General features: G+C 28.2%; 3 protein-coding genes and 1 long non-coding RNA gene across 4 annotated transcripts; 2 read left to right on the top strand and 2 right to left on the bottom strand.

Moving 5' to 3' along the window:
* Positions 1–2085: 2085 nt before the first annotated feature.
* LOC135930972 (coiled-coil domain-containing protein 124-like) lies at positions 2086–5134 on the top strand. The gene is made up of 4 exons (XM_065467789.1): positions 2086–2249; positions 2290–2473; positions 2525–2648; positions 4737–5134. The coding sequence occupies exons 1-4, from the start codon at positions 2091–2093 to the stop codon at positions 4990–4992; spliced, it is 723 nt and encodes a 240-aa protein (XP_065323861.1). The 5' UTR covers positions 2086–2090; the 3' UTR covers positions 4993–5134.
* On the bottom strand, positions 5069–12462 carry LOC135930971 (mannose-6-phosphate isomerase-like). Its single transcript, XM_065467788.1, has 8 exons — positions 12316–12462; positions 12137–12267; positions 11859–12095; positions 11560–11701; positions 11155–11352; positions 9455–9637; positions 8546–8769; positions 5069–5895 (listed from the first exon to the last, which is right to left on the bottom strand). Exons 1-8 carry the CDS (start codon positions 12317–12319, stop codon positions 5557–5559), a joined length of 1458 nt encoding a protein of 485 aa, XP_065323860.1. The 5' UTR covers positions 12320–12462; the 3' UTR covers positions 5069–5556.
* A 714-nt stretch (positions 12463–13176) lies between these two features.
* On the top strand, positions 13177–49316 carry LOC135930871 (uncharacterized). The gene is made up of 33 exons (XM_065467668.1): positions 13177–13266; positions 13317–13475; positions 13719–13841; positions 16142–16243; positions 18759–18870; positions 21763–21936; positions 22742–22852; positions 23379–23524; positions 23711–23791; positions 24228–24295; positions 26116–26445; positions 27639–27809; positions 29101–29208; positions 29628–29893; positions 30168–30350; positions 32025–32361; positions 32768–32881; positions 33469–33728; positions 34081–34199; positions 34756–34902; positions 35939–36145; positions 36411–36520; positions 37805–38148; positions 38628–38783; positions 40243–40393; positions 40991–41270; positions 41452–41832; positions 42031–42121; positions 45233–45346; positions 45911–46361; positions 47652–47940; positions 48572–49029; positions 49226–49316. Exons 1-33 carry the CDS (start codon positions 13177–13179, stop codon positions 49314–49316), a joined length of 6324 nt encoding a protein of 2107 aa, XP_065323740.1.
* A 2770-nt stretch (positions 49317–52086) lies between these two features.
* LOC135922469 (uncharacterized) lies at positions 52087–55814 on the bottom strand. The gene is made up of 4 exons (XR_010570919.1): positions 55707–55814; positions 53909–53963; positions 53800–53859; positions 52087–52218 (listed from the first exon to the last, which is right to left on the bottom strand). It is a non-coding gene; the product is annotated as an uncharacterized LOC135922469 (long non-coding RNA).
* Positions 55815–56471: the final 657 nt, after the last annotated feature.

The raw sequence follows: 56471 nt of genomic DNA, 5'->3' as shown, positions 1-56471 counted from the left end.
AAAAATTGTAAATGAGAAACAAGGTGATTCACAGCTATATCTTATAAAAGTTTTCTTATTTGAATTATTGTTTATTTTACATCTTAGCCTTTGTTTTAGTAATATAATATATAATTGAAATAAATTTCATTGTGTATATGTGGAAAATGGAATCCTTGGGGAATCAAAATATCTCAATTTTACATAATTTATTAAGGGTAATATTTAAATTTAATCTTGTTTCACCCGAAATATATTCCAGCATATTTATAGTAGTTACCTACCTTGTCAATTTTAGACAATTTTCGAAATAAATTTGTGTATTTTTCAATTTATGTAAACATTGAAATAAATTAATGGAGTTTATAAGTAGTTTTGTTAAAAAGCTCGTTTGGTTGATTTTTAAAAACGAGATCTGCCAAATAGAATTCTAAAGAATATTCAGCAATATTCAGCCATCTGAGAAAAATTTCTAGACTATGGGCGTCACTAGCCTTTACAATATCAGGAGGCTCTAAAAAAATCTTTAAGCAATTCTTCAGGTAACATTATCCAAAACTAACCTTTTAATTTTGTGGTATATAAAGAAAAATTACAAATTTTGAGGAGGCCTAAATTTTTCAGGGGACATGGGCCTCTGTCCCAATTCTAGTGACTTTAGTGTTCCAAGACTTACATAATATTATTTTTACTAGAATCGTAATAGAAATGTTTTTAGATATCAACCTAAATTGGGCTCTTGAACAACATTATTAATAAGTTAACATTAAAATATTTGATATTTAAAGAGTGGATACTCTTAAAATACTGGAATACATTTCGGGTCAAATCAGATGTTTTACCCCCAATAATTAATTTAAAATTGAGAGATTCTAAATCCCCATAAATTTCATTTCCCAACCCAATATTACGTATAGGAATACCGAAGAATATTTGGATTATCCATCGAAACCTTTAGACCATTTGTTTAACAATGACTAAATTTTCTGAATTTAATAAGATCCATTTTTAGAATAAAAGAATGGATCACGAGACTATCTGATATATCAACCCCCCTTACCATGGAACCGATCTAATTTGATTCTGAGATAAATCTCAACTTTTCTGGATTCGAACCAAGATATGTGCGATTGGGAGACTAGGTCACAGACGATATGTGCGATAGCAATAAATTCTTTCTTCAAATGACTGAGTTAAAAAATTATAGAAAAAATGATGAAAACAAATTCTGTTTAACTGGATATCACTACTCTATTTTTCCCACTTCCCAATGAACAGTTTACATACTAAAAATAATTTACCTCTCCTCCCAAAAATAGTAATTCAAGATCCTGTGCCTAATAAACGCTCTGATATAAGCTGCTGGTCAGTTCGTTAACTTATGCTTCATAATTTTGTAGCATAGGGAGCACATTCTTTTTAATATGTGGAATAGCAGAGTTATGCATGTGGGTTAATGATAAAATAAATTGATGGTAACCTAAGAGAAGCCAATCCACAAGTTTTTGGGAAGACCACAAGTACTAACATAAGACAATTGATTATAAATAGCTGCTTATATAACATTTTATATTTCAAACTCTAACATAAAATCTTTATCTGTATATTTTTTCATTTAAAACCTACCTGCAGAGTTGTACAAAAGATCTTCTTTGAAGATTTTTGAGCGAGATCAAGCTCAAAAATTTGAGCAAGATCTTTGAAGATCGTAAAATTTGAAGATCTTTTATTTTTTAAAAATTTGTGTAACGATCTTCAAAGATCTAGATCTTTGAAGATCGCTACGATCAACGATCTTCAAAGATCTTCATGATATTTATTTTTTTACCCCTTTATTAAAAGCCCAGATGTTTTTCAATTTTCATCAAGGCAGGAGGAGAGGTATAAAACATAAAAGAAATATTATAATAATAAAATTGAAAAACATCTGGGTTTTTAATAAAGGGGTAAAAAAATAAATATCATGAAGATCTTTGAAGATTGTTACACAAAATTTTTTAAAAATAAAAGATCTTCAAATTTTACGAATCTTTTTATTTTGAGAAAATGTACAACTCTGCCTACCTGAGTTGTATATTTTTTAACACTTTTTATTTCTTACACCTATCCGAATGCCTAAAAAGTTTAAAGGCGAAAACTCAAAAGCTGCAGAGGCTCGTCAAAGAGCTGAAGATAAAAAGACAATTGAAAAGGCAAAAATAGACAAAGAAAAAGAAGATATACTATGGTTAGATGATGATAAGCTTGCCAATAAAAAAATACAACGCAAAGTAATTATAAATTTTATAATAAATATCTAACATTGAATAGGAAAATTTAGAAAAAAAGAAAATTGAAACGTTACAAAAGAAATTAGAAAACAAAAAAGCATATGAAGAAGAAATAATATTGTTAAAAGGCAAATCTACTAGTGAAAAATCCATTAATGCATCCTCAAAAGTCACACAAAATCAACTCCTTAAACAAAAAAATGAAGAACTATGCATTTTTGCTGGTAATTTATAATTATTTATTGAAGAAATTTTTAAATATATTCTATATTTAGAAAATTCTCTCAGCAGGAATAAATTAAATCTTGTTCAACCTTTTACCTTGGAAGAAAATATTAATAAACTTAATCCAATTAATGAAGGTGCTAGAAATATTGAACAAGCTTTAGAAGTTTTGAGGTAATATCAATTTTTTAACATAATATAGTTTTATAAGAATATAAATATTAAAATAATCAAGTCGTTAAAAAACTAATTTAGTATAATATTGTACATGTTTTTCAAAGTAAGAAATAAATTAAATTTTGTAAAAATATTTTCAATTTGTTTATTTTAATAAATACTACTGCTATATTTCTAATTTACTCTTAAATAAATTATTTAAAATTATCTTATTATTTTATGCTTCATAATAATTATATAGTAAAAAAAACTTCTTTGACATGTTATAAGAAAATTAAAAGCTAAAAAAAATTAATTTTTCAATTTTAACCTTTCATGTTTTCATAAATGCCCCCCCCCCCTCTTCCCAAGATAATTACTACACCCAGATACATCACCTATCAAGCACAGTTATAAGTTGGATTACTCTTATTATATAAATAACTTAAAAATTCTTATTATATTGATTAATAAACATACAGAATGGCTATAATAAAGTCATATAATATTTTTAGATGAAAGAAAAGTTTTTGTTCTTCCAATTGCTGATGGGGAGGGGGGGGTTAAGAATATGTAAATCAAGTTAAATTATAGTGAAAGAATTTTAATACTTTTATCAAGTATTAATAACAAATTTATCAAATTCTGTCAAATTTACTAAAAAAAACAAAATGTTTATTTAACAAAACTTTGCTAAATTTTAAATTAGAGCTATGCTTATCCACAATTTTTTTGCAAATTTGATCCAATATTACTAGAAAATTGATCCAATAATTATTTTAATCTATTCCTGAACCAATGTCATAAAATATCACTATTTTCTGGGAAAAAATAGAATGATTAACCATATTTTGTTTTTTGTAAGCTTCAAAACAAACAACTTATTTAAAATATGGGTTATGTTTGTAGCTGAATGTAGTGTTGCTAATTGGCTTGATTTAGTCTATTTATAAAAACAACAAAATTAAGAATCGAAATAATATTACATAAACCTCGAAATTTTGTCAATAGATAAGATGGCCAAACCTTTATTTCACATATCATATGTGAGCAAAATTTATAAACCTGGGTAATTTTATTTTTGGCTAAAATATTTAGCTAGGTTTTTTTCAAAAATTTATTTGTTTAACACTAGTTGAATATGACTTGTTGGATATGTTTAAATCATTTTCTTGTTGCAGATATATATATATATATAAGAAAAAATGCCAAATTTTTACCTACATAATCTTTTAAAATAATTAGGATTTTTTTTCAAAACAAATAAATTAAAATTTTGGTTTCTTTTATTAATATTATTATGAAATTTTGTATAAATAAAAGAATATTATATAATTGTAAATACAATCCTAAAATAACCACAAACATAATATTGGATTGAATCGTTTTTTTTTTTGAAATATGGGTCCTGATCCGATATTAATTTAAGGCACAAATCTATAAAATCAAAACGTATTTCATCATTTAAATATCTTCACCCACTTATCTTAATATCACATATCGTTTGATGTTTTCCGAGATATAAATAGTTTTTGTATTTCATAATGACATTATTTGTATATTTCTCAATTCCCTTTTCCTTGAATTTAATTTCATTAAAAATCACAACCCCCCCCCCCCCCCCCCCCCATAAATGAATAAGAGACCATTTTACGCCCATAAGTGACTTTACTATAAGATTAATAAAGTGAACTCAAAATTTTACTATTATATTTAACTGATTTTATAACCTTAATTTTTCCAACGGTCATAAATTAATACTATAATTTTTATTACTTTTATAAAGTAATAAATCAAACATTGAAATCATTTATAAAAAGTAATGCATAATTATATTAAATGGTATAAAATTTATTATTAAAAAATAACTAGTTGTAAGATAATATACAATATATTATTTGGTCATGTAAATTTCTATCTTTAAAAAAAATAAAGTCTGATTTAAATCAAAAAGGTTAATTTTTTTAAATAAATTGTATTCTTCTGATTTATTCTTCTTTCAAAGTTTAATAATTTTTTTATTATGTTACAATAGATTTAAGTTCAAAATTTTTCTTTAAAACCATGAAATTATATGATAATAAATAATCCGAAAAAAAAATATAGTACTTTAGATATCGAGCTCGATAAGCACCCAGAAAGAAGAATGAAAGCCGCTTACAATGCCTTCGAGGAACAAAATCTGCCCCGACTTAAGGAAGAGAATTCTAATATGAGGTTATCGCAACTCAAGCAAATGCTTAAAAAGGAATGGATGAAGTCTCCCCAAAACCCCATGAATCAATATACAATAAATAAAAATAATATAGACCTTAAAAATGCTGAGGCGTATAGTTTTCAAGAAGAAATTACATCGAATTAATATGTCAATCAAATACCAATGTTAGGCGTGAAGTGACAGTTTTATTATTGATAAGAATAGAACTCTTTTTTTCTAAATTATGATTTATAATATTTAATATAATTTAGGAATTTACCCGTGATAATAAATAGTATAACTATAATGCGCTTTAATAATCATAATATATTTATAATATAATATTTATGTAAACATATAAATTAATAAAATATAATGTGTTTGATATAAATGATTGATTTTTTGTTTAACTAGAATAATTGGACTATATTATTTGTAAATAGAGTTTTGCATTTTTATTATTATTATCTGGACTGGAAACAGAGAAAAATGTATCTTAGATAAAAATACTTTTATCTTGATCATAAATATTCCCGTTACTTCCTAACTCTTTTTATAAGCTAATATATTTTTTATTACGTCAATATAAAATGTTTAAAAAACATCGAATTTTAAGTGTAAAAGCATTGCATTTAAAAAATCGTGATTTATTCGTTAATTTTATTTTCTAATAAGTGTCAAATTAAAATTTATAATAATGGACCTTTATAGCTAGGATATATTAATAAATCAAAGAGGGGTATAAGCTCGGAAAGCCAAAAAAATATGGCCACTATCTGTTGTCGCTTCATTTTTAGGGTTTAATAATATTTTAAGGTGTAGAGGTTCGGATGCGTTCATAAATATAATGGCCCCGGATTTCAATTGATGGATCGGCGCTAAATCATCAAGATCCTCAGAATTTTTATTATTGCTAGGAGCCTCGAAACTCTTTAAAAGATCGGAGGAAGGAAGGTTGTAATTCGCCTGTCCCTCAATAACGATCATCACGCTGGCGCTCTGAACGGGCGGTAGGTTCAAGTATAAATATTTCCCCGAGTCATTTAAATGCTTATTTTGTGGCGTAATCTGGAAAAATAAATTTAAAAAAAAACAGTGTTGAAGTTGGCATAATGTATTAAAATTAATAAGTGATTATGTCAGATATGGGATCCAATACGAGACACTTAAGGGGTGGTGTCCCGTCGGTTCTTGGTCAAACCCCTTAAAAACGAGTTCCTATATTTTTTCATGTACAATTTAGTGTAAACTTAATTTTCATTTAATTTAAAATAAAAAAATTATTACATTTTTATGTCTTCCCCTTTCTCTATTATACCTATATATAGGTTTAAGCATTTACTATTTAGACATCTAAAAAAACATTTCCTCAGAATTTAGGGTTACATTAGCTACTTTCAAAGGCAACTTCTTTCATCGATCATTTATCAGATAATTATTGCAATTCAAATTAATAGTTATTGTAGATAAATAAAGTATATAATAAATAGTAAAAAAATTTTTTTTAAATACATTAAACTGTGTGATTGATTTTTTAAAATACAATTTAAAAAAAAAATTAAATTAATGATTTAAGGTTACTAAATAAATTCTTTTAAAAAAATACGATCGGGCCAATGACATATATAATACCTAGACTGACGATTCATTCATTAAAAGTGTACATCAATGCAAATCAGCTGGAGACGCTATCTTGGTTACACTAATCATTATTAAAATTACGAGAGCCTAATTTATTCCTATATCTGATGCAAACTTTATTAAAGAATTACCGGATCATCGAGATAATAAGGAAGCAAGTTATCAATTTAATAGTAGTTTTTAACATGAGAATAATTACTATAGGTTACCAAAATGGCGGGTCCAGCTGTTTATTTGAATGAATGAATCGTCAGTTTAGGTATTATATATGTCATTGGATCGGGCATACTAAGGGATAGGGCCTAATGTTTAAATTATGAAGTAATAAATTTTAAAGCAAAAATAATAAAATATTGGGAAATAAAAACATAGAGTAAAGGATTGCTAATGCATAAAAATACTAAGAAATTTTTTATTTTTTTATAATTATAAAACTGTTCTCCCAATTTGTCCAATTGTAGGCTTTATTGCAAGAACCCTTTAGGTATAAGATAAATGGCAGATCTATTGAAGTAATTATTTCCATTCTCAAGGAGGAATCATGAAAGGATTGTTTAATTTTATTTGATTAGTTGTGAAGGTAACTCTTTAGAGGCTATTTTTAAAGATTGAATCGAACCAAGGAAACCGATTTTATAAACCAAACACTGTAGAATCACCAAAGACCGAAACGGAGCGTGGTCTGGATTATTGTCGTTAAGCGGCTCGATTTGAGCCTATTTTTTTAAAACGGCTAACTCAATTATCTAGAAAAATATTATGGTAGCCTGATCATAAATTGGATACCATTATTATTTTTGTTGTTAGATATCATTATTTACTAAAAAAAGTAATACGTTTAAATGATGATGATGAAAAATTAGCTTAATCTTGTAAAAACTAGTTCTACCACTATATATTTTACATTTCATAACAATATTCCTCAAAAATGTAGGTCCAGCTATGAGTTTACCACTATCGCTAGTAGCAGCAGATATCTATAAATAATTTTGAAAAAATTAGCAATAGATTTCATCTCAAGTCTTATTGGGTTAAATATGTCTATGATATTTTTATAATTTGTCTTCATCCTATATATAAACTCATTATTATATACATACTAATCCTAATATTAAATTCACCATGGAACGTTATTCTACATTTAGGGAAATTGGAAGAACATTAAAAAGAGGAATTTCTTAACATTTTTATGCGTTAAAACACTTTGAACTCTATATCTAGTTTAAGTTAAACTAATAACATATAATACTTCCTAGAATGGTCTATCTATTCATATTAAATGTGTATCAATGCAAATTTGCTAGTGCAACGTATTTAGGTATAAAAATTCTATGATATAGGAAACCAAAATGGCGTGTCCAGCTGATTTGAATTGGAAATAAAAATCGCGAAAATTCATTTTAAATCAATGAATAACTAGACTTGGCAAGCATTTATGTCGCTGATCTTAATATTTTATTGCTTAGGAAAAATTAACTTTTAGATCATTTTCAATCATCTTATTAATTTTAAAAAAAATATATAATATCAAAATTTTAATTACATTACATACAAATCATAACAAGAGAAGAGATTGGAATAATTAAAAAAAAGGATCGTTCATTGACAAAATGATAACGATCCTAATAAATCATCTTTCCAGATAATTTGCCAAAATTAGGATCGAATCCAGAATCGTCAATCTTTTGATCTTGATCCATTAACAACTCTGTACCGCGCATGTATATAATGTTAGTAAAAAGACCTAATATTCTTAAACGAAATAAAAGATAATAATAAACCTATCTTCTTGAAGTTCTACTCAAAATTACTTTCCAAATTAACTAAAATATTTTACTCTTTTATTTTATTTTGCAATTAATATTAATTGCTTCATTATGTATAAATCCAATAGAATTATTAATTAAGTTCCATTTTTTTTTTTAAATTATACAATTTCATAAATTCTCATTATGATAAAAAGCCCAAGTGTGAAATTTACTTTGATTTTTAGTATCAAAAATTTAAATGAAGATCTAAAAAAAAGTGAAATATAAAAATCTATTTAGAAAAATAATTAATCGATTCCAGAATATACCTCAATTTTTTGCACAACGAATTCCGGAACGTTGGGCCTATATTCTTTTACGTATAAGTCTAAATTGTTTTCCTTAGATTGTAATGGCGTAGGTTTCAAAATTTTGGAGCTCGCTGGTCCCATGTCGTAAGTTAGCATACCGCACAAAACTGATATATCTTTGAATTTGGGAGTCAACCCCGCTCTAACAACGTTATCCGAGCAAGCCATACATTCAATACAATCTTATTTTTTTTATATTTAACGAATAAAAATTGATATTTTGGAGGGAAAAAAAATTTTGCATGCAATTCCAGTGTGTTGTTGCCATAAGCCGGATTTTACCGAGTAATTTTTATTAAACCATGCTTTTTTATTTAAAAAAATGTTTAAATTGCTATTGGACGAGGCTAAGGCTGAATTTATAGTGAGATTTGCCGACACGATTTAACAGCTGATCGATTTTTAAAATTTTTTGTACGAGGTAAATATTTATTTATTAATATTAATTTTAACTTAAAATTCCATTCATGATTGTAATATATGAATTAATAATTTTAATAGAAAAATTGATTTCGTAAACAGAATCTTAAAAAGAATCAGCTGTTAAATCGTGTCGGATCGGATCCCACTATGAATGCAGCCTAAGATAGAGATCATAGAAGGCTAGCCAGATATAAGGTAGGGTTAATATAACATTTTTATAAAAAAATGGTTTTTATAAACCACTAGTTATCAAAAATGTACCGATACTAAAGGTAACGTTCAGTTTCGGTATCGATCTATACTTTGTTCGTATTATCGGTGTTGTAGGTATCGGCTAAAAAAGTGGTATTGGTTAATCTCTTCCTCGTTATCATTAAAAATAAAATCAAACTTATTTCTACTATCAAAAAAGTTGGATGGTAAAATATAACTATTCTATGTAACCTCCTTCGATATACGCGTGTGGCTCGTCGGGCCCCAAAAATATTGCCTCACCAGGTTCGAGATGAATGACATTGAAGAAAAGAACCGCTAAACAACCAATATCGCCTGGAAATTGGGAATGAAGTTTTAGGATCAAATTTACCAATTCTTTAGATGAGTCGTTCATATTTATTGATTTTCTATCTGTAAAATAAAAGATTATACCTTTTGCATTACATAGAACTTGGTAAATTAATCTCAAAATCCAAATTTTATTCATTTTAAATTCCTCAAGATAAACGAGTCTAACCTTTAGGAATAGGTTTTCCAGATACCAGTGCTCTAAAACCTCATTTATTCTTAAAAATATCATTTAAATTTTTTTTTTTTTATCGGTGGATAAATATGCATAGAATATACCTAATTTATATATCACTAATAATCATATATAATTCTAAGTTCAACCCGGTTTTTAAAGGTTCAAGAAATGCAAAATTATTATTTTTAACTAAACCAATATTTTAATCTGAACCTTTATTTGCTATGGTGGTAAAAAATTTATATTAAAATTTTTTTAAAATTTAATTTTAATAGATTGTAGTTTTGAAATTATAAATTTTAAGACAAAATTTCCCATTCATTTGGAAATAAAAAAATTAAAAACTATCATCGCGATTTATATTTATTTCAATATACTAACTATTTCATAATGATGATTTTAAGCTTTTTGTTTTTGGCCTATACTAAAAAAACAATTTGGTTATTCAAATTAAGTCGAACCAGGACAGTACCTTGAGGATTGATCTGTCGGAAATAAAAGCTTTTTGCAAAAAAAAATTAGATGTAGAACACTATAATACTCAGCCGATGATGTGTTACGTTATTGCGGAATCAAGTGTATTGCCATTTCTAAAATATTTTCCACGTTCATTTAAGCACAAGAAAATACTTATTCCCACTAGGGTTGCAATATTTATTACATTATGAAACATACAATTTGATAAAACACAGGTTAAGTTAAATAATGAGAAGAACAAATTTAGGTTTGCAAATGAGTTCCGATATTTATTTAAAAAAAATGAATCAAAATAAGTTTAGATTTATTTTCCATTTTTTACGAAGTTAGTTAGCTACGTTAACAGACATTCTTTTGATAAAAATTCTTTGTCACTGATGATGACAAAAGTTACTTTTGAAAAGTAATTAGTTCACTTATAATATTGCAAATTATTTTATAAACAATTTAAATAACTCATCATCATTATAATTTTTTTTTGATTATACAAAATAATTTCATGATTTAAAAAAATCATAAATCATAGAAATTTAAAATAAATAAATAATTGCACTGAATAAAAATGTACAACAAAGTAATATTTTTTATTTGCAGTGAAAGAATTAGGAATAAATTTTTATTTTAACTTAAAAACTATCTTTCGTTATTGGGTTTGGAAGCTTTTGCTCAAAAATAAGCTTCTTTAGATTAAACAAACGTTCAACAGGTTAGCTTGATGCAAGTGATAGTAAATATATTCTTTATTTCATTTTATTCTTATAAAAATTTCTCCTGATAATGATTATTGAAATGTTATGGAAGTTTTGAGTAAAATTAAATTATATTTTAAAAAAAAATTAAACAACAACGTGCAAAAAATCAAGAAAAAAAGGTATAAATATAAATAATATCTATAAATTTTATATAATATAGAGTTTTTCTAAACCTTCTTTAGGAATTTGCGACATAATATTATTGAGTGTTTCTATAATTTTTGATTCAGGACTCCCCATAAATTTAGTGAAAAATTTTTTGAGAGCAAGTTTGAGTGATTCATCATTGAAATCTGAACCCATATTTTCAACTGCCTTGTAAAAAATATTGCATTCATTAACTCCTATCAATTTTTCTAGTTCTGGGAAATCTAATTGATTGATACAATTTTGTGATAGTATAAATTAATTGTAATAATTTTATATTTTAAATCTGTAAATAAAAATAGTAATAGAAACTAATAGCATATTTAATATATATGGAATCTTAAAAAAAGAAACATCAAATTCTAAAATCTAGTTAACTATAAAGAATCTGACAGAGTTAGAAATTTAGAAAAGTAATTAAAATATAAAACTTCTCAAATTCTGACAAATTTCTGTTGGGAGTCTGAAACCACATAATGCCTGAAAAGGTGTCAAAGCTATAGCTATCTCAGGTTTGTGATTATTGTCTGGATAATGGTTTGGGTATTCCTTGTGAAGTTGTGCGGCTAGTTGCTTAGAATAGAAATAATAGTATAAAATATTATATTATAAATATTGGCAGGATTTAATAATCATTTTAAATTTAAATGCTTTTTGAATAATTAAAGTTTTTAATAAATATGTTGCAGATAATTAAATATATAATTTATGTAAAAAGTTTAAAAATTACTTTGTTAGGGTGGGCCTGTATAGATAAGGCTTTATTTATTGAAAGTACTTTGAACAAAAATGGCAAGCTGCCTTTCCCATCATTAGTGCTTCCAAATTTGTTAACTATTGAATTTCCTAAAATTTTTTCAGGACTTGATTCAATGTATTCTGATAATAAAACTTTCACTGGAGGCTGATTAGGATGTTTATGACCTAATATTTCAGAAGGCCCTTTATTGTGTGTACCCATCCATAGCTAGATATTTTTAAAATAAAATATTTATTCTTTGGTTGTACTTCTGCATAACATTTATTATCATCTATCGGGTATATTGATTGATTAAAATTATTGATTAATTGAGCAACTTTGCTTCTCATTCCTTTTTTGCCCCATTCATAATTTTGAGTAACACACTTGAGGTAAAAAACTAAATTATGGCCATATTTATATATATTATTTTTTTAAATATTGATACCCATCTCAAGATAATTTTAGCAATGTGTTTTTGCAATCAGTGTCGTGGACAGGACAAATGAATTTTAATCATATGGTAATAAAACATATGTTAGCATTTTTTGCAATATTAGATAAACTAAATATAAACTTACTATATATCTGCAGCGTCACTGGGGGTGGGGGAGGCGCAAGGACTAGATCCCCCTCAATATTATTTTTTTATACTACGAAAAAAATGGTAATATTAGATAATGCTAGTTAAAAAAATAGAAAAAAATTTTACATAATGTTATCTAAAAAAAATTAAGGTAAAAATAATTAAAAATATTTTTTGACTGAGATTGTAAAGGTTGGTTATGCCACTGATATATATATAATATATAGATATAAAGTGATAGAAAAAGAATTTGTTTATCGAATTTGAAAATAATTTACATAAAAATAATATATAGAATCTTTGTTTATCGGGTATGCTACCCAACACCTATAGACTAGTTGATAATTTTTGCAATATAATGAAGTAGAAAAATTTCTACCATTTTAGTTATGGTACTGATTATAAAAGGACTAGAGAATCGCAATAGCCATTCTTAAGGCTAATTATGTTTGTTTTATTAATTCGATCTCTCTTGATGATTAGGTGAAGGAGGTTTTGAATTATTTTGCTGCTTTCGCTTTTATTTATTTTGTATTTTACTAAATTTTATGAACTATCCCTCAATATTTTCCTTTTTTTTATAATGATTTTTTTTTCTTACTAATTATACTAATTATATATTTTTCATTTTATAAATTATATAAATATAAATTAATTACAAGATTTAAATAAATAAACAAGAATTTTTAAAATACATTTTCCCCGTGAATAATTATTTATAAAATGAACCACGAGGTAATTCAAAATTTAATTAAACACTTCAGAGCACATGAATACATTGCAATTGATTCTATATTTAAGCATATCTCACAGGTTATATTATATTATATGTTAATATATAAAAAAAAAATTTTTGCATGTAGAAGCAAGATTATTTTGAGGATTTTAGTCGCAAGGATTATGAGACATTTAGTGAAATACATTCAACATATGAAGAAAACAATGATGAAATGAAACGAATGAAAGGCTATCTTAAGTTGATTATAGGGTATTCATGGAATGAGGAAGGGAAATATGACGAAGTAATCAAATTTATATATAAGTTTTAAAAGTTAAATGTATAAAAATCTAATGATTAGTGGTCTCCATATCAATTTCAATTCTTAATATAGTTTAATTTTCTTAAATTTTTTGCCTTTTTTTAAAATTCATACTATTATAATGGGAAGATGGTTAAGAATAATGTACTGTGCTATATTTAATTAAATTAGGGAAATAATTGTTTAAATTTTAATAAGTTAATTTTTTAAATCTAAATTACTTAGGCATTAAAATTCTTTACAGTAGCCCTTGATCATTTGAAAGATACAAGCCTCCTATTATGTGCATTCAACATTTCTGATATATGTCACAATAAAGACAATCTAAGCACCTCTATAAATCATTTGGTAAATAAATTATATGCATATATTATAATCTTTCCCTATAATTTTTAAAACATTCCATTAACTAGACATCCAAAAATGAATTCTAATTGAATAGTACTTTATCCATATTCAATTTGTTTAAACAAATCAAATAATTTACTGTATGTTCAAATAATCTTAATTATTTGAATTGGAATGAATTTATATAATAAAATAAATCATACTCAAATATATTGACAAATTTTTTTATAGCAATTTTAATTTTAAAGAGGAAAAATTATTATAATAATATGATGTTTAAAAATTATAATCAATAATCTGATAAAAATATATAATCAAGTTATAAACAAATACTTACATTTTCTTCTTTATATGCCTTGCCATTTTTTAGAGTACGGTATCTGATATGCATTTGCCTTCCCATTAATAGGTCAGTATCACTCTTTGCTCTTAGCTCACTCAGATAAAAATCTGTTTCACACAGTGGAACTAATATCCAGTCTGTTTTGCTGAATTTCATCCTTATTTGTTTGACAGTTATAATATCAGTGTATAAAATAAAATCATATTTATTTAAATGGGGTAAATAAAATACCTTTATAGCTATGATAAATCTCTTTAAATTTGTTTGTTAACATGGATATATCAATATCTTGATCAGCAGATATTGATTTAAATTATTCTACCGGGGATCAATTATTTTGGTTATTATTGCTGTTAAATTATAATATCCCAACAATTTATCATATGCTGCTTTAAAACCATTTTTAAAGGGTTTATAGAAATTAGGTTTTCCATTTTATATCAAGAATTGGAATATAATATGGTATATAAAATTATAAGTAGGATAATCCTCCCCCCCCCCACACATACCATATTTGTAGTTTCATATAAAGGCAATAAGATAGCTAGCTTTAATTTTTATAAGATCCTCACATTCCTCCTATTTGTTGACAAAGTATTATAGTTTTCCCTAATTATAAATTTTAGTTTACCTCTGTTATTTGTTTTTCTTGAAAAATTTTAATATTAGTTATTACTTCATTGACTAATTTTCTTATTGCATAAGCCTCTTTCAATTGTTTGGTATCACCTTATTTCATAATCTTATTTTGGCTTTAAAAAATTTAGGGGAGGATTAGGGATGTACCGATATTTTTTATTGGATCGGATCAGGCCAATATTTCACCCATTATAAAATATCGGTTAGTGGCCAATATTATAAAATTTTTCATTCCGATCTGATAAAAATGACGCTTTTAATAAAAATAAAATATAAATTTTTTTAATAATAATTAATTATTAAACATTCTGCCATATTGTTATTTTTTTTGCGCATTCTGCTTATAAAAGTGTGCAATAATCTCTTCTGTATCTGTTTTTAGTGAAGCTGGTGATTACCATAGCCGCAGGCTGACCTATTTCTAAAAAGAAATCTTCAATATATTAATGTTAAATATTATTTCAAATTTTATAATATATTTGTTTATTACTTATTATGTATATAGATTAATGTTATTACTTATTAAAAGTGATTTGACAATAAAACTATTTTATATAGTTTTAGAATTACAATTGAATTGAATATAAACTATAACTGATCATTATAATATATTAAATGATATAAGTTATGGTATAGCTAGATTATAGATGTTATACTAATAAAAAGTATATTAAAAATTAAAACCATTGGTATCTTTACAGAATATAAAATTAGATATGATATCGGATCGGTAATTGGCCGATATCAATTTGAGATCGGCCTCCAAAAAGTGGTATCAGTACATGCCTAGGAAGGATGTAGTGAACTTATATTTTTTAATAAATTTCATTTTTTGGGAGAATTTTGTCTAATAATGTTTCTCAGTTTTAAAATAGAGAGATTTAAAATTTTTATTCTTTGGAAGGGGCAAAGCATCGGATGTGCCAATGTTTTATTAATGAATATTTTAAAGAAAATATATCAATAAAGGTTTTATTATTAATTATTAGAATTTTTATTCTCAAAATTAAAATTTTTGATTATTAACAAAGGCTTTAAATATATTTTCACCTGAATGTGCTTCATTCAAATAAAAATTTTGATTTATTTTGCACCAACCTACTCATTATAGAAAATGAAGTTGGCATAGTTTATTCTCTACTCCTTGCTTTCTTGTGAAGGATTTCTATATCTCTTAATAGAATGATGTTACTCTCTTAAAAAAAATATCTTCCACGTGTTTCTGTATCTTTAAAATTTATTTTTCTGCTATTGGGATCTTCAAATTAAATGCTACTAAATAAAATTACAATCATTTTTTTAAATTATTATATATTAGACTCTAAAATGTTTCCAGATGTTGCTTGGAGATATCCGTAGACTCCCACCAACTTGGAACATAACAAATATTTATGCAAATGCTTTAACTTACTATGGCAAAGTATATTTAACACAACAATTTTTTAATATATGTATTTTTTTTAAATCATAAATTGAGCTCCAGTGCTTACAAATTTACCAAAAGCGTGTAGTATTGTGTTTTTCTAATAAAATATAGTATACCAATTTTTACGTTATATTTGAAATTTCGACAAAACGCAAGTTGCTACAATTCGTAAATACCAATTCATTAGGCTCTAACCGGTTCAGGCATTTTAGCGGTTCAGTTTGGGTTGTGATAAGAAAATTATTTAATTATTTAACTGGTCAGGTTCGTTGAAAAATACCTGTTTATAAGGTTCGGTTCTCATCCCTGTTTATAATCAACAAAATAAACGCAAACCTATTTTGCATACAACATTTGGAATGAAAGATGTTCGAAAAATTCCTCAAACAAATCGTTTCAATTGTCCATCATTTTTTTTTCGAAATTCGATTTTATTTCAGTATTACTTATCCACGGATTACTTTATTTTTAATTATACCACTAGGGAATAATGATTTAAAATATGAGATAACTCATTTTATGAGGCTGTGGCTTAAATATCAAAAATTATAAACGTTCTTAACTCTGACGAGAAATTAGCTTCTTTTAAATATAAAAAACATGCACCTTATCTTAGGTTTTTTAAAAATGTTTTTTCTAATTTTTAAACCCAGATTTAGGACATGACCTCAAAAAATAACATATTGGATATGATTTTTATTTTAAGAAATAATTTTTATGATTTAATATCAAAAAAAGTTACGATTTTCAAAAAAAAGAGCTTTTTCTAAAAATGTAAAAATATAAAAGACGCCATAAGATTTCATTAAAAAATTTCGAATTAGAAAAATATTTTGGACTTGTTAATAAACCTAGACATTTATATTTTTGACGTTTAATTAATTTTGAAATTTTTTTTTGGTAGAATAAAGAAAATATTGTTATAATTTTATATAATAATATTTTTTTAAAAAAGTTTAATAAAATAATTCTTTTTTCTTATTTTTTGAAGTTTTCAAAAATGTACTTCCTCCCCCCCTTCACTTTTTTTACACCAAGTGAATAAATTTTATTTTTGAAAAATATAAAACAATTAAAAGCGATTACTCATTATTATTTTTTTTTGTAAAATTCGATGAAAAGTTAAAACGAAATAGAAATTCGAATTATTTATCACAAATTAATAAATAAAATTAAAAGGGTTGTTGATAAACGAGAATGGTTAGCGCGAATATCGCTGGGAATTATAAGAAAAAATATTCTGTATTTACGTATTTATTCTCGGTCGCGAATTCGCGCTAACTGCGGAATAAAGGGTTCACGGATTAGGGCGAATTCGATGCGAATCGCTTGGCCTCTTTTATTCGGCAAGCCCTTGTATACTTAGCAGATTTTTTGATAATCAGATACAATGACATATAGAATACTTAGACTGATGATTCATTCATTAAAAGTGTACATCAATGCAAATCAGCTGGAGACGCCATTTTGGTTACACTAATCATTATTAAAATTTTAAACGAAAGCCTAATTTATTCCTATATCTAATGCAAACTTTATTAAAGAATTACCGGATCATCGAGATAATAAGTAAGCAAGTTATCAATTTAATAGTTTTTAACATGAGAATAATTACTATATATGTTATCAAAATGGCGCGCGCAGCTGATTTGCTTTTAACGACGCTTAAAAATGCATTTTAATGAATGAATCGTCAGTCTAGGTATTATATGTCATTGATCAGATCATAATTCGTACCCTGTATTTTTAAAGTTTTATAATTCATCATCTGGGCAGCGAATTTTTTTTTTTTAAATGTCGTTTTATTATGAATAATTTTGGTGGCGTTTTTATAAATTGTTCTCAAACGGGAAATAAATATGAGTGATTGATGAATGAAATTTAAAAACTGTTTCATAAATATTAATTAGGCCCTTTGTATTTATTTTTATAAAAGCGTTTTTACCGGTGTATGTCACATAAATGATATACAATCGCGTCTGATAGAGTATATAAAGCGCCTACGCGGCTGTAGAATACATGTAATTTACAATAAGATGTAAGAGAATGGTGCCTGGTTCGGAAATTATTTTGTAATCCTGGGTAAGGCCATAACACAATGTTTTTAAAATAATTGATTTGTTAAAAAGTAAAACTATGTGTATACCTATTAAATAGGCATTGGACCTTATTTCTGATTACCCTTTTACCTATAAGATTTCCGAACTCATTTGGCTTGAATTAATATATATATTGGGTTCAGGTTTCTGTGCTCATAAGGCGGAATTCACAGTGGGATCCAAACCGACACGATTTAACATCTGATCGATTTCTTAAAATCTATTTATGAAAATCCATTTAATTCTATCTGTGAATATAATTTTAGAATTATCGATTCTAAAATAAAGCCTTCGTGTCGGATCGGATCCCACTATAAATTTATCTTAGGTTTGAAAAAAATATTTAAAGAGGAACAGGAACTCGATTTTACAATATTTTTAACTTTTTCCTCGTGGAAAAACTAAAATAGCATTGTCCTCCACACGATTTCGAAGTAATATGCCTCAAAGCTTTGGAATTTGACCCCCACAACGAAATATATTTGGGCGAATATGGGCGTTACGCTTTGAACCAAGCATTAGGTATGTTGTTGTTTTTTTAAAGAAAATAAAATTATTGTATGATGAATAATAAGGCTTGGAACCGTCAAAACCCTTCTTAAGCCAATCACACTTGTATCCCAATCTGATAACTAAAATGTAAAATGGATGGTGCTGACCAGGGTTGCTAGATTCATTCAAACAAAAAAAAACGGGTGAATTTCGCGATAATATTTTTTTATAACAAATAATATTAATCTTTTATTTTCCCCGGTGATTGATTATTTGTTTTATTTAAAAATGAATATATCTAATATACGATTAGTAAAATAAAGGAAGACCGTTTAATTATTATTTATTTAATATATCAATTAATAGACCACATTTAATTTTATTCATATTTTTTCAGGAGATTTTACGTCATTATTAAATTAAATTTTTTATATTTTTTTGTTATATATTCATTAAAATCTTTAATAAATATTATGTTTTATCATTAATTCCGCTTCTAACCATGAATTTATAGTGGCCCGATGGCGATCGCGATTTAACAGCTGATCGATTTTTAAAATGTGTTTAAGAGATCAATTTTTATTTATTAATATTAATTTTATCTTTAATTCGATTCATGATAAATCTAAGAACAAATGATTTTATATTGGAAGATTTTAATTGGGGTTTCTCACAATTACCCTCCAAAATGAGTGGTTTAGATTTATATCCATTAAATCTTATATCTCTTTCCTCATTTTTGGCATCGCGTTTGATGAATAACGCCATTATATCTTCTTTTATCTCTCCTAAAGATAATCTTTTAAATTCAGCCTTGACAGCTTGGGTATCTTTAGCTCCACCTGAAGCTGTTTTACCCACAATCTTAACACACCAATCTATTTTCGAACCTTTAATTAAATATTTTTTTTAAATAATCTCATCAAACCCCCCTTTTGAGTATATTCAACAATTACAGAATGCTGACTGTACTAGTGGTTATGAATGGTTGGAAGCATTAATAAGTCGTAACCTAGGTAACCTCTTATCAGATGAACAATTAAGAGTTGCCATAGGCCATCGACTTGGATGTAACATTGTTCAACCACATACATGCATCAAATGTAAAATATTAGTTGACTCCAAAGGGAGACATGGTCTAAATTTTATATATTGTCAAGGCAGGCATGCAAGGCATGCAGCAATTAATTTAGCTATTAGCCGTTCTCTTACCAGGGCCCGAATACCAAACATTCTGGAGCCTACCAAATTTATTATGAGATGATGGCTTAACTTCCGTGCCTTGGTCTTTAGGGAAATCCTTAATTTGGGACTTCACATGCGTATCTTCTTTTCCAAAAAATTCGAGAAAAAAAAACAATGAAATATTCCAAATTCACAAATTATATTTTTATACCGATTGTTATCTCTTCCCTTGGACATATGCCAAGCGGAACTTTAAAATTCTTAAAAATAATAGGCGATAAGAGCCCTTACATCAGAACCAAAAGAATACTATTTTTTAAACAAAATCTACAAATAACTTTTTTTAAATATAACCATTCATGTTTTTTGGGAACTTGTAGTCCCACCTCCGTTTTTATAAAATAATGTTTTATTTTATTTTATATTTGATATGTTAATTTTAATATTATTTTATTTGATAGTAATAATAAAAGAAGTATTTCAATAAAGAAGAAATGATCTCATTAACAGATTTTAAAAACTGGCAGTTGTTAAATCGCGCCACTATGAATTCAAGTTAAAGCTGATAAAAGATAACCAATTACTGTCTTCTCGCCATTAATTCTTTTCTTTATATTAAACTAAAAATATGCTATCTGAATTGTCGTTTGAATCCAGTAATTATTATATTTTTAAATTGGAAAGATATTTTTTACCTTTCTCAAAATATGGATTAAATAAAACCACAAAACATTGCCGTTTTTAAATGTATGATTGAATTAAAATAAAATAAATTAAAGTGTAAGTTTCTGGCTAAGCTATTCTTAATGATTATATTTTAAAAAATCGGGAGAAAACGTAAATCACAAGGCGTGTTTTGATTGCGAGAGATCTGGCAACCCTGATGGTAACTATGAGTTATATTGTTAACTTAGATAATTACCCCCTCTCCCATCCCCTCCGATATTTTTAATTGATGCTATCGTATCTTATACCAACGTGTTAGTTAGAGAGCCTTGAATAAGGCTGAGGCCCAGATGTTCATTAGAAGGTAAATATAATGAAAAATTCAAAGAATTATTTCTCCTAATAATCAAACGAACAGTGTTTGTTAAACCGCTTCACTTTTAACCAACGCCATAACTCTCTTAGCTAAGCTTTTTAATTTAAGTTAAATGTTAAATACTTACTTATAGGAATATTAATTACTAATCAAGAACCCAAATTTTATGATACAATCTTCTGATTAATTTAAAATTTCCGAGATAGAAAGAAAGGAAGAAAGAAAAAAAAATACAAAGAATTTGACGAGTTATATCCCTTTTTACTAAATACTCCCTGAAAATTCTTTATAATATCCCCCGTTTTCCTCATTTTATATATTGGCAAATTTTTAAGCCCCAAAGAGATATTTGATCAGATATAGTTGAAAAATTCCAGTAAGGCCAGGTCCATTTAGGCCTATTCAAAAACAAATATCAATCGACTGTTTACATACGAATACCTAAAATATATACTATTTTTTATTCGACTGATTTTTGCGAATTTTAACTCTTTCGATTGGTTCAAAAAAAATCAAGATTCGTATTAGTTTCTGAATAGGCCTAATGTCCATGTAAGTTTACAAAGCGCAATGTTTTGTGTCGCTACTTCGAACGATATTTTGGTAAAAAAATATTAGTCGCCTTTAAAGGACGAAAAAAAAGATGGCTTCCGGTCTTTCTTATACGTAAACAAAAATATTATTTTAATATTAAGAAACCTTCAACAGTGAACAAATAAAGGATTGGCTGTCACGATTGACTAAACTCAAAGAGCGAGGGTTGGTGAAGGAAGGTCTGCTCAGCTTTTGCGGAAGCTTTTACCTCGCTGCTAGAAAGATATTTTACACCTTCAACGATTGGAAACAAAGAATCAAAGCCCTAAATGATAGTTTAATTTATAACGCGATAAATTTTTTGTTACCCCGGGTTTTAAAGTAGCTATTTTTAAAAAAAAAAAACTTTTCGTTGGCCTAATTTTTGATAGTTTGGATACTTGGGTCAAAAGTAGATCTAACGAAAAGTTAAAGTTAATCGCAAAGATTTGCATTAATATAAATTAGAAATTTGTAAATTTAAAATACTAAATTGTACTAGTAATTATACATTTTCATTAATTATTATTTGTCTTGATCTATATTTGAAAAATATAGGCTTCTTAATTTGTTGCCAGGTTGTTCATTGTGTAAGAGCTAACATCATTATAATACATTAAAAATAACATTTTTACCATTCCAAAGGAATTAATAGTTTTAAAGACGATTTTATATTGGTCTTTAACCAGATTGCCAGATATTCAAATTTCAATCGGTAAAAATTAACATTTTTTACCATTTCAAACCTGCTATTCTCCATTTTGAAAGAATTGGACGAGTTGGGCTAAAAATACAATGAATGACCCCGTTCCCGAAAGGCTTACTCCTAAATTTAATCGCATATTTATTGGGATAACTTCTCTCTAATGCAATATATTAAGGCGCATGCGGTATTTAGAAGGAACCACTTCACTACATAATAATTGTATTAAATACTTAAGGTATGTAATAAAATGAGACGCAACGCACCTTTAATCTTAGGGGGGGGGAATAAAATAGTTATTTTTCTATAATCTTCACATAACCCCAATTTGGCAAATACCCTAATAATACATTTATTTTTTTTCTAAATTATATAAATTAATATTATGTTTGTATTAGTCGAAAACTCGAAATTCAATTCCGACGATTACCCGGAAACTAGCTTCCTATTGGCTCGCACCTATTATATGATCAGGGATTACGAAAAAGCTGTTTTCCATTTGGATAGATGTGATAAATTTTTTTTTATTTATTCAGAATCATTATAGTGTTTGGTTGAAAGAGATTTTTCAATTTGAAAAAATCTGATTTAACCTCCAACTTTTGAACTACCCTATAATAGATTGTAAATCAAAAAAAATTATATTTTGCGCACTTACATTACTTCCTGTTAGCATTGCTAAACGGTTCTATTTAAGCCAGTTTTTTTAAGCAATAGCGCCAAATCAAGATTTTTGCCACAATAATATTACTCGAGTTTTGAAATTTTTGGTGAAGGATGTCTAAGGCTAGGCTGTCTGTCAAAACTCTGAGCATAATCTTCAAGTTTTTGATAATTTTTTATAAAATATTGAGTTAACCCCTTTTAAAAATCGGCATGTAACAAAACTACCTTCGATCAAATTAGGTGTTTTAAATATAAAAATCGTCTGCTAATCTCCCTTGCTGGTTTATTTGATAAAAACTTGTTGATTAAAATTTGAATAGTATGAGAACTTCAAAAATAAAAAAATAATAATTCTACCAAATTTTTTAGGTAAATCGCAACTCAAAGAATGTTCCAGGGGTTATCACGATATATTGAGAAACTTGATCGTCGTATTCGACATTTTGATTAGGTACGGAAAAATGGAAGCATCCAGTGATACTATCGATAAGACGCTTGCTAAAGAATTACTTCCGGTATATTGCACCCTTTTTTTTTAGAAATTTTAATAACCAATTTTTATTTTTCCTTTAGAATGTAAATATGATAAATTTTATAAAATGAAAAAACTTGATGATATTTGAAGGCCATCTTTAAAAAAATATATATTAGTTTTATTAAACATTTTATAAATTATGTCGTAATTTAAATTTCGATCGCAGGTAAATTCTAAATGGGCCAACGTGCTAGCATTAACTCACGGAGAGGAAGTCGATAACCCGAGTAGATATTTTTCGGAAAAAGTATTTATTTGTAAATATTACACCACCCCCATTCCCATACCGCCAAGCAGCCATCCTGGCCAGCCCCGAAAAAAAATTAATAATTTTTCAATGTTGATCATTATAATTAAGGTATAAGTGGTAAAATCGTGTTGCCACTGACGCAAAAATATTATGTGCCCATGTCTTTCTCGGCTTTACATCACTTTTGTGTCAGGGCCTATAAAACGGATATAGTTATAGCGTTCTTATACAGTGGCATATTTGCCACTCAACTCTGGTAGATGAAAAAAGGGAGGGTGGGGTATGAAAAATCACATATTTTAATGGTAAAAATCCCAAAACTAAAATAAGATTTTAAACAAAAAATTGGGATTGGACCATTTACCCTCTCAACACCCTTCCCCCCCCCAATATTTTTTTATATAAAATTTTTTTTCGCGTATATTTATTATAGGAGGATGCCATTTCAAATTGGTATGTCTTAGGGCGGACCAAAGATGCTGGAATTCCTCCTTATAACTGGTATGATTATTTCTATTTAAGTAGGGGTCGTTGTAAAAAAAATACAGAAGTGGAGAAGGAGGGTTAAAAATTATTTTAAAAGAAATTTTGAACATCTCGAAAGTTTAAATTTATAAAAAATATTTGTCGGTTTTTATATTAAGCAGTTGTTAAACGGTTCGATTTGAGCCGATTTTTAGAAACGGCTAACTCGATATTTTACCCCAGAAAAATGTTGCGCAAGCATGAAGATATCTAGACATCTATTACAGAAATTTCGAGACTTAGACCATATTTTTCTCATAAAATATATAGTTAAGTGTTTTTCAAAATCGGTTTCTAAACGAGCCGTTCAACTACACTAATATTTAGGATGATTGTCATGTTAAAATTTTTTTTGTAGTTTTTAATGTTTTTTTTTTGTTTTAATAAAAAATACGTTACCTCCCTCCTTAAGAGAAAATAATTTTTAAATTCCTAGTTTTAAGTAATGTTATTTTTTTAAGCCCTCGAGCCAAATACTCAACTCATTTATAGAGAATAGTAGATCAGCTCCAGGAATGTTCGACTGGAGGATATTTTTTAATTGGATAAAAAATTGAAATATATTTAAAATTAAACGTATGAAGGAAGGAGTAGGATTGGAGGTTAGAGAGAGAGCTATGAGTTAGGGTTATGATACATTAAAAATGGTTTTTAATAATTTAATTAGCTGTCAAATCTGACATGTTGATTATTAAATGGACGAATAAAATTTTTAATCAATCAGCTGTTATAACCGCAATTTTATAGAGTTGCATAATACATTTAGACCAATTAATAGTCAAAATCTAAGATGCACTGATACCGATCGGCATGTAATTCACCATATCAGTCAGTGAGGGTACAAAATGGCTGATAATTATAAATTAGATTACATTAGATAGTAAGAGGAAAAGGAAATGAGAGAAAATTACCATCAATTAGTTGAATTGAAAGTATGGTGATTCAAACTCACTCCACTTACGACAAATTGGGAGATAAGATAATTTTATGTTATTATATATATCGATTTTATATTAGCTGAAAAACGATCCATAAAATACCTAATAGGTTGTATTTTAATTTGACCCGTATTTTAAAAAAAAAATTATATTTTAATTTTTATAGCTAATAATGGCTATTTAAAATATTTGGTTTTACAATATATAACCCGGGTATTTGATATTTTTTTAGGTATTTAAAAAAAAATTAAAATACGACCAGACTAGTGTGCCCAGGTTTAGGACCGGTCCTGCAAGTCTCTGATATATATATCTTAAAAACGTTATTAAAAATTAATAAAATTTAGCCTTATACTTTTAAAGCAAAACTATCCAAAATCAGACCTTTACCTATGTCTAATGTATATATTAACTCCAATATCCTACAGGCTTTGGTCTATATATATCTCCATTTTGTACTAACCAATTTTAAATATTATTTTAGTATGTGACTATGACACCCGTATTCCATAACAATAATCTATATTAAGAAGCGAGAAAGTTAAAAAATCTACAAGACCTACCCTGTTAAGATATGTTAAACAAGCTGCCCGGCCCCTTTAAATTTTTTTACTTGGCCCAGACTAATATTTTAATATTTGCCAGGGCCCAGATCTATGGTAAACATTGTCATGCTCACAATAAAATTATTATTTCCTGAATCAATATGATAATTTATTTTGAGTCCCTAAAGTTAATTTTAATATCAGATATTTTTCACAGTTAAATTTATAATTATCACCCCACCCCCTTCTTTTAATTCCGAATTGATAATAATAATTTTTTTATCAATGAATTATCCATCTACATTACCAAAAGCTATTCACAATGCTTAGAATTAATCGCCAGTTATGAAACCGATTGCAGTGACAAAAATAAAAACGTCTCCTCCACTTCGAAATATCACTATACCCCGTTCGAGTATTCTTTGATCAAGAGCGCATGCTTGATTGAATTCGCCCGTATACTTTGGACCCACAGGACCAAATCGCCGGATATGAAGGAAAGGTTCGTCGAAGCAGCTTTCAAGGCTTGTCATTCAAATCCCTTCATAGCTTTGCCCTATCGTTTATTAGCCCTTTACTACGAAGAATGTCACAAGGAATCTGTTAAACTCGGTAGTATTAACATAGCCAAGACCCATTTAAAGTATGCCACATTTTAACTACAATTTATATGCTAGAATCCTGAATGATTGACACCTATTTTTTTATAAAGTCCACCCCTGATCCGAGAAAGAATTTTTTTTAAAATTTTTATAGCCCAAATCTATATAATTGTCATTATTTTTTATATTTTTTTCCTATAGGAGTTAAAATGAACCTATTGTATAATGGATTTCTATGAACCTGTTTAAAACAGGTTTTAATTATAATTTGAAAATAAAATAAATTTTTTTTTAAAAAAATCTATTGTTATCTATCTTATCCTGCATTCACAGTTATCGAAAGCTTCATATTGCGAATTATACAAAACATGAGAGACCCTGCAGAGGTAACATTTGCATGACCCAACCCGGATTTTTTAAAAATATATTATATTTAATTTTTATAGCTAATAATGGCGATTTAAAATATTTGATTTAAAAAAATATACGTCCTAGCTTGTATTTAATAAAAAAATTTCTTTAGACCTGGCCTGGGTATTTATTAGCCCAGGTTTATTTAAAAAAATTAGAATACTGTCCGGGATTAGGGGCCGGTCTGCAGATTTTTTATATATAATATTTTTTTCATTAACTTTTCTATACTTTGCCTCAAATTTGCGCTATTATCATCGTTCTTCCCATTCCTTTGATCCGTTTATTATTTTTTCTTCTTCAAAGATGGAAGATCGATTCGAATTCTTATTTAAAAAAAATAAATGTGATCCAAACAAAGTTAAAATGATTAGATTAAGGAGGGGGGGGGGTAGGAATTTTTTTTAAAGGAAAGAATCGAAATAAAAAAAACTAAAGAAAATGAGTAAATTAATCTCATAATAAAAAATTATTTTCTACAAAATATTGGTATAAATTATATTTTAAATACTTGTGATATTGAAATATTTTGCAATAAATTTTGAATCAAATTTCTATTTTTGATGAGAATTTCGAACTCTCAATAATAAAAATTTTTGGAGCGATAAGAGCTCCGTTCGGTTGGAAAAGGTCCGCCCGGACCAGATCTACTCAGAAAAATATCTGTCCAAGTTCCGACTCTTGTGCGAACCAGAGTTTGAAACCTCTGCCTAAGCTAAGATTTTTTTTGTTTCCAATTTAAGAAAACATCTAATATTTTTTTTTCCTTATTTGTTATGAAAAAATTAATAAATGATATATAATAATAATAACGAAATAAAAGGGCAGCCTGTTTGTGCACGGAAAAGGCTTGGAAGGTTTCTCGTTACAAAAATTTGGCCTACGGTATCACGTTGGCAGATTACTATTTAGAACTGGGTGACAGTATAACAGCTTACAAACACCACCTCGAATCAATGGCGCGTATAGTGGAGGACAAGCCTAGGGATAGATTGTATATTTATTTTTTTTGTATATGGTCAAATTTACATTTTCCTCGTGGATTTAAAATACAAATCGCCGCTTTTTTTGTAATATTATACTGTCCTTTCACGATATCATTTTTTTAAAAAAATAAGAGGGTTAAATATAAATGATTTAGGATTTTTCCATTGGGCCAAATTATTAACATAAATTTTTATAAATCCACTCTCTATTTTCAAACCTCAAATTATGTGTATCGAGTCGAGATATAAATATGCGAAAAAAAAGTATGTTTTTTTTAATCCGAGATTTATACTATTTTTTTAAAATATCGAGCTTTCATAACGATTCAGTTAGCTACAGGGCAAAGGTCCAGCTACAGATCACTCCTCGGAACAAATAAATTTGAAGCCATTCAGTATCGAGTTGCTTAAAAAAGCAAATGGAAATCTAGTTTATTTTGTCATGTATTTAGGTTTATATTATACAAAATTAAATATATAATATTACGCCACAATTGTTATAGTAAGGTTTTTTGAATATAACATCTTTTATTACTTTCTGAACAAATGGAATTTAAAAATTACCCATCCATGAATCCTAATCTAATAACATAATTTTGACGATTCATCAAAATATGTAACACAAAACTTCACTTGTATAACATCTTCCCCCTTTAATCAAGTTAAAAAGTTCATATTGCTTGGGAAATTATGTCCTACTTTACTTACAATTGTTTCAATACGCGATTCGCGTCATAGGTACTATCAGGTAAAGCAGTAAGAGCCACGAAACCCTTTCTGACTACTGGTTATTTATTGTTCTCTTAACCCAGTATCATATGTTTTAATTTGTGTAATATAGCCATTTTGTATTTATTTTTATAAATGTTTATTTATTAAATATTTGTTTTATATATATATATAAATATATTATTGCCGTTTATTTATTAAATTACAAATTTAGAAAAAATTGTTTATGAAAAAATAATAATGATATACAACCAAAATTGCATAAAAGGAAATTATTTCCATGATTATTATCATTAATCGATTTAAATTTGAAGAAAGAAAAATAAAGAGATAAAAAACCAAATAAAAAAAAAATTTAAAAAACTAAAATCTAGATATTTTGTCGATAAATTTGGTCTAGTTTGATTTGGCCGAATAAAAAAGCTAGATTCCATTTTTTTTTCTAAAGTCGATTTTTCATATTATTTTTGGGTTGTGGGGTCGGTTTGAACCCAGCCATTATAGGGTTATGGTTAAATCTAAATTAATATTATTATTCTCCTTGATGTGATTTTATATTTTTTCTTGTAGCGTTAGTTGGGTGTACAGGAGACTGGGCATCCTCAACTTGCATTTGAGGAAGTATGACGTCGCCATAAATTATTTCAATCAGGTGTTCCACGAGGATCCGGAAGACATGTAAATTTAAATGTTTAAAAAAAGTAACTCCCCTTATTTAAATTAATTTGTAACTTATTTACTTTTCATAAAATGAACAAAATTTCAAATATTTATGATAAATAAGAAATTTTATTGCCAATTTTTAAGTATGCCGTTGAAAATAATTATATTTTGAACTATAAATAGTTGTGCTTCTTCCCTGAATGTTTTTCGAAAGGCAGTTCTAAAAATTTAGTTTCCGGTTTCAAACTCTAATTAAAAGGTTCCCTTTACTCTCCTTTCATTTTTTTTTTGCGCTAACGCCATTTTAAAAAGAAATGTATGGCAAATTAGAGACCTAGAATGGAGGTTGGATATATCTGGCTTAAGAGTCGTAAATTTAGTTCTTATATTAATTACTCTTAATCGTCAATTGTATAAAAAAAAATCATGAAAAGCGAATCATGGAAAGGTTTGGGCGAAGCTTATTTCAATAACAAGTCCTACAAAATTGCGCTCAGGGCTTTTCAAGAAGCGCTCAGCCACGACGATAAGGTAAAGACGGACTCTCAATCCCAACCCAGTACTTATAAAAAATTGGACCAATCCTATTACAACACCAAGCTAGCCCGAATTTATTACCGGCTGGGGATGCACGATAAAGCGATATACGAGTTGGAACAAATTTTATACACCAAACCTGGATACCTTCCAGCGATATTTAGTATTAAAAAAAACAATTCAAAATTTTTTTTGTTGGGGGAGGAGGGGGTGTATATTCATTAAGTTAGCTGGTATAGTTCTAGTCTTAAAGATTTTGTCAAATGAATACTTATATGATTACTAGCTTTTTATAACAGGGTTTTCAAAATTTTGTTCCCATAACATCTGGTAGTCTTACATGTTTCAATGCCGCTAACCATGATTATTTTGTAACTTGCTACGTAGTTTTTAAAAAGTATTGCGCTACTTTTCAATAATTTTTATTTCAAATCTAGGCCTCGCTCAAGCGTATGTGGATCTATGCAAGACAAATTTAGGTAAGCATTACGATGAACGAGCCGTTGTCTATTGCCAAAACGCCTTAGGGTTATTGATTTCTCTGCTCAATTTTTCGACCACCGATAGCGACGTGGGGATAAATGACTCGTTAAAGTCTACAATTTCTAGCCATCTTTTGGGTAATAAAAGAAAAAATTAATTATTATTGATCGACTGGACAACAAAAAGTTCGAGGAAAAGTAGGGATAAATGAATAAGCGCAATTAGGGATCCAATCGAATATTAGCATTATTCGTATTTTCGAATATCGAATAATTCCTTATTTATATTCGTACAAATAATACATCATTTACTTAATATTCGATTCGAAAATTAAATTCTTTTAATATATTATTTTTTTTTAAAAATGGAATTTTCATCTTGAAAAAATTTATTGTCCCTGTGAATTATAGAATGAGTTTTTTTTTACTAAACTTATTTGAAATTTTAAGGTTAAAATTCTATCAAAAATTTTTCTTTCTTTAAAAAAAAAATTAGGTTATTAAAATTTAAAAAAAGTGATTTATAGAATGTAGAAATGAAATATAAAAATAATTAAAAATGCCAAAATTATACACTATAAAACTACCAGTAGTACAACGCTATATTTTATAACTCACCCAATTTAACAACACAACTTTAAAACTAAAATTAATAAATTTTCACTTCAAATATTGTTCAAATATATATCTATAAAAAAGTCATTGTAATTATATAATCTCGTCCCATTTATACTTTTTTTTGGGGGCAAAGAAATCACTAGTTCTATACGTGATATATAAAATCACTCGACTATCTATAAATACGATAAATATTAAAACAAAATAATTTTTTAAAAAAATTAATTATGATTAAAAAAATAAATAATTTTAAATATATATTGAATGAGTTTTAATGGTTTCCTATAAAATTTAGAATAATATGGAGAAAAAAAATTAAATTATAACGAATAATTTTAGATAATTCGATCGAAATATGGAGAAAAAATTATTCGACGGATAATATTTTTTCATTATCCGTATTGGTGGCGAATTTTAAAATCGACTATTTTTATTATTCGGAAAATATACCGGATAACGAATAATTCGTTTTAGGAAAATGGTTTTACATTTACTAATATAGAGTGCGAAATATAAAAAAAAATTTTCTTGATCATATTTAGATCGTAGGAAGTTTTAATTCTTTTTGAAAAATCAAATTTCTTTTTCTTCAAAATATTTCCAATGGTAAAATCCTTGCTCAAAAAATTTAAGTCAGTTTATTTGTAGAATTTTGTATAAAAAATAAATCTTTAATATATTTTTTTTAGCCTAAAAATTTTAACCAAAAAAAATCTTTTATAAAGATAACAAAATTAAAGAATTTTTATGTTAAAAGATTTTGTGATTTCACCATGAAACATTACTTTATGTTTAAAAAAATAATCATAAACGATTTACTTATAAAAAATATTTTGGGGAATTTAAAGGTAAAATTTGGAGCTTTTTTTTCACTTTTCTGGTCGATTTTTATAAACGGCTAATCTTAATATTTTATTCAAAAAATATTATGCAAGCCGGATGATTTTGTTGACTGAGGGCACAAAGGTTTTCGACATCTATTGACGAAATCCAGAGGCTTAGCCTATATTTTTCTGTCCGAAATATTGAGTAAGACCTTTTAAAAATCGGCTCAATGCGAGCCGTTTTAGCAACACTACTCTTGGTTATATAAAATAAAAACGAAATATTAACATCAAAATTATAAAGCGCAACTTTTTATTTTATCCTAAACATTTTTTTAATCGAAATTCTAATTTTTTTTACGAATACCAGATTGGTATGGTTGTCCCAATTGGGCCCATTTTTGGATTTTGTTTGGCGAAGCCAGCGCCCTACTGCACAACTTTCCTTCCCAAAAAATTCTGGGATTCCAGTTTCATCTCAGATCATCCTCACCCCACGCCAAAATATTCCAGGTGTGTCTCGCCGAAAACGCGGAAGGTGACGGAGCATTGCCATTATCAGCAACCTCCTCCCACAATGAGGATAACAAGAGCAGGAACACGGAGAAAACGAGGAAAGATTTGGATCCCCAAAAAAATCCCGCCAAGACAAACGAGAACCAATACGTGGTAAACCAGTTGCGACAATTGCTAAAGTTATCGACTTGGTGAGCCTCTTAAAATTTATGATATTTGATTATGCCACCATTTTTTTGTAAATTGTTTCAAAGAAAAATGGAAGAATAGGAGAAGTTAAAGGCCTGCGATAAATTCTAAGAAATGGTGATGGGGTTGGTATGTTTCAAAAACCTCTCTCAGTCGTCACTGCTCCTAATTTTTTTTTGGACACATATAAAATGTTTTTTATTAAACGTAAGCGCCAAATGGCAAGAATATCAAAGGGGAAAAGGGTTTTTTTTTAAAAAAACTTAAATAAATTAGTTTAGAAATTTTTTTCCGCCACCTGTCCATAGATTAAACCCGAATAAGCCGAATTTTTAACCATTCCCCACTTTATAAACAACATTATAATCTATATATTTATTACGTATTCATTTATTTAATCTCCTAAAGTTGTTACTTGCGCGCCCTCCGCATATTTCCTTCTTCTCAACCCTTATGGCTCAAAATATGCACTACTCATATGTCTTTGGCCAGAAGCTATCCTTCCGGAGATCCTGGTGCTAAGTTTGAGATATTTTTTTAATACAAAATATATACAAGTTTTATAAAATCAGAAAATTATTTATATTCTCTAATGGATTCATATTTCCTTTGCACTCAGAATGTTCGGAAATTAAAAAACGATCTTGAAAATGATATATACTTGGAAGATAATAAATAGTGCACACAAATTGAGCGTTTACGTTTTGCCGTAATTTTTTAATAAAAATCACATAACGCATCCCTTGTTTAAATTGAAATTGCCTTTTTATTAATATCGTCGATTCAAAATTTTAAATAATTTCCAAAAAAAAAGGATTTGTCTTTGAAAATTATATTATCGTCTGTCTTCTTATTTCTTTAATTTTTCTAAATATTCCTTTTTAGGATATAAGTAAGTTATTTATATTATATTTTTATATAGCTTTATTTTAAAATGGTTGCTAACGCCTAACGGTAATTTTACCATTTTCACTAGGCAATTTGAAAGGCATTAATGGCGCTTGCAACGCGGCGTTTGAAACGCTCAATTTGTTCGCACTATAATAGATTTAAAATGATGATAGATATGAAAGAAAGAGGAAATAATACATTTCCCTTTTTAATCAAAGAATACTCGTTGCCAAAACTTATCACTTGGTGAATCGTTGGTGCGAAAAGTTTCCCGCTTACGCCGACATCGTAAAATCGAAACAAAGCAAGCTGGAAAAATCCATTAACAGCACGAGCGTGGCGAATCACGATTCTTCGATTTCGAATTACTTTATGGGAAATAATCAAGCGAACGGGACCGAGAAAACATTGTTAGAAACCGTCGTTTATTATTACTGTATGTGGTACAACGCGAAAGCCATTTTATTGGCGTCATCTGGTTTATTTTAAAAAAAATATATTTTTTTTCAATGGCGCGGTTTTTTTTGTTTGTTTTTGAATATTTTTTTCGGATATTAATTTATTCGAAAGATAATTATTATTTTTTGTTTCTTAACGCTTGCGCACATTATTATCAGTCATCCATGGATATAATGTTTAGAAGTATGCCAAAACCACTTTTTGGAGGCCTATCTGATTTGATTTGATATTATCAAGACGCCATTTTATCGGACCGGAAACTGCGGATAATCGATATTTAAAAAAGAGGAATGATAGAAAATTTCGGCGCATTCCTAAATAATATTCATACAATTGTTATATTAATTTTTTAAAAAACAAATTTCTCATAGAAATATCTCGATTTGCCATGGCTAAAGACGTTTTTAAAAGCTGCGTTTTTTTGGACAAGAATAACGCTATGTACTGGAGTAACAGTGCAATCTTAAATTTATTGCAAGACAATAAAGAGGTTAATAAATTTCAAAAAATTTAATATTTTGTTTTTGGGATAAGAAAACGAAAGATTAGAATCAAGTTGGAATAAAATAAAATTTGTATATTCCAATGACATAATAATAATTAAAATAAAATTTGTATATTCCAATGACATAATAATAATTAAAATAAAATTTGTATATTCCAATGACATAATAATAATACCTAGACTTAAGATGCATTTATTAAAAGTGTTCATCAATGAAAACAGCTGGGAACGCCTTTTTGGTTAGCCATATCATAATTAAAAATTTTAAACGAGAGGCCAATTTATTCCGTCTGACGCAAACTTTATAAAAGAATTTGCCTGATCAATGAGATAATAAGGATGCAAGTTATCGATTTGATAGTAGTTTTTAACATGAGAATAATTACTATATCGGTTACCAAAATGGCGGGTCCAGCTGATTTGCATTCAACAACGCTTTCAAATGCATTATTATGAATGCATTCCAGTCTAGGAATTATTATATGTCATTGGTATATTCCTTATAAAAAAATTTAAAAAAAATATATCATACAATCTACAGGATGCAAAATCCATTTTTAAAATAGCCAAAGTCTCGGATCCTAGTTACGCCTCAGCCTGGGCTGGATTAGCCATGATCGCCTACATGGAGAAAAAATACGAAGACGCTTTGGTTCTTTTCGAACACTGCTTTACTATGACCAACACCGTAAGTTTATACATGTCAGTTTGGGGGTTTAAATTCAAAACTATGTTTCAGACCCGGAGGTTTTTTTAAATTAAATTTATAAGTAATCGGATCATTTTGAAGAAAAGAAAAACACCTTATTTTGTCGGAAATAACATTGTATCTATGAAATGTTCATGTATTTCTCTAAGAAATTTTTTATGTGTTCGTTCTTAAATTTATATGAAAAAAAAAATCTGAATATAAAACAAAACTAATTGAAAAGTTTAGGAAATTTTTCGAAATTCACAGGGTATGGCAGATCTTTGAAAATGAAAAAAAAAGCTTTCTTTCTTTTCTTTCTTTCATAACAAGAGATGAGTTATATTCTTTTCGGTTTATCTTTTTTATAGATAAGAGGTACGGAAAATCAAATATCTTCATGGTCCAAATTGTTTTTCCTATCGTTTTATAGCTTCCTGTCTCTGGTGTATTGTCTTTGGGAACGTGTCCATTTAGAGATCTTCGGGTTGGGCTAGGTTGGGCCTAATAATTTGAAAAAAAAATTAGCGGGTCAGGTTAGGCTTAAAATTTTTAATATAATATCTACAATTTTGTGATAAATTGATATTTTTTAAAAATTTTTACAATAAACAAGGCGTCAATATCTTTTATTTGTGGAATGTTATATTTATAATTAATAAAAATAATAAATTTTTTTAATATTTGAATGGTATTCAGGCTGGGTCGACAAATAATTTTTACTTTAATTTTGGGCCGGGCTTAAAAAATTAAACCCATTGTAGATTACTAATGGCATTATCCTTGGGACTTCCTTCTGGTTTGAAGGAGCTCCTTTTTCTTGAAGTCTCCAGATTTCTGATAATGGTTTAATTGTAACATGCCTGGTCCAAGGTTAGGACCTGTCCTGCCTTGTATAAAAGATGGAACATAGTTTTGACCTTACTTACGGATTGGAAAGGAGGAAATTAATTGTCTTTAGCATGCAAATGCTCCCCAAAAAGAGTGTTTTTATGATTTTTTTTTTAAATAATTCTTCTTAAACATTACAAAAAAGAAATACGTGATAATGGGCTTTGCGATAACCCTATTAACCCAGCTTTCTCTCCTTTCATCCCTTTCGGATCTACAAGCGTCTCAAGGCGCGTCTTCCATGAGTTCCGCCTCATTTTACCGCGAAAAGATGAGTCCCAATTTCGAGCTGGCTAAACGTTTCCGCATATTTGCTCATTTGGAAACCTGCGCGGACTATTTGCGTAGAGGGGTAATAAATGCTATTTTTTTTCTATTTTGTGGGTGATAAATTTAGTCAATGATTACGTTATCTGATGGTTTAAATAAGAATGGGTGGTTGAAATAGGAACTACACTTGAGTGCTTATCTTATATCTACCAGATTTGTTTCACATTTGATAAATATTCCCAAACATATGCATTTTTCTTTCCTTTAACATTAATCTAATAGTATTACATCCTAAAACTTAACTGCAATTTTATCTGCATCTACGTCACCTTCTTTATTTTGCACAGGTATTATTACGCAATCCGCGAAACGCCCGCGCTTCTTACTTGTTAGCCTTGGTTACTCAGTACGCCTGGGGGGACGCTGGTAGCGCATATACCCTGAAATACAGCCAAAAGTTATTTTTTTATTTGCAATATTTAATTTATTCATATTTTCTATTTATTCTAGCCTTTTTATATGAAATGAAATTATTAACAGAATAAAATAAAGGAAGGAATATAATCATTGGCTGGCACTGCAAATCTTTGTATCTTACATTTTTTTAAAAAATATCATAAATGAATTCATCGGTAATATCCTAGAAGCTAGCTCGAACCAGTCCGTAAATTTCTTACCTAGCACAGCTCGTAAAATATATTGTACAAGTTGACTACCCAAGCCTGGAATAATTTTATAATGAAGGAAACGACGTGTATTTACCCTGAAATTATAAGCTTTAAAAAAACATTTTTTATGAAAGTTTTCTCCCACACCCCCAATCAGTTAAAATATTTTTAACCGTTTTATCTGGTCCCGGTCAAAAAAAAATGATCGCAAAAGAAGTAATGATATATAAATAGGATACGGAAATTTAATGTTTACATAAAAGGGGGGGGGGAAGACAGACATTGTATTTTGTTATAACTAATTAAGATCATCAGATTTGGTATATCATTTACTTATGTCTTGATTCGTTAACTTCGATTTATGCTCAAAAATCTCCGTACAATAAATTTCCATAATTAATAAAAATTATATTTCGAATCCCGACATCCGATTTCTCACAACCAGACAAAGAAAACGCGGGACGAAAAAAAAATAGTTTAACTTTTCTCGAAAAATAGGTTATGGCTATCCTTAAATAATGTCAATTACAAACTGACAGATACGACACGACAGTAGGAACAATATTCCATCGTAATACATTTTTCAAGAATGGTGGTGTGGAATAGTTTTTTTCATGGTAGAGTGGGGGGGGGGAGGAGGGTAAATCTGGGCATTCAGTTTTAGGATTTTTATAGATAAGCTTTTTTTCTAATCAAAATATAAATAAAAAAAATTTAAGAGTTTGAGGTGACCAAGAAGTAAACAATCAATCACATTATAGTAAAGGAATGAAAGAAAAAACGGTTGAGTTGGTTAAAATAGAGGAGCACGTGACATTCATTCAAAAAAATGACGATCTCACATTAAACCTCATGAAAATAAATGGTAGTCACGTGTCATCCATCTTTGAAAAAATAAAGAAAGTTGGATTGGCAGGAAATGAATGATTGTTATAAAAGGGTTTTTTTTTCTTTCGTTCTTATAATTTTTCTTTTTACTCATGAATTTATTAAGGCGCTTTAAATATAGTCGAATCTTTTCACCACCCACTCGCCCCCTCCCTCCTCCCATATCCCAACCAAAAAAAAAATAGAGCCTTCAATAACGTCTTCGACTCGATTGGCGTCGAAATTAATCGAAAAATAGCTTCGTTTGTTGAGATGACGAAATCTGATGCCAGTAGTTTAAGCGACGTTTCGTCTCAGGAAAAAACGAAGGAACTTTCAGACTTTTTCCGCAACATTGAAACCTTGATCAAAATGGCCGATTTATATGGGACGGTTTTAGCGGACCGGGGCGATTTGGAACAAAGTCTAGCCTTGGTCGAACGTATATGGACCGACGTTCCTTTCATGGTTTACGAATTTACCGGTGTAGGTTTTGGCCCGGAGTCATATTCCACGCGAGAGTTTGACCAGTTTTTCCCTTTCCAGAAAAGTTTATTATTATATTAAAAATATAGGCAGATATATACTATAGGGCCAAATGTGAATTTAATATAAATAAAATAGCCAAAATTGGTTAAAATAAATTGCAAAAATCCAGTTATAATTTCAATTATTAATATTAAAAATTTGATATTATTGGAGTTTCCTTATCGGCAAAATCAATTTTACCGAAATTAAGTATTTACTCTCTAAGCGCTTGAATCAATCAAAAAATTATGTTTCCTAATATAGTAAAAACAATCACGAAATCAATGAATTAATAAAGATTTTAAAAAAATTTTAATATTTTTTTTATAAAAAATAGTTATAACCCCCCACTTGGCATCACTTTTATTTTTAATTAAATTTGATCCCTTATGAAACGGTTAAACAATGGTGGGGTACACTGGACGCGCAAACCATTTAGACACACTTCTTATTTTTACCTATATATATGTTGATATTTTTTTTACACCATTTTTGACTCAGATGATGGTGGTACATTGGATACCGGCCTTAAAAAGAAATTGCCGAGCAGTTTAAGCGAACAAGTTAGACATGATTTGTGTGTACCCATGTTAAGATTAGCTTTCGTTAAAGCTTACGCCTTGACTCTCATGGGAAATCAAAAGCAAGCCTTGGAAGGTCGATTTTTAGAATATTTTAATTATTCCTATATTTATATACGATATATGATGTTAACTGGTTTTTGATTTTGATAAAATCATATTGGTTCCCCTCTAATTTTACAGAAGGGATTGTTTATTTAAAGTTTCATAAAAAAATCTATTTTATCCAATTTTCTTTATCAGGATTTTATATTTTACTATGGGGGAATAAGAGGCCTTGAAATTTTGAAATATTTTTTTTATTTATATTTTATGCTTTTACCGTAAAATATCTTCAAAAATATAAAAGTTAAGAAGGCTAAATTATTGCCCAAATATGGATTACAGGAATCCTAGTTTATTTACGGATTTTCAAATTGGAAGGGGTCAGCTGAACCATAATCGGTTTGGCATGGAATGCATTAATTCTTCTTTGTTTTGTGATCATATTGTGTGCGCTCACAGTTGATAAATAATAGAATACCAACTTAGCCTCACAGTCACTTGGTAGGTCCAGTTTACAATAATTTCTCTAAGATTTTTTTTTACTAAATTAAAACCTGTCATATGTGTATGCCTATCATTTGGATATGTCACGTCTTTTCAAATTTTGATATTTTTTGTGGAGTTAATTTGTCTCGAAAAAAGAATGTAAACATACGATAATATTTTATGGATTTTGTGGTATAATATAGGAATCTTGGGAATGCGTCATAATAATTAAATGAATTATTTTTTTTCAATTATGTTTCTTAGTGCGCATTCTAATTAGCGCGATTAAGAACTTCAAGAGTTTTAATGCAAATCCGGAAATTCCTTCACATCTATGGCACACGTTCAAAAATTGAGAATATTTCTTTATACATATTCTCTTCGAAAAATCCCTAAAATAATGATGCATCTTGGCAATGTTTATTTTTTAAAACATATGTATTACACCTTCCCTAACATCTTAAATCAATAGTTTTGAGATTTTCGATGATATAAATAGTAAATATTTTGAAATATTTGGCGATTTTATAATGCTAACCTTTTCAATTAAGGACGCTTTGGGTGTCGTAAGAATATTATGATTAAAAATACTACAAATTCTTGGGTCTAAAATATTTTTTTTGTGTTTTTATTGTTTGTTATGTATTGTAAGTTTATGATAAATTTACAATTACCTACCTGCAAGAGGAATACTAGGAATTGTTAGTAAGATATTGGACACTTCTCTTAACGTTCAAAGTGGATGTATAAAATGTAAAAAAATCTCTATTTAAATTAAAAAAATCACGATTGATTTATTTCTTTCAAAATAAATCGCCGTGGGCTTGATGGCATCTTAATCCCTTTTTATTACCTTTAACTTTTGGGGTATTTTGATAATTTTTGGCGAGATAGGATGATTTCTTACTTCTAGTCCTATAAATTTGTTATTAATAATTATTTCTATTTATTTTTTTTAAAAAAGACTCATTGATTTTCTCGATTATATTTATTATTTTAAATAGTATACGATGAATGGGAAACCGAATCCCGAAGATTAGCCCTGATAGGTCGAAAGGACATTAGCAATGATCGCGATAAAATGCTCGTTCTGAAATCGATAGCTCAATACTTTGGCGGGCTTTCTCACATGGCTACTCAACAAATATCTCAATTGTAATTAAAACGATTATTTTTTATAAATTTATATCTCTCTATATATATTTATATACATATATATGTGTATATATATAAGGAGTTACCTTTAACTGATTTTTAAATATTTTTTTAAATACAAATACTAATCTTAATTAGAGTATCAGACTATTACTAGGAGTTGAAATAAGCAAAGGTGCAGGGGGTCCAACACGTGTTTAAATCGTCCTGAGTTTTATAAAATTAATTTATTCCTTTTTTTATCCTCCCTTCAATGGATTTCCAATAGCGCCCAAATCCGGGCTCGCCCAATCAAAACTTGGGTCTAAACGTGAAATCTGTTTGTAAATCAAATTTTGATAAAATAAATTTTATCAGTAACGGAATTATTTAACTATTTACCGACCCCTGTAGTACACGTGGTGATTCTTTGTTTTGTATGGGCGTAGATAAGTAAAAATAACAGCTTTTAATATTTTCGTATAAAATTTATATATATATGTATCGAGGATTGCTAATCGTCCAGAAAAAATAATACATTTTTGGTTAAAAAAATAAATAATTCCTTTTGGATTCGCCTTAAAATTTTAAACATGCTTACCTTGAACAAATATAAAGTGATTACGTCAAATTTTTGGAACCGTTTTGCGTGGACAGCCTTATGGCTAAATGGTGTTTGCACGTACTCGAAGCCATCGACAAACATTCTGACGCTTCTACCAAAATATCGCTCGCGTTAGTGGACCCGATGCCGATTTTGAAGAATAATTGCTCGGTGATCAAGAATATGCCCTCCGTTTTTATGTACCTCATCTTGAGGATGATCAGGGTTAACGACGAAAACTTCAACTTTGTCCGGAGCATGGAATACCTTCGATTCGTCACCGCCATTTATAACGTAAATGTTTTTGACATTGGATTCCCGTTTTACCCCCTTTTTAATCTCAGCCAAATAGGAATGATATAAAATATAAGCCGTTATCATAGATGTAATATCTAGAGTTATTTTTTCTTTTATAGCCAACCCGGATTTTTTTTTATGGAAGTCAAAGTCAAAATTGATATTATTAATCATACAGGAGAAATCGAATTCTACCTCGAACCAACCGCAGTCAATTCTGTCCATCGCCGCAACTCTGCACGGCTCTTTTGGCGCAGCTAAGGAAACCATTTTCGTGACGCTCTTGTCGAAATATTTGTCCCAATACGAATACAGAACATTTGACCAGTTTTCGTTTATAAAGACAAACCTTTCCACTTACTTCAAAAACGTTCATCACTGTTACCTGCTTCAAAAGGCCCTGTCAAATTTTAGTACTCCCAAACTTTCCAACATAGACGACTTGAACCTGGCCGAAATATGTTTAGGTTCTGGGGGGAACCCATTGGAAGAAGAGACTTTGAGTTACAGGGAATCATTGTTCAAGGGATTAGTTTTGTGTGCAAAGTCTAGTAGTGGGGTAAGTCAATATATTATTTTTTTGTTTAAACTTCTGGGTTAATAATTAATCAAAAGACCTGCAGGCCGGGTTTCTGTTTGATTTTCCCAGATTTGGCACAAATGCCTAAAAATTAATTTATTGTCAGTTTCAGTTGCGAGTAATATTTTCGTTTTTTTTAAAGATTCTACCCATTATTTCTTTTATTACATTAAACAGAAAACGTGTTTGGACGTTATGATGCACATAGTTTTAGGAAATGTCAATGAGGCCTATAAAACCGCTCAAATGATTTACCACCAAAATCCCTGTAAATAATGACCTAAATGATTATTTTTTTACTAAATCTTTGATATATCGATAAAAGCGATCTTAATTTATTCAACAACTTTTTATTTGTCGTAATCAGGAAACTAGTGTTGTTAAACGGCTCGTTTTGAGCCGATTTTTAAACACAGCTTATTCAATATTTTAGCCCAAAAAATATTGCCTTAGCCCTCGAGATTTCGAGAATATATGTCTAGACCTTTGTTCCTTCCAGTGGCGTAGCTAGGAATTTTCCTTAGAGGGGGTCCAAACCCGAAAACCACCCCCGTAGCTAGCCACTGGTTCCTTCTATGAACAAAATCTTCAGGCTTGCGTAATATTTTTCTGGATGAAATATTGAGAGAGCCGTTTTAAAAAATTGGCTCAAAACGAGCCGTTTAACATCACTACAGGAAACGTTGTATTATTAATTTTGAAAAAAAAATGTTATTGGTTTCCATTTCGAAAATGCCGAAAAGCGAAAAACTGGCTCGATCGATAAAAAATAAAGGCTCAATTGAAATACAAAAGTATTGGTTCCCGTTCTAAAATGGCTAAAAGTAATAATCGCTAAAAATAATTTTAAAAAAATTAGGAGGGGTAAGGTTTATGATGGGGGTTTTGCATCCAGTAAAAATCCTGTCATGTAAAAACTAAAAATTTACGGAGTTATAATTAAGTAAAAAAAAGAAAAGTGTGTCATTTCAATCTAATATATCTCTCTTTCATCAGTTTTATATTAAATTTTTTTATTAAAAATATATATATGTACAAATATTTTATATTTAACAATATATATATTTAATATAACACTTTGTTATTATAAAAAAAAAAATCAGAAGACAATAATACTGTTAGAGGTTTACAATTTTTTTAAATTAATTATAACATTTTTTTTTCTCAGATTAATTTGTATTACTTTAAGTTCAGTTAGGTGTTGATCATCTTTTAAATTCCGAATTAATGAATATATGTAGGGATTGGCGTTTTTAGCTATTCACTTAAAGGAAATGGTGATATCCCTCGAGATGATTGTTACTGCATGGCCCTTGTATCTTGTTGTACCTATAAAAACAATGTATAAAAATGTTATGATAAACTAATATATAAACTATGTGGAATTAATTAAAATGAAATAATTACCTGGTCCAAATTTGATGAGGAAAGATTGCATCAGAATTTATCCAGGTAGTATCCATATATATTAAGAAGCTTAATATTAACGGGTCATTGGCTGTCAAATCTACGCAAGAATCACGGACCACTTGAATGTCCTCTCTCTTGCATAAAGGAAGTACGCTCATCCTTCGAACAATAGTGTATACGGCAGACTCTTCTTTATACTACTTGACTAAGTCTAAATGCTGAACTTTACGCCAAACGGCTTGCGTAAAGTGGAAGAAGCAGCCTAAAAATAAATTATGTTACAACTATATACAATTTTAACTTTACCCTTTACTAAAATATTCGGAAATACAAATTGTAGAGCTCGGTCAAATATACGGTTAACCGTGTTTTAAAACAAACTCGTCAGAATATCCCCACTAGTAATGACGCTATTGTGTTGACCACTAACCTGATAACAACATTCAGTGGTTATAATTTCTTAATAAAAAATAATAATAGCAAACCAATTATATTTGGTTCTGCCACGTTAGTCAATTTGTCATCTTATACCATCATTTATATGGACGCAACATTTTACATGTATCAGGCGCTTTTTTAGCCATATATACTATCCATATTATGTATAATCAAACGGTGATCCCTATTATATATGCACTTCTTCCAGATACAAGGAAGGAGTCATATATTGAGCTATTTCAAACAATAGTGGAATATGGTACATTAAATGGTATACAATTTTTGCCAGACATGGTATACAGTTGTAACATAATTTATTTGTAGGCTGTTTCTTTCACTTTACACAAGCCTTTGGCGTAAGGTTCAGTATTCAGGGTTGGGTAAAGCAATATAAAGAAGAGTCTACTGTGTATACCATTGTTAGAAGGAAGAGAGTACTTCCTGTATGCGAAAGAGAAGATATTGAAGTGGTCCGTTATTCTTGCGTAGATTTGGCAGGTAATTACCCTATTATGCTTCTTAATATATATATACAACCTGTATAAATTCTGATGCAATGTTTCCTTATCAAATTTGAACTAGGTAATTAATATTTTTTAACAAGGACCACACAGTAACAATCATCTCGAGGGATATCACCATTCCCTTAAGCAAATGGCAAAAAACGCCCATCCCAACATACATTCATTAATTCGGATTTTAAAAGATAATCAACGCCTAACAGAACTTAAAGTATTGCAAATTAATAATGTGGAAATCGTGACTGAAAAATATGTTATAATTAATAAAAATAATTGTATGACGTTACTTCTGATTATTTTTTATCATTGACAAAATATCTGATTTAATTAAAACATTGTATTATAAAACTGATGAAAGAGAGCGATTGTACTTGGTGGTTCGATTGGAATGACTTTTTAAACTTAATCATAACTCCGTAAATTTTTAGTTTTCACATGACAGGATTTTTTTACTGGATGCAAACCCCTATCATAAATTTATACTTAGCCACCACTCCCCCCCTTCCCTCATTTTTTAAAATTATTTTTAGGGATTTAGAAGGGGAACCAAAGTATTACTTTCTACAAAATCTGTCAATATTATTTTCCCAAATATGTAAAAAATATGGCCAGTTTTACGTTTTTTTTAGCATTTCGCGTTTTCGAACTAATTGGCAAATAAGATATATAGTCTTAATCCTGAAATTTCAGCCGGAATTTCCATATTCCCCTATGCCCCCCCCTTCTCCCCATTTGGAAATTTTTTTTACATCTTACTCCATTCGAAAATTTTGCCTCCTACTTCTAAATTTTATTTAAATGACGATAACGCCTTGACAAATACCTCCCCCCTCCGATTTCAATGACGATCTTGCGTTATGTCTTTCATGTAGTCCCTGAATTTAAGTCATTGAAAACTTGGAAGTCCTCTATAGAAGAAAAAGAAAAAGGTCGCCAATGGTATTTAGATATTATAAATCTTTCAGTATAATATTAATTTATCGTTTTTTATGATGTATAATCGATACTAGACATATTCGATAATCAATTATTGATGGCGTTAGCGTGTTACGGGAAATCGATATATAGTACCTCGAACGAACAATATTCAATGGGCTCCTTTACCGACTATGCGCTCAAAACAAGTTTTTTTTAAAAATGAATTTCTGAATCGCTAAGGCTTGCATCCCAGTATCGTCATTTTTTTATCCCATAAAATTGATTGACACCAATAAATTTCGAACAAAGAAAATGATTGGCGTCGATGCTAAAGAATGCAAAAATAAGAATCTTATTAGGATTTATCCATAAGCGTATCTTTCTTTCTTACTGCCTCTCTCCCCTTCTTGTTATAAGAGAATCTGAACTAACATTGGCGAGAGTTCCCCTTTCGCCATCCCTAGGAAAAAAAATTTCATTTGTCTAATCTTCCTCTCTTTAAATGCTCACAATTTACTATTAACTTGCCGGAGGAAATTATTTTTTAGTATTCCACTATAACCTTTCTCCATTTTTCGTGGTCCTGGGGCATTTAAAAATAACAATACTAATTCTATAATTTCGTTCGAGTAATTCGACTGACCACAAATAAATTTTAATTGTGGTAGTATTGGGGGAATAAGTGTTTTTAACCCCTGATTTACGGGCTCGGGTTCCTTTACGCATTATATTTATGTATTCTATAACAAAAAAACTATCTTAAACCTAAGTCATTGACTTGTCAAGGGATCGCTTGCAATTGTACCATTCCTCCCGCGTCTCCAAACTTTACCCTAATGCCGCCTTACCTAACGGTTACGTGAAGGATACCATTCACGGCCCAAATTCTGGCCTCACTAACGGTTACGCGAACGATGCTGTTAATAACAATAACCTAAATAATTCTAACGCCAATGTTCCCGACCACTCAGCTGAATCCGTCTCTATCATCGTAAACAGGCTTTTATCGTGCCTCGAGTACACGCTACTCCTCAAATTTTGTGTAGAACCCTTGAAATTAAACGCCGAAGCCTCTTTAGAGCCCTTGAAATTAAAGGCCGAATCCTCTTTAGGGCCCTTCCTAAAATTCATGGATTCCATTCACGGCGAGTCTCTACAAAGTTACGACCAAATGTGCGAAAAATTGAGTTTGGATTCTAGTCGGACACGATATGTTGAAAGGTTTTTTTTTAAAGATAAAGTAACATATTTTGACTTTAGTTATAGTATAGTATATAAACTTCTCCCGATTTTTGATGTTTGAATATGAAGTAAAAAAAATTTTAAAATACATTTTGTTTGAGTATGCGCATAAACAAGAATACGATTTTTAATTGTCTTTTTTGAATATCAAAAAAAATAAAGATTTTTTAATATGTATCTTGTTTTGAATATGTCAAAGTAAGGATTTTTATAATTATTTTTTTAGAGTATGTGCGCTATAATACGATTCTTGTTGACTGAAATGTCAAAGAAATGTAGATTCCTTAAAATATATCTTGTTTTGAATATATGTTAAAAGTAAGGATTTTTTGAATACATTTTATTTTAGTATGTGATTTAAAAAGCGAGATTTTTTTCTTTCCTTCAAATTTTGCAAATGTTTTCCAAATATTATTTTTTTAAATAAAATATATATATGTATATATATCTCAAAGGGTAAGCGGAAAATAATTCTCTGGAACTGATTTTTTTTAAAAAATTTTAAACATTTTTATTTGATAATTTTTATTTCGTGGATATATTTATAGGGAATTTTTTCTCCTTTTTTAAAAATTAATTTTGTAATTTTTAATATCTTAATAAACAGGGATTTTTTTCCCGCCGGAATAATTTACCTAGATTTAATTCAAAGATTTTTGGCGGTTATTTAAATTCCGTTTTTTTTAAATATATTTTTTTTTCTACTTTAAGTATGAGTAAAATTGAGAAGCAAAAATAAGGAATTAAAAGTTTTAGTAAATAAATGGCATGGCATTTATTAGAATTGAATTTATTTTAAGATTTGATAAAATAAAGTTTAAAAATAAAAAAATTAATTTTTTTAAAAATAAAAAATGAGATAGAGTAAAATCGAAATAACCTTATAATTGGGAGCAAAATAGCCAAAGTCTATCCTATGTATAGGATGATCAATTAGGGAGTTTCGGTCATTGAATTTGAAAGTATAAAGCTGAGATAGTTGTAGCCATATTATGTATATGGCTAATCTTTGGAGTAGGTAGTTATGTAAAAACTAATAATTACACCGTCCTATAGAAAATCCACTAAGCGTTAAGACGCTAATGTATTAAAGTCTTTTTTTTTTCAAAGTTAAGATATTTATTTTTCTAAAAACCCTTAGGCTAAGACGATGGTCTTCAGAGCTAGACTTATAGTTTTTTTTAGCCTGCTTAGAAAAGGTTAAAAATATTATTAACCTTAAATGAGCTATTTATTAATCATATAAATTTTTAATAAATAAAATTTTAGGTACAGAAATAAAAACGGGATTCCCCTCCCTAGCAAGACCGCTATCCGCAAATCGCTCCTGCACGCCTCGTTAGCCCTCATTCTGTCCTACCAAAAAACGCATTTTTTGACCCAACTGTTTCGTTTACAGCATTCTTTACAATTTCTAGATTTCATAATTGGGAGTATGATGGTTCAAAAAGTCGATCAAATTAACAACCTAGACATGGCCGATTTTAACGATTTTTTAACCAATTTCAAAACCGATCAGCAGTTTGTTAGTCCGAAATTTAAGCGTTATCTTCAACACGTACTTTAAAAAAATATATTTCAAATTTCGACTCCTTTCTTCCAATTTTTTTTTATTATAAATAACTTTTGTTTCCAATATTTAAATAAGTTATGATCTGACAATCTGAGCAATATTTTTTTTTATTAGAGGCCTTCGACATAACCCAAATGGAAGAACGTACATTTTGCATTGCTCTGTAAAGCGTTTTACCTAACATCCCCTTAAAATGCTGAGTTATTATGTCAGGGAAAATTCCATTTATACTAAATGTTACCTAGATTGGAGTCCGTTTAATACAGCTGACTTCATTGTGCGTAACACTTTAAATAAAAGGATTGTCTGTTTATAGTATTATTGTCAATGGTGAGGGAAGGGGTGTTTTATATTTTATAAACAAGGTTTCTAATGTTTGTTTGGGAAAATATTTACATTTTTTTTCAAATGAAAATATTTCTCATTAAATCCAAATAGGAACAAATATTAAATATTACCTAAATTTGTTATGATTTTTATGATAGTGATGCCATTTTCTGATAACGCGACTCTGACAGCACGCCATATGGGGATCTGAAGAATATTGTTTAGATAAATTATTTTACTTTTAAATATTCATATTCATTCCTTATAAATTATTTTATGCCCCATCCAGATAATTTACACCCATTTTACATCCATCTACTGCAACAAGGCCACCACTCCTTCGTCGTCTGTTGTCGAAAAGAGGTTATTGATTTTTCAATTTGACATGAATCCGTCACATCAGGATTCATTACTTCCCTGCAATCAAATCATAAAGCATTACGCTCCTACTTCTAGCAATTCGACCAATCTGGTAGAACGATATTTTAAGTGTTTGTCACAATTCGTTATACAAAATTACAAAGGGAACCACGGGGAGAATGTTGGGGGAGACATTTGCCAACAACAATGTAAGAGTAACAATGAAGAGATAGGTGACCAGGCAAATTCGTTGCAAATGTTGGTGCAAATTTTCAAGAATTCAGCGATTGGATTGGAAACCCATAACGGTTGCTGGGATCTTTTGTGCAATAATTTACTTCTGCAGGCGAGGGAGCCCTTGAGGGACAGAGATGAACTCGAAAAAAGGTTATATATATATTGGGTAAATACTCCACGTTTTAGCTGACTTAAAAACGGTTAATTTGATAGTTTTTCAGCTTCGGGACTCTATACTTGGATTTTTTTGGCGCACACTTGCAATTTAGCCTATTTTTTTAAAAGCCATTTTCCAAACTATTTTATGACCATCAATAATAAATATTTTTTTTAATTTTTAAAATAGAAATTCAACCGCTAATCTTCAGTTGTATCTCAAATCCGATAATAGTATCGAAAATGGAAAAATTGCTCAAATTTTATCAATTCTTTTTTAATTATATTTTATGTTTTTTTATAAAAATAATAATAAATAAATTTTTTTAATTTTTAAACAAATTGTTTTTTTAAAAAGAAAATTTAGTTTGTAAATTAGATACATTATAATTTAATATATTTTTAGATATAATTTTTTTTTAAATGAGTTTATTTCTTTGTTAATATATTGATGATAATGATAATGAATATAAATATTATTTTTTATGAATTAAATTAATAAATGTTAAGAAGGTGTTTAGAAAGGCATTAATAGCGTCGTTGGTTTTTGGAGTTCTCTTTCTATACGTTTTTAATGAGATAATAAAAGAAAGAATGAGGAGTTTTAAATAGTTATTTTTTGTAATGATTGGACCAAACATTAAAACGAATTCTTATCAATATCATCCGAAATTTTTTTGAAAAAATTGTTTTGAATCCTTAAAATTCAAACTAAAGCAAAAAATAACAAGATAAAAATTAAAATAATGTTTAACTTTTAGCTCCCTTAACTTATTCGTTTTTTTTAAAAAAAACTATTAGAAATTTTAAAGATTTAATAACATTTTTCTTTAACGGTATTAAAAACAATCATAACAACTATTGGTATTTTAATGTTATTAAATTTATGTATCAATTTTTTATTAGTAAATTGTTACTTCTAGGTGTTATTATTAATTACCTTCAATAATTTTCAACCTCTGGTATATAATAATAATTACATAACGCATGGACTTCTACAACGAGATGTGAAAAAAGGGAAATATGGCACATTTTTTCATTTATAACCGCAAAACAATATATAAACTGATAATATAATATTATAAATGAAAGACTATTAAAATATAAAATAGAATATATATGTTACTACATGTTCTAAAAAAAATTATTCAATTTTCTCTCTTATTTAGATATAAAACAAAAATTATAAACAATTAGGACACATCCAAAAAAAGTAGACTTTTTAATGACTTTAAGGTATACTATTTTTTGAAAAAAGACTAGCTTGTTAGCCTGTTCTTGCTTAAAACTCCAAAATAAGGTATCCAAATTCATAAACCTTTTAGTCTACTATAGCATTGTATACTGCGAACATATTTTAGAAATATTGGTATATTAATCATATAGCATCAATAGATACATTTTTGATTCACCCATCAAGGAAAAATATCCGAAAATTGCCCGTCATTTTTTGATAGGTTAGCTGCTAGTATTATTTTATTTGTTTTATAAATGCTTGTTTCTTGATCCAAATTACGTAATATGGAGAGAACTCTTAGTATTTATTTGTAATTAGGCTTTTTTCTTTCTACTTTTTTTAAAATATAATTATTTCTATCTTTTTTTATTAAAACCATAGTTTTAATATTACGCGATGTATCTTAAATAAAATATTTGAAAACAAAATCTTATTTAAAAAAAATTTATTTTATTAACTTAAACATTTTATAGCATTAGTTAAATACAGTTTTCTTCTTATTTTCAGATATAAATAATAATCATATCTGGGGTTGATATAACAGTTTTTTTAAATGATTCTAATATATTAGGTTGATGTAAAAATTAAATAGTATAAAAGAAAATTTAACTTAGGTTGATGAATAAGTTAAAATGGAAGATTTAACATTAAGTACATATATTAATAATATATAACATTTAAGTTTCAAAAATTCATATACTCTAGATTATACGTATTATTTTATAAAAATTAATTAAACTTAAAAGATAAGGAATGATTGGGCGTATCTTCTCGATTTAAAAAAAAATAAAATAGAGCCAATGAGTTTCAAGTTGTACTAATTGGACAAGGCTCCAGTCGGTAAATGTATCCTCTATTCCACTCTAAACGGTGCCTACATGACAGAAAATTTTATGGAGGTGAATCTCTCCAAATTCTATACCTACCCTCCTAAAAATTTTTTGGCTTTGTCAGCGATATTCTTCTATCTATTATACTATAGAATATATTAACCTTATCATATTAGTAAAAAAATATTTTAATGAACTATCATATATAACCTAACTATAAAATCCTATTAAAATTTTCAAACAATTTCAATTTTGGCTTCGGTTAAAAAAAAAATATTAGTCAGTGATACTTGACTAGCTGCTACTAACCGTAGTCTTAATATTAGTCACAAGCGTGTATACATTTAAACTGTGCTAAAATCTTGTCTATAATTTAATTATTTGAAATTTAAATAGATTATTAAAATCGAAATAAATGCAAATCCTTTGACCAATTATTTTAATTTTTAATCCGACAAATAGTGTTTATTTATCTCTACCTTACACCCTAGACTACCTCCTTATGAATGACCTACCCTCCTAAGAAAAATTGGAGGCAAATGACACCTATCTCTACTTTCATGTTGACATTGACACTAAATGATTCATTATTATTTCATTTGATATATTATAATCTAATAAACAGAGATATATGCTTCATGGGTTCATTTCCCGCCTGTACTTTTTTTCTCAAATATTCACGATTCTTATATATAAAAAGTTATTTTATTTTGTTAGATACTAATTTCTGTATGAATAAGATTTTTACCGTAAATTTAATAATGATTAATTTCAATATTTAATCTATTCACTCATTTATAATGTATTTATATCATAGCAACATATTTGGATTATTATTATAAATTTATTTTTATATAAAATATAAACGATATCATTATATTATATTTAGTTTTTATGAATATGAAATATAAGAATATAGTTATAATTATAATAAAGAAAAAAAAATGTTTTATATTTGAAATTTGTTTATTAAAGATAATAACACATATATGTAATTCCTAAAGTTTCTCTTATAGAGGTTTGGGAGCATTATTCATTTGATTTAGGAACGGCTACATCCCCTAGAAACACCAGAAGAGCATTTAGAATTTTTTCCAATGTAAATCATTTCTACAACTTTTTGATACATATTAATTATTAATGTAATCTTTAGAAAGAGTGAGTAATTATATGGTAATTATCATGTTATAATTATAATGATAATGATGTATATATTTTATTTTAATAATATTTTGTGAAACCCGTGGCGAAAATTAAATATTTTCCATAAGTAATATATGTGACTTGATAATCTATTTTTGGTTACATTTTATTCTTATACTTACTTGTTATTTTCGGTAAAAATTTCAAACTTCATAAACTTTAAGCTAAATTTTTACAATTTATTTGACTTAAAAAAATTAATAGCCTTTGGCAAATTTGGAAAAATGATTTGAGCCTCTATTTTATTTTTTGCAAAAAAAACAACTTATTTCTCATATTTTGTTAAAGTTGACGAAAGTTTATTATTATTTTCTCACGGCTTAAGAAGAAAACCACGAAGACCTTAAAAAAAATATAAAAGATTTTCATGACTTGTGAATTGTAAAGTACTCCATTTTAATAGGTTTTATTTTATTTTAGATTTTAGCACTATAATTAATTCAAATATTTATTCCAAATATATTAATAACAAGATATTTGACAATTTTTTTTAAACCTAAAACAATGATTAGACCAACAAATCGTTCGAATATTAACGTAGTCTTTGTGAGGATATATTAAATCTTGATAATTAAAAATATTAAATATTTAGCCAAATTTTATTCACATGATATAAATTCACATGAAAGTCAATTAATTTCAGAATTTAAATTTTTGGTATGAAAGAATAATTTTTGTAGATAATCCTCCAAGAGACGCCATGGAAGCATGGCACAATTTTAAAATATATTTTAAAGTTGTGCCAATTATATTAAAATTGTAAATTTTGGCAACAATACCATTTAGTCCAAGCAAAAAATGTGAGAACCTTTTCTATATTACAGGAATAAAACCTAGCTCAGAAATATGACATCAGAAAATTGATTGAATGGACTATCTCTATTTAATATAGAGAGGGATTGTATTTCTGATAGGAATAATTTATTGAAAAATTGGCTCAATGGCAAAGAAGGTTGTATTTCATTTCATGATACTTTATAAATCATCATATAATGCTTATTATTCATATATTTTATTGTTATTTATATACCGGTTTATTATCTATACTATTTTTTAACAATTATTATATTTAAGTTTCATATTAGTCATTTTTTTAATAATATGATTGGTTCTTATGTTCCAAAAAAAATTATTTCAATCTAACCCCCCCCCCTCCCATAGAAGATTACTGACTATACGTTATTAAAATCCAAATTAATTAATAAATTTAAGTGAAGATTTATGATGAGATGACGTCCTAGGAAGGACTGTTCTAAAGAATCTGTATATAGACACTTTCTTTCCTTTCTCCCTTTCTTTCTTTCTTTCTTTCTAGCTTTGTTTAATGGGTGTATCACAAGGGTGGAGGGGGGGGGATTTATAATGTCTTAAAAGCTTGGAAAACTTCTTTTTTTTTATTTTGAAAATTATGTCATATATAAAATTTAAGAATTGTTGAGTGGATGTTTTATATTATATCAATTTAAATTATAAAGTTAAATTAAGCATTTAAACCATCCTTCGGAGCTTTCGTGGTAATTGTCCCAATTGTCTCAGCCTCCGGTAAAACTCTGGCTAAATAAAATGTTTTTTTAGTTATATATATAGTTAAATTTATACTTACCATCACCATAATTTGTGATAGAAGATTGAACGATAATTGCAAACACTATTATTACCTATATTTGTTTAATTTAATATATAATATGTAATAGGAATTGCAGAAACCCTTTAATTTTAGTTCCAATATAACTGATACCCTTTTTGATTTAGAAATAATTCTGTCAATTGCATACGTAATTCAATCAAAATATAAAGATTGAGAGAGGGATATATTATCAATGTTTCCTGAAAATTTCATCAATTTCTATTAGCAACCTTCAAAGTTGAACAAAGAAAATTTAAACTTTCCAGTATATAGGAATTCACATTTTAAAAAAATGTTCTAAGATAACTTAAGTTTAATTAAATTTAGGAAAAGAAAAATTATGGAACCATAAGGTTTTTGAAGGAATTTGTTGACATAATCTGGTCATCGATAGCCTTGAATGGATTGATTGCAAAATGATGCTACAATAGAAAAACGGTATGAGGTACTATGGAATTCAGTTGGAACACCCATATTGAGCCAAGAAGAACCGACATGGCATCCACAATTCGTCAAATATGAGAAACTGGTATTTCACAAATCCATAAAAAGCTGCAGATAAAATGTTTAAAAAGAAACAAAACCAGGACCCAAACAATACATATAGGATTTCCCGGTTGGGATGTACCAAAAAACCTCTATGAAAATGCCCTCGTTAGATTAATTCAAATGGTTTACAGGTCTATCTGCAAATCTGCAAAATTTATCCTATATATTGCCAGCCAATCGATTGCTTCGTACCGTTCAATTTATCGAAGTCAGTCATGGTTTTAGTCGGGCAATAAGTCTTAGCTGCGCAGAACTCATATTTATCAATCTAGTGGTCAAAATTAGATGTGCATACTCTTTTGACGTTTAACTCAGTGCTTATTGTATGCTATTAAGTATGTGTAAGGCAGGGAATTTTTCATTTTCAACACGACAATGCTTCAGCACAGAACCAGTAAGAAACTCCAAATTTTATTTCGTCCATTCTCCCACCCCCTCCACCCATTAGCCCTGATTTTATTCGAGTCATCTATAAAATATGGTGCATCCTTCAAGAACGCGTTTAACAAATCGAGTATGCGACATTTATAATCTAACATAGATTGTGGTGGGATTTAATTGTTCAATCAATTAATGACGAGATTGACTTAGATCATGTATTCAACCTAATAGCATGCATTTGAACATCAGCTTTGAATTACAACATTTAACTTAAATTAATCTTGATGTTCTCATGTTTTTGTCAAATTTAGTAATGTTTAAATTTTGTTTGTCCAACTTTGAAAGTACATAACCTTGGATACTATTAATAAAATTTGTGATTACAGAAAACATTGATAATTTAAACCCTTTCCCAATCTATAAAATTTTATATATTTATTTATAGAATTGACATGCTAAAACAAAAAGGTTAACAGTTCGATTAGAACACAGTATATATCGTGCACACAAATGACATCTGCGGAATGCCTAGAAAATATGTGGTCTCATCAGCTAAAATGGAGAATACATAATCTATTTCATCTATTCATTTTCCTAAAATGTGAATATTAAAAATATAACTTATTCAGTTTTGATTTCAAAGGCTAGAAAATAGCTTCCATTATTATCGAAATTCAAATGATTCTTAATGACCATGTAATGCACTATTTACCCTCCCCCGTACACTTCTCGCTTGCTAGGGGTCTTTTTAAAATTATAAATACGATTTAAAAATTATTATAATTCTAATCTTATATTCTGCACATTAACATAATAATTAGAAAATAATTATACAAATACTTACATGTAAGTGCAACATTGGTAGAAAATTACAATGTAAGGTAAATACCACAAAATAGTTTTATATTCGATTTGTATTTATAATTATTTTTGTAAAATTTTTATATCATCTATTTATATATAATTTTATTATGAGACGAAAAAAAAATAATATACCATTTTAAAAGATAACCAACTATAATAAAACCTTGATATGTTTTGAATTTTTTTTTAAAAGTTACTAATTTTTAATTTAAACTAACAATAAACCACGAATTTAAGTAAACATCCAAATTTTGGGAACTATTAATGATATTTTATTAAATAATGTTATTTCATCTCAGGGTCAGGAGTGTAAATTTGATTTTAAAGTTTTTTATAAAAAAATATATTATTTGACTTTGAATTTTAAACTAAACAAATATAAAATACACCTTTATTGAAATGCAGGAAAAACCATTAATTTACCAGATGGATCTTTATGACTATCTTTGCAATTTTATTAAGTGTAATATTTGTAATTCTGCTCCGTGGGTGATGGTGGTTAAAATAAATATTTATGGGTTTCAAATAAAAGGACAATTGTAGTTATTTTAATTGTAATTAAATATCACTCTAACTGTGGAGATAGGTCTTGGTTGAGGGGAAGGGGGGTCATTACCTTCTAACATTTCTTTTTATAAAATGAATATACAATATAGATATTAAATGAAGAAAGTTAATTAAAACTGTAGTGATAATATTCACATTTGGTCTTAATGAGTAGGAATTTGCCAGGAGAAGGGGTGGG

The sequence above is a fragment of the Gordionus sp. m RMFG-2023 genome, chromosome 1, assembly GCF_954871325.1.
Source record: "Gordionus sp. m RMFG-2023 chromosome 1, tfGorSpeb1-WG-v2, whole genome shotgun sequence".
Lineage (NCBI taxonomy): Eukaryota > Metazoa > Nematomorpha > Gordioida > Chordodea > Parachordodidae > Gordionus > Gordionus sp. m RMFG-2023.
Note: the sequence above shows the minus strand (reverse complement) of the source record. Positions and strands in the feature narration are given on the sequence as shown.

Coding starts and splice junctions, on each gene's coding strand:
- LOC135930972 (XM_065467789.1), top strand. CDS start 2,091: ATGCCTAAAAAGTTTAAAGGCGAAAACTCAAAAGCTGCAGAGGCTCGT. Junction 2,250..2,289: donor ATAAAAAAATACAACGCAAA/GTAATTATAAAT, acceptor AACATTGAATAG/GAAAATTTAGAAAAAAAGAA. Junction 2,474..2,524: donor AGAACTATGCATTTTTGCTG/GTAATTTATAAT, acceptor TTCTATATTTAG/AAAATTCTCTCAGCAGGAAT.
- LOC135930971 (XM_065467788.1), bottom strand. Junction 9,638..11,154: donor GTCGCAAATTCCTAAAGAAG/GTTTAGAAAAAC, acceptor TTTATTTTACAG/ATAGAAAATCAATAAATATG. Junction 5,896..8,545: donor TCGTTGTGCAAAAAATTGAG/GTATATTCTGGA, acceptor TTATTTTTCCAG/ATTACGCCACAAAATAAGCA.
- LOC135930871 (XM_065467668.1), top strand. CDS start 13,177: ATGAACCACGAGGTAATTCAAAATTTAATTAAACACTTCAGAGCACAT. Junction 13,842..16,141: donor GCACCTCTATAAATCATTTG/GTAAATAAATTA, acceptor ATTATATATTAG/ACTCTAAAATGTTTCCAGAT. Junction 36,146..36,410: donor CGGACTATTTGCGTAGAGGG/GTAATAAATGCT, acceptor TATTTTGCACAG/GTATTATTACGCAATCCGCG.